Source organism: Vigna unguiculata, chromosome 5, assembly GCF_004118075.2.
Source record: "Vigna unguiculata cultivar IT97K-499-35 chromosome 5, ASM411807v1, whole genome shotgun sequence".
Lineage (NCBI taxonomy): Eukaryota > Viridiplantae > Streptophyta > Magnoliopsida > Fabales > Fabaceae > Vigna > Vigna unguiculata.
Window position 1 is genome coordinate 17,045,925 of NC_040283.1, and position 53,246 is coordinate 17,099,170.

General features: G+C 34.1%; 4 protein-coding genes and 2 non-coding genes across 6 annotated transcripts; 2 read left to right on the plus strand and 4 right to left on the minus strand.

The window, feature by feature from the left end:
• Positions 1 to 3,312: 3,312 nt before the first annotated feature.
• Positions 3,313 to 4,388, plus strand: LOC114184414. The gene is made up of 3 exons (XM_028071722.1): positions 3,313 to 3,600; positions 3,692 to 3,796; positions 3,906 to 4,388. Exons 1-3 carry the CDS (start codon positions 3,313 to 3,315, stop codon positions 4,386 to 4,388), a joined length of 876 nt encoding a protein of 291 aa, XP_027927523.1.
• Positions 4,389 to 9,410: 5,022 nt separating this feature from the next.
• On the plus strand, positions 9,411 to 12,901 carry LOC114183340 (protein PXR1). The gene is made up of 7 exons (XM_028070335.1): positions 9,411 to 9,600; positions 9,695 to 9,833; positions 9,972 to 10,142; positions 10,211 to 10,263; positions 10,934 to 11,169; positions 12,221 to 12,347; positions 12,430 to 12,901. The coding sequence occupies exons 3-7, from the start codon at positions 9,992 to 9,994 to the stop codon at positions 12,553 to 12,555; spliced, it is 693 nt and encodes a 230-aa protein (XP_027926136.1). The 5' UTR covers positions 9,411 to 9,600; positions 9,695 to 9,833; positions 9,972 to 9,991; the 3' UTR covers positions 12,556 to 12,901.
• Positions 12,902 to 14,988: 2,087 nt separating this feature from the next.
• On the minus strand, positions 14,989 to 22,853 carry LOC114186330 (glycine oxidase-like). Its single transcript, XM_028074395.1, has 9 exons — positions 22,433 to 22,853; positions 21,695 to 21,844; positions 20,337 to 20,551; positions 20,066 to 20,136; positions 19,801 to 19,963; positions 16,671 to 16,842; positions 15,733 to 15,891; positions 15,534 to 15,622; positions 14,989 to 15,231 (listed from the first exon to the last, which is right to left on the minus strand). The coding sequence occupies exons 1-9, from the start codon at positions 22,716 to 22,718 to the stop codon at positions 15,136 to 15,138; spliced, it is 1,401 nt and encodes a 466-aa protein (XP_027930196.1). The 5' UTR covers positions 22,719 to 22,853; the 3' UTR covers positions 14,989 to 15,135.
• Positions 22,854 to 27,307: 4,454 nt separating this feature from the next.
• LOC114184415 (glutamate receptor 3.3-like) lies at positions 27,308 to 31,273 on the minus strand (the record flags this gene model as incomplete). The annotated part of the gene is made up of 6 exons (XM_028071723.1): positions 27,308 to 27,835; positions 27,998 to 28,123; positions 28,867 to 28,972; positions 29,200 to 29,306; positions 29,375 to 29,428; positions 30,872 to 31,273. Coding segments are annotated over 4 exons (633 nt in total), but the record flags the coding sequence as incomplete, so codon positions are not given.
• A 2,299-nt stretch (positions 31,274 to 33,572) lies between these two features.
• Positions 33,573 to 33,654, minus strand: TRNAS-UGA. Its single transcript has one exon. It is a non-coding gene; the product is annotated as a tRNA-Ser (tRNA).
• Positions 33,655 to 34,084: 430 nt separating this feature from the next.
• On the minus strand, positions 34,085 to 34,166 carry TRNAS-UGA. Its single transcript has one exon. It is a non-coding gene; the product is annotated as a tRNA-Ser (tRNA).
• Positions 34,167 to 53,246: the final 19,080 nt, after the last annotated feature.

The following is a 53,246-nucleotide window of genomic DNA, read 5'->3' on the forward strand; positions in this document are numbered from 1 at the left end:
GACACATTTGTCGGTCTTCACATCCCAAACCCTAATGCTCTCGTCCAATGACCCGGACACAATGTAGCTTGATTAGGGATTGAAATTCAAACAGAAGACTGCGACAGAGTGGTCGCGGAGAATCTTCATGCAATCGCCCCTGGTGGCGTCCCAGATGCAGATGGTTTAGTCTTTAGAGGCAGAACAAATATAATGAGAGTCTGAGGACCAGGCCAGGTCGGAGATGCCCTCGGAGTGGCCGACGAGGCGGTGGAGGAGGGAGAGCGTGGCAGATGACCAAATGATTAGGGTTTTGTCGAGGCTAATAACGTCCTGTTGTTCGAAAACTTCACACACGACACAACGTTTTCATGGACGGTTAGGGTTTTCAAGTGACAGTACAATTTGTAGGTTTGGTTGTCGCCGTTGCCGCCAGCACCACCGTCGATCGCGATCATCGCCATTGAGAAACTTGTTGCATTTCGAAAGCAATCTCGTACTTCAAAATCGCTAACAAACACAACTCTTACCTAGCATACCTTAATATCGAAAATGGAAGCGCTTCAACTAAGTGATAGTTGGAAATGGGCATAATCAAATTTCGTCTTCTCCACCTTTGTTCGTGTTCTACAGAAGAGAGAAACCCTAATTGTTTATTTGGGTGTGGTCTACGGGATAGAAGAACCCTTTCTCCCTTCACTTTTCACATGTTGCCAAAGTGTCTTTATATAACAAAACACAAATTAAAAAATTAAATACATATCAGCTGCCATGACAAGAAGTAAGAGAAAGAGTCAAAAATTGGGAGTTAGAATATCATTTTCCTAATAATAATATCTGCGATAATACATAGGGATTTCTCTTTTTTTAGTCACATTTCAAAATATTAATTTTACTCTTTAAATTAAATAATTTATTAAATGTTTAAAAATTAACTATTATTTTTACAACATTTTTATAAAATCAGTTATTTTTATTTCTTTTCTTATTTTTTATTTTTTATTTATTAATAGTTATTCTGTTTTAATATATTTTACTTTTTTTAATAAACATAATTTTAATTTATATATTAACTTAATAATATTACAATATTATTACTTATTAATATAAAATCACATATATTTAAAAAGGAAAATGATAAACTGACTCCATATTCTGACCCCTTATTTGACTCCATGAGGTGGCATGCACAGATGGATTTTATTTTTAAATTAAAATTAATTTTGTAAAACCATTTTACATTCAGACGTGGCTTTTATATTTTTTATTAAAACTTCTTTTGTAGAAAGACGTTTTGGAGAGTGGGTGTGGGCGTGAAAATTGAAAGGGTGAGAAAGTAGGTTTTCTTTGTGCAGAGCAAGCAAAAACGAAGAAAGGGAAAAGAAAGAAAGAAAGGGAAAAGGAAGAAAGGAGAAAAAGGGAGAAGACATGTGTTGTAGTGAAATCGAAGAAGAAGAAGGGAGAAGACGAACCTCGTAGAGTTAGGGTTTTTGTTGCTTTCCATTGTTCGATTCAGCATCATGGTTCGTAGGTCTGTTTTTTTTTTTGCGTTTCTCTAATACGCCAACAGTTTTGTGGTTTTTTTTTTTGAAATCGTCGTTGTGAGTTTTTTGGTTAAGGAACTAAGATTTTTTTTTTTTGGTGGCATGGTCGACTGAGTCATTCTTTAAAGGCAAATTTAACATCTATCTTGTACATGTGAATAACCACAACATTGTAATCGAAGAAGAAAAAGGGAAAAGACAAACCTTGTGAAGTTAGGGTTTTTGGTGTTTTCTGTTGTTCGATTCAGGCGGTGGTTGGTAAGTTTGGGTTATTTTGTCGTTTCTGTGATTTTGGTGCTTTGATAGGTGCATGAATACTAGTTTTCTGACTAGGTTGATCAAAACTGTCTTATTTTTTTGTGATGACCTGTTTTCTTACAAGTGATGACTTGTGCTGCATGTTTTGCAATAATGTGGTTTGACTCAATTTTTTGAACTCATACTATAACAGTCAATAGTTGATTATGAGGTGATTCACTTTGGGTAATATGTGTTGATTTGTAATAATTTCTTTCATGTGGTTTCATACCCAAGTGGGTTAAACATGTCTGATTTGTTGGTGATGACTTGTGTGCACCCAAGTGATGACTTGTGCTGCATTTTTTGCAATCATGTAGTATCACTCAATTTTTTGAACTTCCATATTATATTAGTCAATAATTGATTATTGGGTGATTCACTTTGGATAATCTGAGTTCATTTGTAATTATCTCTTTGATGTGGTTTCATAGCCAAGTTGATTACAGTTGTATGATGTATGGGTGATGACCTGTTTGCTCAGAAAGTGATGATCTGTGTTGAATTTTTTGGAAGCATGTGGTATGACTCAATTTTTTTATCTTTCATGTCATACTAGTCAATAGTTAATTATGGGGTGATTAAGTATGGGTAATAATTTGTAGTTATTTCTTTCATGTGGTTTCATAGCCAAGTTGATTACACTTGTATGATTTATTGATGATGACCTATTCGCTCACAAGTGATGACCTGTGTTGAATTTTTTGGAAGCATGTGGTATGACTCAATTTTTTGATCTTTCATGTCATACCAGTCAATAGTTGATTATGGAGTGATTAAGTATGGGTAATATGTGTTGCTTTGTAATTATTTCTTTCATGTGGTTTCATACCCAAGTGGATTAAACATGTCTGATTTGTTGGTGATGACTTGTGTGCACTCAAGTGCTGACCTCTGCTGCATTTTTTGCATATGTGATAAGTCTTTTGTGCACGAGTGGTAGTTGTTCAAAGTGAGACGAATTACGTTGAAGTAAGTCTAAGTGCTAACATTGTGCTTACTTGGGGTTATGTATTCAGGTGATGAATATGGCTGCAGTTAGTGAGGGAGGTGATTTCAGTGTTGACCGCAAGATATGATATATTTTGGAATTCAATTTATTTTGAAATTTGTTATGATAAAAATGACATAACTAAATTATTTTTATTGTTCCAGATTTGTTTTAGGCATTCATGCCGGACAAAATTGATTGCTAGTTTGAATAAGAAGTTAATAGAGGAACAAAAGTCATTTATTCGAGGAAGACCATTTGGATGGATGGTTGAGTTGAAAGAGTTTGTGAAAATATCTAGGAATCTTTTGAGTCCGTTAATTAGTAGGTGGGTGGAAAGGTTGGGGGTTTCACATGAGTATAGTTGTTGGATTTACCTATTTAGATGTATGTCTTGGTCTAGGTTTGAGAGTGGTTGGTGAGAACGTTGATTTAAACCAGGAAGGGTTAAATAGTGATTCAAAGAATTTATTTGGAGCTGCCAAACTTGTTCATATCGAAATGGTATATGATTACATTTTAAAACATATTAAAGTGCTTTGTTTAGAGGATTTTGGTAAGCTTTACATTTTGTTAGCAATTTCTGAGTTTTTATTGCCCAATCGTAGTGGAACAGTTTTTTCTATTTTGTTCAACATTGTTGATGACCTTGGTAGTATTGGGAAATTTAATTGGGGTCGAGTGGTGTATGAGTATTTGGTTGGCAGTATTTGTGAAGCTAAATTGTTCTTGAAGGAGAAACAAAGTACCAAACACTTCCATGTAGCTAGATGTGTTTATTTGTTACAGGTAGTGTATGTTAAATTAATTTCAAACTCTTTTGATCACTTTAAAATATTTGGTTATGAGTTTTGACTGATTTTCATTACAATTGTGGCAGTTATGGTCTTTTGACCATTTTTTGATTTCGAATTTAAAGGATTGTCAGCGCACGACCAAGTTTCCCAGAATCTTGCATTGGATGGAAATGAAAGCAGGGGACAATGTAATTAAAAGGAGTTTGACAAATAACACTGTAAGTTGGGTATTTTGTTGTACAATTTTTTTTAAATGTGTCATCTATAATTATTGAAGGTTGTTGTGAATTGTTTCAGGTTGTTGCAGATGTTGCTGCCTTTGTAGAAGAGTTGACCAATTCCTTCGTTAAAGAAGGTTTGGAGGTATATGGACGTCGAAATAAGGGTACTAAAATAGTTGACTTAATTAAAGCTGTTGAACATCAAGAAAGTGTGCTAGGGGAATTGCAAAAAGAACTTGTAGACTTGAATGCAATGATGATTGAAAGGAAGAACCAACGCCAACATCACGAGGGCAAACTGAAGTTTTATGAGTTGGGTGAACCAAGTGTTGGTGATTCGCAAACACCTAATTCCAACCACCTCAAGGGCTTTATTGAATTTGGCGATTCTGGTGAGAGGGGTCATGTGGAAAAAGTTCATTTTCTAAATCAGGAAGCACAAGAATCCGAACAGAGCAACATGTATGTGCGACGAAGGGATGGTCCTCGGATGCGTGTCAAGAGTATGTCAATAAGAACTCCTTTTGCAACATTTACTAGGAGGAAGTGCCATAAGTAGTTGATTTAGAAATTTTATGTTTATTGTAGTTAGGATTTATATTGCTAACTTTGGTATTTTTTATGTTTAGACTTTGTGGAAGTGATTTATGACAATTTTTTTGTTTGGCTTAGTGATTGATTTATGAAATTCTGAGTGGTTTATGTGAAGTTATAGCTAAATGTTGTTCATCCTAATTTTCATTGAGTGCAAATAAAGTTTATAGTAGGTGAACAATTAATATGTATGTGGTCAGAAATTTAGTAATATTGGTTACCACACAGATCACAAATAAGTAATTATGTGCAAGATGTTGTTCACAGGTCAACACTTAATATATGATTGATCTACATTTAAAAATCTGAGAGTTATCATGTCTTCAATGTTTTACCAATTATAACACACATGATTAATATATAATATGTGATGTACAACTTGCGAACTAAATAGCCCATACCAAAATTGATGTTCTTCAAAAAAGTTTACTCTAATTTCATACCAGATTTTTTGTACATGTGTAAATTTTTTGGACCAGTTCACTACTTAATAGTTCTTGAGTCATCTATAATTTGAATACAGATAAGAAGAATATCATGTTGGAGTTGTGGATGAATTATCCCACACGTAGTTTGTTGTTGTTCAATATGTTTCATATACACAATTAAGGTGTTATATTTCATTAAGTATGGACTAGTTATTGACACCCTTACCCAAATACCTTAGATTATGTGTGTGTACAAAATGTGAAGCGTAGATCAACACTTAATAGTGAAATGGTCACTATTTAAAATTATCAGAGTTATGATGTTTTTCCTCTTTTATCAATTATCACACACCTACTTTGGTAAGGTTTTTATTCGTTGAATATATGTTAGCAGAGACCACAAATTTGGAAGGTGTGCAAAATGTTTATTGTAGGTCAGCACTTAATACTTGATTGATAAACATTTATTATTGTGAGTGTTGACATGTATGTAATGTTCCACTTGTACCACAATTTTCCCACAGCTTCATCATGGGCAGTATCCTACATTATATTTTACTCTATTTATGTGATTGACTGTAAGTGAGGTTCATACTAAAACTTTTTTCATAGATTAAAAAATTTGAAGGTGTGCAAAATCTTTATCGGTGATTAACAGTTAATCGTACATAAATAATCATATAATTAGTTTAACTGACAGTGAATTACATGGATATCAAATAGGAGGTGTGGACTAAGATCATCAACTTTTGTTGTTGAACTGATAGTGAATTACATGGATATCAAAGTGATAAAATAAGTTTAATATCATACATGTAGTAGATCCTTCCAAACATGTAGTGTCATGAAAATTAAAATTAACAACAGAAACACAAAAGTTAAAAATAAATAGCCTAATAATTGAAGACATTAATCTGTCATGAGTTACGTAAGTGATATATTATCCATAATAGAAGATTGAACTTTGGAGCTCTCCCCAACCTCAAAACATGGAATATTAGTGGATGGAGGAACCATCCTCTGCAGTATATCCTCCACATTAGCAGTGTTAGTAGGCTGCACGTTGGGTTGTAAATTGGGTCCCATATTTGTGTTGTCATTTGCGTTCGGATTGGAATTTATACTAGTCTGGGCATTGGCTTCCACGTTTTGTTTGACAACATAGTTAAGTCGCACCACAAGCATAAAAGTTTTAATTTCTTCTTCAGTTGAATGAGTTATGTCATACTTGAAAACCTATTAATGTCATAAATTATTATATTGTGTGACTTGAAGAAATTGTATGAAATAAAGAAAACATATATTTGTTTCAAGATTAGTTATTTGCCTTGACAATGTTCCTAAGTGTGATGTTGAGGTACCCAAAAGGTCTGAATATAGCAACCTATTCAATCAAAATTCATAAAGCTTTATGAGTAATTGTACATGAAGAGGAAAAACAATAAAGAGACATAATTTCATAGTTTAATTACTTCTTTCAACAAAAATACAGAGTCAACACCAATGTCACTACCAAACTCACAATCTGATAGAACTTTATTGTGTAGGCTTCCCTTGGCACACTTTGAACTATTGGGTTGAACTATTGGGTTGTTAACAATGTATTGGTCCTCAATATGAACGACATTTTGAACTATTGGGTTGTTCTTCTCCTCTGCACTTAGGGCCCAACCAAACACAATCTACAAATAAAAAAAAATTGTTTTCAAACACATTTCGTAATAAAACCAAATTTAACTAAACATATACAAAGAAGACAACTCAAATAAAACCTTATTCTTTTCAAAAGCAGACTCAATATTAGGTGTCCTAATCTTCACCGAGGGCCACCGCAGAAATCTTGGGAATTGAACCTCACCCTCTACATCTTCTAAGCCAAGACGACGAGCAGCCCAAACCTATAACAATGTTAAACAAATCAAAAAATTATAATAATGCATAAGGAAAATAAAGCTTATGAAACAAAAATTACCTGAACAATTACAACAGATCCGGCTAAGTTAAGGCTACGAGTATTTATCTTTTCTCGTACAACCTTACATCCACAATTGAGAGCAGAGATAAAAAAACTATGAACTGACTCTGCCCAGTTATAGTCGCTTAAGTTGTCCAGGTTGTCTAAGACTTTGAAAGGCATATTGCTTACTGTCCTAGAGGTCCTAGGAAAATAAAAGACAGTAAAACAAAGTAACAAGTACAACCTACAAGCATTGTCTACATCATCATCACTAACCACTAAGTTCTTAATCTTGTTAATTATGTCTCGCAAGGTGATTGGTTTCTTCTCAAATAGACAGTGAACCTACTACCCTACTTACATCAACATCAAATTCAACACATTTACCAACCATACTAAGACTTAGGCATATACAAACATCATAAATCGATAACCCCACCAAATGCTGACCTACACGAATGTATTCCCCTTGTGGAACCCATCTACACAAAACTTCCCTCAACAAAGGACAATTTATTTCCAATGCGTTGTCCACCTCCAAACACCATCTAAATGGTGTTGCCTGAATCCACTTACGGTGGGTGTCTTTTAGTACATTGTTTACTTCAACAATGTACTTGCTTTCGCACCTATACAATTCGCACCTATAGCACCATGAAAAATTATTTATTATAAATAATAAAAAAATTAAATCACTTAATGATTCCAAATATACCTAATCAGCATTTTTCACCACTTTCGTCTTCTTCCTTTTATTGCCTGCTTCCGGACTACATTTGCATTGACGTTTACTAGACATCTTACTTAAAATTCCTAAATAACATACCAAGTTCATTGAAATTCATCAAACACATATCTACAAATGAGCACACATAACTGAAACTTGATCAGATGCACCAAAGTAAATCACCTTATAAACAAGTATTGACTAGTATAACAAGAAAGATAAAAAAAATTTATTGATAACATGCTTGCAAAAATGCAACAGAGGTCATCACTTGTGTGGACACAAGTCTTCACCAAAAAGTTAGACAAGTTTAATCAACCTGAGTATGAAACCACATGATAGACATTATTACAAATCAACACAGTTTACCCAAAGCTAATCATCCCATAAACAAGTATTGAGTCATATCACATGCTTCCAAAAAATTCAACATAGATCATCACTTGTGAGCAAACAAGTCATCACCCATACATACAAGTGTAATCAACTTGGCTATGAAACCACATCAAAGAGATAATTACAAATGAACTCAGATTATCCAAAGTGAATCACCCCATGATCAATTATTGACTAGTATAATATGGAAGTTCAAAAAATTGATTGATACCACATGATTGCAAAAAATGCAGCATAGGGCATCACTTGGGTGCACACAAGTCATCACCAACAAATCAGACATGTTTAACCCACTTGGGTATGAAACCACATGAAAGAAATTATTACAAATCAACACGTATTAACCAAAGTGAATCACCACAAAAACACGTATTGACTGCTATAGTATGAGTTCAAAAAATTAGTCAAACCATATTATTGCAAAAAATGCAGCACAGGTCATCACTTATTTGCACACAGGTCATCACACAAAAAATAAGACAGATTTAATCAACTTATTCAGAAAACTAGTACTTGGTTGATTAGAAAGCTACTTCTACTTCAACTTCGACTAATTTCACATCCAAAGTAAACCCAACAATGAACAATCATCTACTTCAAATGCAAAGAATCAAAATTTTGGGTTTGTTAAACACTAAAACAAACCTTAAGACAACAAATAGAAAAAAAATTGTCATACCTCCAATCTCTTACAAACCCCGTCCTTCGTAGAACTGCAACCTTTGAAAACAATGGTTGAACAATGGAGGAGACACTTCGTCACAACTCCCTTTCACAGCAAACGCCCGTTGTCAATAAAACCCCGTCGTGAACAAACCCCATCGTCAACAAACCCTGTCGTCCGCAAACCCTAAGCCTTTCAAGGTTTAGCCGCCGCAGAGATTCCGCCACACTGTGCTATCTTCTGCGTTCAACGTCTTCTGCTATCTTCCTTCGCCAGACGAACCATTCCAAAAACCGTTGTTGTTGCTGGTGACAAGAGAAATTACGACTGCGACGACAGAAGGGGGTGAGAAGAGAAACTACCACTGAGTGCGGGGAAGAAAGGAAAAAATGTTCAAATTTTCGACTAAAAAACCCTTCGCCATCTAGAACCACTCCTTGTCGGTGAGAAGACAAACGACGACTATGCGGAGAGAATGGAGTGAGAAGTTTCTCTTCGAGTGAGTGCACGGGAAAAAAGAGAAACTGTTCAACTCCTCCACTAAAAGCCACGTCTGAATGTAAAATGTTTTTTATAAAATTAATATTAATTTGAAAAATAAAATTCACCTGTACATATCACCTCATGGAGTCAAATAAGGGGTCATGATATGAAATCAAAGTATCATTTTCCATTTAAAAAATACATATAAATTATCGAAAACTTTCACACGACCCGTCAATGAGTTGGATTAAGACATTGAACCGTCAACCATTGGGTCACAGGACGGATTGTGCATGGCTGGCCCTAACCCATTTAATAGTTTTAAAACGGTTTGGCCCGTATAGATTCTGAAATGGAACTAGTTCCTTCTTTCTCTCACACATAGCACGCAACCCATTCTACAGAGCTCCAGAGAAGAAGCAAGTGAATCCAGGGGGAAGAACCGAGTGGCGACCACCGGTGGTCACCCACGAAGACGAAACCCATGGCGCCGGCGGCGAGCCACTGACGACGACGACCCAGGTTCGCTCACAGTTTGGGAATTTTCCCCCTTTTTGCCCTAATCGTTCTCGTTGTGTTCTTGGTTGGGATTTGACGTCATTCCGTGACTTCGCAGCATCGATAAAGCTAACCCATACGGCGGCGGAAACCCACGACGGCTTTGGTCCACCACGGCAGCGACTCTCTCTGTTTGTTCCAGCTTCGGCCTCATCTGTTTTGTTCAAAATATAAGATTATTCTATCTGCTGCTCTGGGTATGTTGCTAACTTTTGCAGACATTTCGATGTTCTATCACTTGGATTAGATAACATAATTTGGAGTTGCGTATGTTTGTTTGTTTGTTGGTCACATTATAAGCTTCTATGTATCTCACATTCATAATGTTTATTTAGGGTTTTAGAGCATAGGAGAGATGGGAGCGAAAGGAAAGAGAAGGAGAGAGAAGAACTACAGGATTGCTCATGGTGGCTACAACGGCCTCCCTCCGCCACCCAAACCTTCTCAGCTCGATGCTTTACCTTCCAAACTCCGGCAAATCATGTCTTTCTCTCAACGCCCAAATGGTCCTTCTCTTTCTCCCTCGCCTTCAATCTCTTCTTTTCTGTATCTCATTCGTCTCCCATATTTTCAGGGGCTAATGGGTCGTCGAAGAACCAGAATAACGATGAGGGGCATGTCCAAAATGTAACCTTTAATCACCTTTTGTTTTTTCAGTTTCTTGCTCGTTATTTAATTGTATATTTGCTTGTCTTAGACTTTTATAAATGGCAAAAGGAGACTTGGGTTGCTGTAAGAATGTGATATTTTTTATTATCTGAAGTTGCTTGTTTGCTTAATGTAATTGAATGTGGGCACATGATATGTTTGTTGTCTCCCTCACTGTAATGGTTTATGATTCAGTGACTCTTGAATTGGGTGAATGTGCACATTACATGTTCAGTATTTGCTTTACACTTTCATTAAAGGTTTTAAATTGCGGTGCTGGTTGTGATTTCATTGCAATTGTTGATGTGGGAAATTGCGGTTTTAAAAATTCAGTGACTCTTGAATTTGTCTCATTGCGGTCATGGAAATTTCAAAATCCTTGTCAAAGACCTTTTTAAAATCGTTTTTCAATTGTTTATCACTTGTTTTGAACTTGTTTATACTCTAGAGTGTAGTCCTGGACTAGATGCAACTGAAGGCATGTTGGTTCTTTTGAGGTATTTGATAAAATACAATTTCAGCTTAGATAATAAAACTGCAATTGTGAGAGTATTTGTCACAGTTTGTCATCATTAAAGAATTTATTCTGAATAGATTTTTATTTATAATGTTCTGTGTTGTTTATGTATTGGGTGACTTTGTTTTGCAGAAGACTATTTCAAAGGACAAAGGTGATGTTCGAACCAAAGATGTGAAAGAGGGGAATACTAATGGACAATTGAAGGAGCTTCAACAGATGGATAGGAGTGAAGAACAACTTGTGGAAAGTGGTGCAGTTGACAAGAAAAAGAAAAAAAGAAAGAGGAAGGAGGTTAAAGATTTGAGGTTTGAAATGGAAGTGGATAAAACAAGCTCCCAGTTAAAAAGAAAGGAGCGTAAGAAAAAGTAAGTGAGATTAAGCCTTCATATTTGTCTTTTTTTTTGTGAGTTTAGTTTAGAGAAATTCACTTTGGTGCTTTCTATCAGAAAGTCTTTTTACAGATTTAATTATCTTTTTCTTATCAGTTTTTTATAACATTGCTATTTGCTTCAAAATGCAAATGGTGCATTCAAAAAGAGTATGAAATGTTGGTAATATTGGAACACTCGTTGATGTATTTGTGGCTGTATCCGTATTCATGTCTTAATGCTCATTGTCATTCTAAATTCTAAATTTAAAATAAAACGGAATAGAGAAAACAAATGACTTTTAGTTATGAGACATTAATGGTAAGATTATATTGGACATTATTGAAACCATTACTTTATAAACCACAAAATGTAAGTTTGTTACATGTGTTTCTTTTTTTCTTTTAATTATTGAAACCATTACTTTATAAACCACAAAATGTAAGTTTGTTACATGTGTTTCTTTTTTTCTTTTAACCTCCATTTTTATCACAAGTCTATGTTTTATTCTATGTAAAGGTATATTCAAAGTCAACAGAAGTAGATTTGTTTATGCCAATGCTTATTATCCTCATTCTATGTGAGAATTTACCAATATGCATAAACAAATAAATGTTTTTTTCACACAAATAGAACACAGTCTCTTTTTTTTTACCTCAAACAGCACAATGTAGGTTTTATTTACATAAATAACACACTTTTACTGAGCTAGTTCAGAGTTCAATTACCAGAAACTGAATTCTGAACGTATTTTTTGATTAGGTGCACCAAAAACGTGTTCGGAATTTGGTTTTCTGGTGACCGAATTCTGAACTAGCTCAGTAAAAGTGTGTCATTTGCATAAGTAAAACTTACAATGTGCTGTATCGGAAAAAACTTGGGACAGTGAACTATTTGTGTGAAAAATTCACAACTAAATACTTTTTCTTATATTTGAGGTAGCTAATATGGCATTTGAAGTTGAACTTGTGAAATTTCTTTACACAAAAAGAGTAACACAGGACATTGCTTTAGCTCATCGTTATCTCAATCATGATAAATCCTTCAGGTACTTGGAAGCAAAGAAGAAGAAGCGCAAAAGTTCTCATGAAGAAGAAATGGACTTTCCTGGACATGAAAAAATAGAATTTGGAGATATTGTGCAAGCCCCACCAAAGTTATCTGTTCCTCCAAGGGTAAGTAGCTGAATTTTAAGCTTTCCAAAATGGATGAGGCCATAGTATTATTTTCCTAAAATATTTTGTTTGTGTAATGAAGGCATTCAAGAATGCTTCCCAAGAGAGACTTAGACTCCAGGCTATAGAAGAGTACAGGAGTCGTAAAGGATGGACATCAAGGCCAGGAAATCACCTTCTTCCTCCTGTCACTACGTTGGATTCTTAAATCACTGTCATGTTCTTCCATCTTGTCTGCCATGCAGAGTAGTAGTACAAATTACTTGAACAGAGAAAAGAAATCAACATGGTTTCTCTGTTTTTTTCTTGGAGGTTGGTTTATCTTCATCCAGGGGCAATTCATGTTTTTTATTTCTGATGACACATTTTTACATGTGTTGAGGTTATTTTACACTGTAATCCTGGAAATCCAATTACTAAGCTAATTGGTTAGCTAAATTTTGTTAGAATATAAGCAAGATATCAACTCAAACTTCTGTTGCTTTTTAGATTATGTATCTAAATTCATGTTATTGTTTTTACCATGGATCAATACCACCACAAAAGTGAATTTAGAGTCTGCTGCCAAATTTTTATTAAGCCACCATCATGTTGCAAAATCTGAACCCGTGGTTGACTAATATAATAGTAATCAAAGAAGAGTGAATATCAACCATGGTTAACATTTGCGTTTATTGAAACGAGGGATCTATTTTTGAGAAAAGTAGTATTGATTTTTTTTTTTTATATTAAACAGCAAAGATAAACTGGAAGGGGAAAGGGAGAGGTTGGAAGTAGTTTGAACTCTCTGATGCAATCAATGAATGCTTTGGATATTCTGATAGAAACCGTTAGGATTGTTAGCTTTAATTCATGGGGTTTCATTGCATTGCAATCGTTGTTATGCTTATTTGTTCCGTTTTTCTAATGTGACAATGGATGTGGGCTATTGTGAAGAATCTATCTGTTAGGCTTATGTTGGTTGACCAAGCTAGTGGTCTTCCTTTGGGACCAATTATCAAACAATATTGTCAGCGATTGTAGAGATCATGGTTTCTTTAGTTGTGTGCTTTCCTTTATATACTACATTGTTGTTATTGTCCAAAGCTGTCTATACCGTATATTGTACTTATTCCTTAAAGAAGTTTGAAGCTTCCAAGTTTTGTGTGATTGTTGCTAAGATTTAGAGGAAGATCCTTTTCACATATTTGTGGGGGTTGCATTACCTTGTTGCGTTTGGCAGTGTGTATCACTAAAGTAGCATATCGAGCAACTTGAGCTCGAGTTGGACCTCGAATCCACCATTGTGTGGGTGGAAAGGAAGAGAGAGTGGTGAAGCGATGGTTGATATTTTTTTGTTATTCTTTTTGAATTATGACATCTTATTTTGTTATCTGTTGAATGTTTAATTTCAATTATTTACTCAAATGTGACACTGATTTAATTATTATTTCTTTTACAAATATTATTAAAATTTCATTTCATCCTCACTTCTATTTTATGAAAATCTATTTTCTACATTTTTAAATATAGGCGGGGTCAGATAATTTGTAATTATTTTCCAGTTGAGCTCTCGAATCGTAACGGAAGTAATGTTTTAACCAAGTATAAATTGTTTATCACCACTCATTCTAAATGTATTTTAAGCAAAATGACAAATAGCAATCTTACAAAATCATCAACTAAATTTTTTTTTATCAAATCAGTCAAAAAAAAATTCATTGGTTTATTTTCATTCATGTGAGAAGAATGCTTACAGAAGAAAACATTTCAATGTTAAAATTTGTCAAGGAAATCCTTTGTCAGAACTTGCGATAAGATTGGGCTTAGTTTATTTATAAGACTTCAGTGTACTCACAAGGTTCGTTTTTTTATGTGCACACACATAATTGGACAAACTAGATCAACTTATTTGTCCAAAGCTAAAAAATGACAGCTCAATGAAAAATGTTTACTTGTAAAGTTTACTATTTGATAATAAAAAATTAATCTCTTCCTTTTTTGTATGAATCACAGTGAATTTCATATAAATGAAAATTTCACATTTACCAAAAACAAGATCAGTTTTCAGTATATGAATAATGTAACTTTCATATTACAAGTTATTTTGGAAATTTGAATTAGATATAAACTCACCTCTTACAATGGTGTCTTCCCTTATATCACCATTTTTTTACTCTATCCATTTCATAAAATTATAATTATTACTAAAAGAAGTATAAAAATAATATATAATTATAATTATAATTATTACTAATAACAAATTAACTTTATAATCAACTCCCTAAAGTCAACCCAAAATATCCTCCATCCAATGGACAAGACCGTTTAGAAGTGTGTGCATCACCAACCCAATGTTAGAAAATTTCAAGATCTTTCAAAAGCAATTTGTTATTAGTTTTTTAAAAAAAAAATACCACAAAAAACAGTCGTTACAAACAATTGATTATTACAAATCTTATCAATACATAAACAGTACTAGTGGGTCCTCCATTATGTGCGTCCTTGTACTTTTTACAAGAAAAAAATTCTTGAAATTCACAAATATATTTATATCCCTTAAAACAGTTTATTATTTTATTTTTAGTGTTTAGTAATACCAATGAGCCGAGCTAACAACAATCTTGTTTCAATTTGGAATGAAATTCTAGTCCATGCAGCATTTTGGGAAGTAGTTTAAAGATTTATTTGACCTTTTCTTGCTGTTACAATAAGAACTCATGAGTAAATTATTTAATCATGAGTTTGAATACCTTGTTCATATAAAATTTGAGCTAATTTATTGCAATTCTAAAGAGTTGTCTAAATTTTAACCAAGAGCTTGTTGCACAGCAAAAGGTGTGGTATCAACTTTTCCTTCATATCCCAACACCATCTCAACAATCATTTCAGCAGTCCCCAAAGCCTGGAAATTTCTCCATAATCAGAAAACTATCTAAATGTTCGTTCAGATTTCAGAGAGCATGCAAAGTACCGTACTAATAATGTAAATAAGCAATGCTATAATGCTATTCTTTAATGAAAAATATGACAGTTGTTTTCAGCACCCAAAAAATCACTTCCTTACCACTTTCTCTTCACCAATCTGAAATGCAGTTTTACATTCTGCTTCCAGATTGGTCATTCCGAAGGAATGCAGGAAGAAATATTCGGAATGCAGATAGCAACTGTGGAAAAATAATAAGTATCTGAGAAGTGAGAACTCACCAATGAAAGCCCAGAACCTTCATGTCCAGCCGCAAGGTATACATTTGACAAGCCAGGCACAGGCCCAATCACGGGCTTCCCATCAGGCACTAAAAGGGTAAACATTATGCAAGTCAAACATATGTTGTGTACATAGGTTTTGAAAATGTAAATAATTATAAATAGCTGCATAAGATGGCAAAGAGATGTTGTGACTCACTGTAAGGTCGTAGTCCTATTCTGACTTTTCTACTTGCATTTAGATCTGAAAGGGAAATGGCTTTCAATTTGGGAAAGAATTCTCCAACTCGTCTCCAGATGTAACTGACAACAGACTCGTCCAAGTCGGTGTTGAAACCAACAAATTCGCGACTACTCCCTTCATGGTGAATAAGATTTTGGTTTTGTACAATAAAAAGCAAAAAAATGTTAAAATTCTAAAACATTGAAGAAATTGAATCAACAGTAAAACTGGATCTATTTCATGAAAACTGAAAGCTATAAATGAAGGAAATAGAACAACTGTTCAGCCAAGAGATCATGAGCTGTTAGATTAATTATTTAATTTTGTGGATTAACATTAATCAATAATTATAAATTACTCTTAAATCATCAACATATTAATTATGGTCAACGGTTGTAATTATGGTATTGAACTAATTGATGGCCATAGTATTGGGCTTTGTTTTTAGAGTAACTCATCATGGATTGGATTATCCAGTTTTAGTAGATTGTTTAGAGTTCATGTTGTACAGCTATCTTAATTATGGCCACACTTACTCCACCTACATATGTGACCTCTTTGGGGTTACCTTAATTGTAACGTTAAGTACTAGTAGTTTAGTGTACAACAACTAGTAATATGGTTAAAATTTATATATATATATATATATATATATATATATATATATATATATATATATATATATATATATATATATCCTACAAACCACTTTTATAAAGTAGAGCTAAAATAAAGCCTAAACCTAAAATTTAAGAGCTCCTATCTTATAGCAAATCATTTCAAAGACAAGATTATTCAAAATAAATAGTAGTCAAAACTTAAAAGCAACATAAGCAGTCATCCGACGTATAGATTATTAATATGAGCTTCTCCATTGCACAAATATTATTTACACGGTACACAAAAAAATTTACCAAGAAGAAGATTCCCCGCTGTATCAAAACTTGCTACCATTGAAACAGATAAGTCCTTTTCACAATCTGACGATTCTAAACCAGAAATTGTTGGGTGGTTGAGATAATCTGCCTCCATCACGCCATGATTCAATGCAAGGAAATTGAAATTTTGAAGCACAAGTAGGTGACCCTTCAAACCAAATAGAAAAACATTGGAAAATAATGTAGGAATCAATAAAATAAACTGATCATCAGAAATAATTTGATGCATTTGAAAGGAATATACTAAAGATACGACTTTGTTATGTTTGCATGAGCATGTCGTCAACAATAAATAACTAGCTTTATTGTTCCTTACTAAACAGGATGATCCCGTATGAAGAAGAAAATCATGGAAGGAAAATTCATCAAGTAGACAAAAAGAAAGAGTAATAGAAACATATTGCATGACTAGTTCATATTAAAAACACACTTAGCTTTGAAGAAAAAATTACAATCACACAAAAATAGGACCCAACAGAAGCCCAGTCCAATAGTAAGCAAACTATCCAAAAATGGAAGAGATACAAGACACGCCAAACAGTCTTGTCACCAAGAAGAATGATGCAACAGTTCATTTCAAAGAATGTTGGACTATCCCTTGGACTAAAATCTGAACACAACATATAAAAGACAGACTGGAGAAGCACAAAAATCCTTTTTTAGTAAAAGTTAGTTACAATAATGGAGAGTTTCTGAAATTTATTATAATTCTAGTATCTATCATTTTCAAATTTAGATAATCACAATATATGACAATGCACCATTTCAAAATCAACTTAATATTAGAATTAGTTTTAAACCAAACAACTGCTCAATTTAAAACTAGTTTGTTTTAGGAGACATTTGTGTATTTGATCGGATGCCATATTATAGACTAGTTCTAGAAATTGTCAAACACCCCCGTGATATGTATAGGTCAAACAGAATTCTGAATAGTTTGGATGTGTTTGTCTGCATGTCCAAGAATGCAGAAATGGGAATGAGGTGATGTATATATGTGTGAGAGGAATTTCCAAATAAGAGCCCACAGTAAGGTCGCATCTGTTATGTAACGTAACTGGTTAATAGATGGAAAATAAAGTTAGCCTTGTGGAGCCTTTGGTCACAAGGTTTCTCAAGGAGTTTCATGCAAAAATCATAAAATATGACTCACAAAACTTAGGACATAACATGATATAAATTGTCTATCTATAATAGTCATGCTTTACCATTATAGACATAAAATGACGTACACCAAGATTATATCGTTTTCTATTTATTTATGCATGTTTATACGTATGCTTGAGAAAAGTTTCACAATAAATCCAACTCACTTCCTAAGCAAAGTGGTGACACTGAATGTACTTGTTTAATGCATCCTGATAGTCTCTACAGGTGTTCTTGCATTGTTCCAATCCAACATTATGGATGTGCATGATCATCAAGCAGTTGCACACACACTTGTCGTTACTGCTCACTGACTTATCACATTGTCTAGGTGCCTCGCTTGAGGTCCTGCATTCTTGCATGCATGACAAATTTTCATATGTATGCAAGGGGATAAATATTTCCATGGTAATTTTAACTGTCATGTCATCATCATGTGAAAGAGTGTTGTTTATCAGCATTGTGGCGACCAAGATGCAATGCACGGTTGATAATTTGATAAGGAAAACCAACTTTAAGATATTAACTATGTTTACTAGCATGTAAATATTGTAGACAGTTCATATCACTTTTATATCAAGTTTAGCTTATTTGACATTGATACGAAGAAAAAAAAATGAATTACTTATCCCACATGTTTTTACACATTATTTTCATAAAGCATCACAAAAGGTGGAAGTTTTTGCATAGGAAGATCAGTTAGGAGCATTGACCTTGCCTTTATGTAGTGGCATATCAATTTAGAGTGACACACTTCATGTCCATTCTCTTATATACACTAACGGCATGGAATATCCTTGGCTATATAGTTAATTTTCCAGACATGCACATATCAAGGACCTTCGAGCAACATTTTCCACATTACTGTCTCCCTTTCTCCTTCCTCACCTCCTCCTACTAGAGGTGAGGAATCAAGAAGTCATAAAATTGGCACTGTAATCAACCAAGCATGCTCAAAATATACAGGATGTTACTAATTAATTACAAATGCCAAACTTAGAAGGACTGAACCGAATTTATTCTAAATTTTATGAAGATTAAAAGAGGGTAGATGTAGGTTGTTGGGTCACATACAAAGAAGGCCAAAGGAGGAACCATTGAGAAGAGTATTATATGTTTTTTTGGCCTGGTGGTGAGTGAAGACAAGCGTAGGGAGGCCTATAAAGACATTGCAGGAGTTGGTTAAGATTAATCTCATGTTAATATTTTTGAATCTAGTGTCTAACTAAGCAAATGTTGTCTTGTGATGTGATCCATGTAGTAGATCTCACCAACTAGAATAAGGTTTTAGCTGATGTTTGATACAACTGGTACCAAGAATTAAGGGAATTCACACAAGAATACACAGAGATAGAGAGAGAAAAAGAGCATTGTTATTCTATATTGATTACATAGAATTCGAGAGTCTCAGTACTCTCCTCACAACGAGTTTCCAAAAATTGTTACTGCAGATATGCATAGCTATTTATACCCATTAATTCCTAACTAATCCCTGTAACTCCCAAGTTAAGCTAACTGACTTGTAGGTCAATTGGGTTTCTTATCTTCTTATTCCTTCTATAGAACACTATAGTAATAAGCTCCATGTTCCAAACAACGTGGAAATAGAAAAAAAATCCAAAACTATAAATCAAATTCCTTCGAAGTTCCAACCAAGAAATGGATAGTGTTTTTCAGAGAGGAAGTTTGGATTCCTTTGAAGAAGAACTACAATATTGCAGCGCACACACTAAGTGGTTCTATAAATCTCCTTTTTATGTTAGAAACTTTTTTCATAAGAGACTATGAGAACAAGAAAGAAAATTTTCCTAAAAAATTCCAAACTGTCACAACTTGAATTGAAATTACAAAGTAAAATGTAATGAAGTGCATCATGGTAAATGACAGTATTTGGAAAAACAGTGAATGAATTCCTATATTAGCAAAGATTAGAACATCTTCAAGCTGTATATAAACACACCTTTCTGGGCCTTACTGGAACATGTAGTTCCATTCCCCAGTTTTTAAACAAGTCCTGTATCAAACCACCAGTCCAACAACCAGCTGCAACTATAACTGCTTTCTTGCTGTATAGTGTGTTCTTAAAAGTCTGAACAGCTTTAACCTCCCCATTGACATCTGACCTGAGAACAAAAAAAAACAAAAAACATTTAGTCAACCAAATTTGTTCCCCTACCAATGTTTTAAGTGCACGGTCAGGGCAAAGGAAAGGGAAAAAACTAAACCTGATAAAACATTTCACCGGGTCATTATAAAACTCTGCATATCTTCCTTCAGATGCAAAATTCCTGTTAGCCTACTCTACACAATAACAATAAATTTACAATTGTAAGTCTGAAGTCATATAGAAGCCTGTGGCAAGTGTTTACTTGAAAGAGTAATCCACACAATAAGTTGCAATTGCAAGAGATATGCAAAATGAAAACATTGATAACTATTTGAGTTGCAATGCAAATAGAAGATATACAAAGATAAAAAGAAGCAAGAATACAGAACCTTTTCAATATATTCAACAGTACGATGAGCATCCAATTGGCAGTCTACTGGTAGAAATGCAGCTGCACTGTCTTGGTCCACCAACAGATCAGGTTCCTCTTTAAACAAATCGCTACTACTCAGGTACTCCGCTTTCAACCCAGTCTCACAAAGTTGCTTCACCCTCCCTTTTAACATGTCTGACTCCGCATCACTTCTACCAATTAATAGGCTTCCTGCAGATCAAAAGATGTCACATCAAAGTTATGACCTGGGGAAAGGAGGCCTAAAACTTTCATGACTATAAATAACAATTCTTCGCCTCCTTCATAATACTGCGTACAACACTTATAGAAGACTGTATGGTTCTGACAGCCTTAACTGCTTCAGGACAATCTCATAATCCATAACACAAAAATACACAAGCAAGTCTACATTTCAAATATAGAAAACAGAATGATGTAGCAAATTATCATGAAATACAGAATGCTGTCTCTCTTGTTACAAACAACATAATGTTCCTCTTTCAAATGATGCTCTCTGAAATCAAACAAGTGCTTTCGGGAAAATGTTATGATATGTAGTACCATGGCTCCAAAGGATAAAAACTAAAGATGCAACCAGGTACAAGACCTCCCTATAGCCTTATAGTCAGTCAATCTTCTGGATTGAAGATGAAATGACCTTGAACAAGTTCCCAGCATATTTCACAAGGGTAGTGCCCAATACATGCATGCTATCAAACAAAAACAAGTCATCAAATACTTTTGACAATCCTAAATATAGATGTGTTTTTCATTTGTTGGAAAAGTCTACATAACATGATTAAAAGACTGCATACAGATTTGAAATTCATAATTATAACAATGTTTAATTATGTTTTAAATCCCTGAAATTTAGGACTATTCTGATTTTGGTTTGCCAAATTTAAAAGAAGTATTTTGTTTAGTCCCTCAAAATTGAAAAATATGGTTTTATCCCAAAACAATAAATTTGAGGGGCTAAAAATATGTTTAAACCCTAGAGCCTAAACTTTAAACCCTAACTCTAACTCCTAATTCCTAAATCCTAAAAAACACATTTTAGTCTCTCAAATTTAGTAATTAGGGACTAAACCCAATTTTCCATTTTGAAGGACTAAGAAAAGCTTCGTTTTTTTTCAAAATTCGGGAGACCAGAACCAGTAAAAATATAATTAAACCTTATAACAAAAGCAGACACTCTGTTTTGCTCATCCAACTCCTACAATGTGACATCAGCACCAATGCCTCATAATTGAAATATGAAAATTATATAAGAAACTTCAAATCGGACAAGCTAAATTGGCATGAATCTCTTCCAAATTGTCAAACAGAAATTTATAGACAGAGGTATCAGACCAGATTTTTTCCAACCCAACTCCACCGCAGGATCCAAGCCTTGCTCTTCCAGACTCTGTGCCAGTGTTGTCCAGAGTTGATGGCTCCTCCATGCAAGATCCCATGTAGCACTTCCAGGGGTTTTGTTTATCATCCATAGATGTCCCTGCCCTAGAAACAACCAGCTCAAATTTCAAATCAAAGGGGGAACAAACCCAACAGTTAATTAAAACTCAGCACATTGTTTCTAGTTCTGCAATACAAAAGAAAACAAAAAATATCGTATTTAATGCATATTTGGATTCACAAAAAGACTATCAAAAATCGCAACGAAATCCCAGATAGCCTCACCTAGTCCCCCACCAAAAAAGAATATGAAAAAAAATGACTTAATGCATGTTCGGACTCATGCAGGAATATAAACTTCTATTTGGTTTCACAATGGACCGTCCAAAATTACATTGAAATACCAAATTAAGTGAGAGGTAAATATTCACATGTTTAGTCTCAAAATGATAAATTGATTCCAGATCCAAAACTGATTTCGAATTAAAACAGCTTTAAATAACTTTTTTGGATAAAATATTGTATACCCAATTTACCTATTAATTGTATTTATAATAAAAAACATCAAAGTATAAATCACTTTCATTAAAAATCTTGCCAGCTCCGAACCAAACAGGGTAGATAAATAAGTAAATCCGTGTATGTGTGTATTTTCCAAAGAAGGGTTATTGCTTTACATGGTGACGGTTATACCTGCGCCAGTGGCACCGGAACAAGGGACAGCCTTATCGACAATGGCGACAGAAAGGTCGGAAGAAAGGAGAAAGTGGCGAGCGATGGTTAAGCCAATGACGCCAGCCCCGACTATGACGACGTCGTATGTGTGAGAGGAAGAAGAACAAGAAACCGAGAATGGACTCTTACTGGGCGTGGATTTGTTTTTCCAAGAAGGAACGGAAGAGAGGGTGAAGTTGTGGCTGTGGAGAAGGTTCAGATTTGGGTTTGGGTTGGGAAGAAATGCAGAGAGTGAAGTCATCATTGTGCTGAGTATGTTACTTGGATCAAAAGGTTTTTCAACTTTCAGAAAGAGCAAATTTGGTTGATCGCATTGACCCTTTTATTTCGCTTGAGCCACCGAGATGGATCTCGGTTACTTTTTTTATTGCCATGGGAAGAGCGACTTCTCGTGAATAAATATATATATATATATATATATATATATATATATATATATATATATATATATATATATATATATATTTAAAAAGTAATTTGGTTCTAGTTTTGGTCAAATTTTTTTACTTTAATTTTATTTTTTAAATTATTTTCAATTTTATCATATTTTTCGTTAATTTTATTCAATTAGATCATTTTTCTTAACTTCGTCTAAATAGTTGTTAACGTAGTCAGTATGATTGGTTTATGTGATGTGAAGCACTGTTTAATGACGTATCCGTTATTTTACTAGGTTGGTCTTTTAATTTTAATTAGAAAGTTTTAGGGTTTATAATTTGTGGAATTGGGTTTAGGGATTTTTTCGTGGATTTGGGAATTTTTTTGAATTGGGGATTTCAGAAGCTATACCCACCATCAAAGATTGCTTTTCGTGATTTTCGTGGAATTGAGTTTTGGGGATTTTTGTGAAAATTTGTTTACGAAGGTTCTAGTTGTTGTTGTTGATCGCGGAGGTAGAGTTTGTATAATTTTGTAATTTAGGATTTGTTTAATTTTGAATGGCCAATATGGGAATGAGCTATTAACATGAGAGTGTGTGAGTGAACTTGAAGTACGAAAAGTGTGGGCATTAAGCACATTGTTGCTTGGATGCTTACCTGGAGGTAGAACTACAGCTGGGGCTTACGAGTTCACCGGTGTTATTTTGATGATGCTGGAGAAAAATGTTAGACAGAATATAAACCTGTCAACTAAGTTTAAAGCTACCCTTTAGATGTGGACAGCAAGAAAGAGCATTTGAGATTATTGATTTGGTTTATAAGAATGGATATCGTGTTACAGTAGAAGAAGTGATTCAATTTCTTTTTGAGAGAGGAAAGGTATCAGAAGCATGCAAAATGTTGCTTTTTAGTTTGAAAAATCATCAGAATGTCGATATTAATTTGTGTAATGCAATTATTATGAATCTTTGTAAAATTAACAAGGTCTCAGAAGCATTTAAATTATGCTATGAATTGGTGGAGAATGGTTTATGTCATGAATTGACATGTCTAAATGATCTACTGGCTGCTTTAGGGGAAGGGGGAAGAAGAGAGGAAGCCATATTTATATCAAAGAGATTACCAAGACTGGAGAATTTAGATGAATCTAAGGGAAATCGTAGCTTTAAGAAGTTCAGAACTATTAAAGTGTGAATTGTGTTTCCGACTGTTTCAATGTTATGTTTTCATCTTTTCTGCTTTGACGGTTGAAAGTTAAAATCATTAGCTTCTACAACTTGAAGATGATCTTTATTTGATAAAGTTAAAATCATCAGCTTCTGCAGCTTGAAGATTATCTTTATTTGATAAAGTAAATAGTTTGATGTCATATGGTGGTATTAAGATGATCGACCTTGTGCTATAGTAGCCATGAGCAAACCAGAAGGTGATACAATAAGCCGATCCTTCCCGGTTAACACGTAAGCCACAAAATTATACAAATCCTACCTCCATGAATAGATAGAACTCTCCGCAAACAAATCTTCACAAAACGAAAAACAATCTTTGATGGTGGGTCATACACAGTCTCTGAAATCTCCAATTCCAAGAAATCCCTAAATCCACAAAGAATTCCTAAATCCAATTCCACAAATTATAAACTCTAAAACTCTCTAATTAAAATTAAAAGGTCAACATAGTAAAATAACGGACATTTCATTGAACAGTGTTCCACGTCACATAAATGAACCACGTTGACCACTGTACCGTTAAATATCTAGATAGATGAAGGAAAAGGATCTAATTGAATGAAATTAACCAAAGATAAGAGCAAATTGAAAATAATTTCAAAAGTAGGACCAAAGTAAAAAAACTTAACCAAATGACTATTTAATATATATATATATATATATATATATATATATATATATATATATTACTGCGATATATTTGTTGTGATATTTTGTGTTAGATTGATAATTTAGTTTTTATATTTATATTTTTGTTTTGTTTTGTTTTTTATATTTACTTTTTATTTAATTTGAATTCTCATTTTGATAAAAATTACGTAGGTATCTTTGTGATAAATTAACGTTAACCTCCGAATTTGAAAGTGTTACATATTGAAGTTTAAGATTTTGTTCATTTTAAAAGATGAATTTGAAGGAGAGTGAGATGATGAATTTAGTAGATTAAAGGGTGAAGTGTGTTGTTTTCTTTAAGAAATTTGAAGGTGAAAGTGATTTGAATGATGTGATAGATAAAAAATAAAGTTTTAATGTATTAAAATGTAATATTACAATTTTGCCCTTAAAGTTAAAATTATTATATATTTTTTATTATTAATATATTAAAATTATATTTTTTTTTATTATTATTAATATATTAAAATAAAAAGTTTTAATATATTAAAATATAAGATTACTATTTTACCCTTATGGTAAAAATTAATATATTATTATTATTATTATTATTTACTACTACTAATATTAATTATAATTATTATTAATATTATTATTTGTTATTGCTAATTATTTTTATTTTATTATATAACTCACCTCTAAGAAGAGCAAGCTGAAATTACATTGCACCTCAAATGATTTCACGTAAAGTTAATAAAACATATCAGGGAGAATATGGTAAAAGTGTATAAAATAACCATAAATCTGCTTTTATAAACGACATGGATTTTGATGATAATCTCGCAATTCCATCGTCGACTTCCCTCTTAAATCATTGCATGTGAACGTGAGAAATCAACCTTATTTTCATCTTTGCTAATATACAACTATAATTAAATCTTCTCAAACGAATAGAGCATAAGTCTTTTCTTTGTCAATCTTTAGATCATTTTTATTTTGAAATTTCTATAATTTTGACAAGGTCATTCAAATTTGACATGTAGAGATTTCAACTTGTCGCATTTATCAAAATAAAAACTCAATTGATTTAAAAAAATTGAAAGAAAGCATTAAATAAAAAATATATAAAAATCAAAATAAATTAAAAGTGAAGACATATTATACTTTTAAAGCTCGAAGGTAAGAAGAAGAAGAGAGGAGAAGAGAAGTGAACACGTGAATTAACTTTTTATAATTGTTGACAAACGAATAGGGGTGGTATAGAGGCTGAACCCAACGAGCCACTCTATCAGTCCATATTAAAAGGAACTGGTTGGGTTGAAGATTTCAACCTACCAGCCCGTTCTGGCTCATTTCGTTTAGCCCGTCAATTTGATGGGCCAAAATAGGGACCAGCCCATCCTGACCCACTGACCCATTTTTAAAAAAATAAAATAAAAATAATTGAAAAGATTAATTTTTTATATTATATTTTTTAAATTTTAAATATATAATAGTATTGTAATTTAAATCATTAAAGTCTACAAATTAAGTTTTAATTATTAGTTATTATTGAGTAATTTAACATGTAAATGTAATAATTATTTTAATTTATCTAATTAAAAACATTAACTAATCAATTAAAAGTTTAAAAAATATTTTATTTGATTAAATATGTTTTTAATATTAATTTATATGTATATATATAAATAAATTTTAAAAATTAAAAAAATTAAAAATAAATGAAAAAAGTTGAAAAGAAAAGAAAAGAAAACTGATGGGTCAGTCTAGTTCGATCCGTTAATCCATCCTGTATGGGTGGGTTATGATTATTGACTCGTTTCTGTTTGACGAGTCAAGTTAAAATGGATCGAACTAACCTATTTTACCATCCCTATAAACAAGGTAAGGAGCCAAAATAGTGATAGAAAATAAACGAAAAAAAAATGATGTTATACCTCAAAGATATAGAAAAGAATATGCATAAAGTTTATCTTTATCTTTTTCTTTTTCATTGAGGAGAGAATTTTTTAGATCGAAATTTTTTTCTTTTACCATGATGTGATGACTTGGATTGTGGACCATCATTTTCTTTTTTTTGCTGTTATTCATTTTTTTTTGTCTTGTTTCTTTTTTTGTTTTTCCTCATGCACATTTTTACTTTTCTTGCACCGTCACTACAAAAATAAATATTTTTAGCGGGGGTTATATTTGGCGTTTCTGGGGTTTTAACCCCCACTAATGGTTTTACCAGGGGTTTGAAATTTCCCCGGAAGAGCAAGCGTGGCTAACGGATTACCGGGGGTTTTTAGCAACCCCTGGAAGTAGCGTAACTTACCGGAGGTTTTGAAAACCCCCATTAATGTCTGGGGTTTCAAAAACCCCCATTAATGCTTGGGATTCCGAAAACCCCCAGTAATGCATGGGGCTCTGAAAACCCCCAATAATACATGGGGTTCTGAAAACCCCCAGTAATACCTAGGGTTCCAAAACCCCCCATTAATTCCTCGAAAACCCCTATTAATACCAAAAAGTTAATGTTCATATTATTATAATATTGCTATAATGCTAAAGTTGTACTTTCTTGATAATTGATTTATTTAGTTAATTATTTAAGTACGAAAAGAACCTTATTCTATAAAATTTCCTATTTATTACTTAACATTTTGGTACCAATCAATACAAATAAGTACCAACAATAATTGTAAAGTCAACTTGTCCCCACGCTTATATTACTTACAGTCCCACACAAATTGATATATCTTACAATTAATTATATGTACTAAAAAGGAAAACCACAAAAATGTAGGAGGAACCCAGCAGTTGCAACGGGTGAATGAAGAGTGATGCACAGGGCGTTAGTACAAGAAGCTACAAAATTATGATGAGCAAACAAGTATGCAACAGTTAGATTTCAGTAGCTGAATCAATTCTGTTTGATGATGCCTGAGAATATCCTTTGTTAGAGGTGATGGATGATCCTACTTCTCTTGTGCTCCTGTAGGACATGCCCTCTATTTTCTTTCTCTTCACACGGCTCTTAACAATCTCTTCCTTTTCATATCTACAAAGGAAAGGAATGTGCGCATACGTGAAGATCCTGAGCCATGGCCAGTAGACTCTTTGCAGCTTCTTTTCAACGTCAGCTTCTTTGCAGCTACCTGAAATGTGTACTTATTGGTTAAATCGAATCTGATAAAGGGCTGCTTTCCCCTTAGCAAACTTTAATCATAAGATTAACATGGAAGCATTTTTCTTTAATCGATTCCATCAACCACTTGCATGTATGAAATATAGATAAAATGATCAAATATATGAGGAACCTCTTCTCCAATAATTGTAATGTTTGGATGAGTTTGTAAAGCACATTCCAGTGTAATGTGTGAAGCCGCACACCCCATAAGCCGCACAACTCCAGACAGATGATTGCATGTTTTATTGCTTGAAATCTATTCAATTATGAAATCACACACATTCACGATGAATAGAACACTCAACAATTAGGACATTTGCTTTACTAAATTAATATTTAAAATTATTTCTAGTATAGAAATTTGTAAATATCATAATACTAAAGGAAATTGAAATCATGAAGAAAAAACAAATTTAAGTAAAGTGTTAGAAAAAATTTACAACGTACACTTCCAAAAAAGAAACAGAGAAAATCCACCAATAGAAAGCTTGCGAAAATAAATTTAAGAGTGTTGTAAGATTTACTCAGTTGTAGGAATACACTTACTCGAAGAACTTCTAGAGAAGAGAACTTTATAGAAGAAAGGGTTCTCAAGACTTTATTGAGATAGCGAAAGAATTGCAAGAATGAGATCAATGTACAAAATGAAATGAATGTTATTTTATGGCTAAGAGTTTCTTGCCAAATGTAGCTAACTACTGATCTAACATTTCAACAACTTTAACGGGTGTTGCTGAAATATTATATCAAAGAATTTTAAGAAATTTTGAATGTTTTGTTGGAGAAACTACAATGCATCCGGTGCAATCAGAAGTATGCTATACATGTTTCTCCCTACGGGACATACATAAGTGAAATGTTTCCTAAATATTTCCTTAACAAATAACTGGTGATAGAAAGACAAATTACAAATTTGTAGCATTATTTAAATTTAAATATGTAGACTAGAGACCAGAACCATATAAGACTATAAATGATCGAGTGCTTATCGTCATTCACCTTGCAAGCAGTGTCAAACCCAAAAATTGTGGGAACTTATTTGCATTTCAAATCACCATCAATGGTTTTAGGGCATCCAATTACACGTGTTTTCAAATTTTTGCTCCTGCATGGATCCATATTAAAGCCTTGAACAATCAGAAACATTGTACACATTCATAATTGAAATGTCCTCTTCGCATGTAAATACTATTACCATCCACTAAATTATGTAATAAGTATACTGATAAAAGGAAATGGGTCTTGAAATGTAAATAAAAATCCAACGAGAAAACATTACTTCATACAAAAACATCCAAGGAAACATTATAATTTATACCAACTAAGACATACCTGAAGTTCTCAGCAAGGAGGCATGCATTGGTGTTTGAGTCATCACCACCAATAACAACAACCCCATCCAAGTCTAGCTTCTTAACTGTTTCTTCGACTTGTTTAAACTATGTTATGTAATGTAAGTACTAAGACGAATTAATTGAATACTAAACATGTAGCAACATAAAACTACCTGCTCTAGAGTTTCAATCTTGTCCCTCCCACTGCAAATCATGTCAAATCCACTCTGCCAACAGAAATGATTATTATTAGATGTCAAATTATTATAATGATTATAAAAAACAATAATGGTGTACTCTTACAACAGATTATGACGATAGTTTCTACACACTCATTTTCTTCCCTCTATCTCTCACTAGCACTTATCTTACTTCCCTCGGAACCGGGCAGACCTGGATTCACTACTGTCAGGTAAGTTTCAGTCAGTCAAGCCTGCAGTCATTATTCTAGAAAAAATATTATTCTGTTTTAATAACTTAATAACTAAAAAAAAAGTTAAGGGTCGTGATCCAATTTTCCTGCTCATTAAAGCAGGGAATTCTCATCCCGAATGCTCAGATTTCAAAATGTGTTATAACTGACAGCGCTGATTTACTAATATTCTATTCTAATATCTTGGGAGTAGACTAAAAGTATTCGAGTGTATGTTTTTTTTTATAAATAATTTAAAGCTTATTTATATAAAAAGCTCCTCCGGTAATCTTATAGTTATATAATTAAGATGTTGGACCTGCAAACAACAAAATATGAAGAACAAATAAGTATCCTCATAAGTGTATTTAATACTGATAGCACATGAACAACACAAATACATATCTCAAATACACAGAGAAACACAGTTATTTTTTTCTCTTGTTGTGTAAAGTAATAGATACCTCAAGTATGAAATCAGTTAGACCTTCAGGGATAAGAATGACACCATAATTGTAATTAATTTCAGCTCTTTTACAAACAACATCATGGTGTAGATTAAGGCCAACAAACAATTAATCATGGTGTAGATTACAGTGCTAACAAAATATGAAATTAGAAAATGTTACTTCCTACAATTTAGCTAATTTAAGGAGTTCATATGTAAGGGATTATGCTCCAGTTAATCAAGTAGAGGTTCCATGACCCCCCTTAATGGTTACACTTCTTTGTTGCAAGGTTACAGGTTTCAAATAACAAGGACTAAAACATGGATAATTATATTCTTGAGTTGACTTAGGAAAGTGGCTGAATAACAACAAACATGGAAGGAAATTTCAGATGAAAACATCAAAAAGTAGCTACATTTATTAGGATATATCTAAAGTGAGATATGCATATATTACAATGTAGGACATTTATTTTAGACTCAAGCAGTGCAGCATTTCTGTTAGACCACAAAAATGAGGAGTCAGGAATAAGCTTGTACATAATGATTTGGCAGTAAAGTTTTATCTGAGTTTAGTACAGATAAATCATTCAATCCCTTTTCTCCAGTGCTTCATGGTTGACTGAGTTAATGAATAATGTTTAAATCAGAACAAAGTTTCAACCAGAATAGTCGAGAGAAAAATGCATTTACGCTTCCTTTAGGAAGAGATGAACAGAAAATAAATAGAACAGTGTGGCACATTCCAAAGTTCACTGTGAAGGCAAAAAGATAAAGAAAATTAGGACTACTGGTAAGGAGATAACTTACAAATCCCCAACCATTTCGGGTGAACTCTTGACCGACAATTCTAAAGTCGCACCGGCTTGAAAGGAAAAGTTCTATGTAAGCACGCTCATCAACATATGCAGAACCACCACCCTTTTGGGGACCATTTTTTAGTGTTGTTGCAGTTTCTTCCGGTGTTTTTAGAGGAACCAGTCTGGATTCATCAATACCAATTTCCTCAATCAAATAAGTTCGAGTAAATGAACCCTGCAAGTAGCCAATAGGCTCTTTGCTATTTATTAAACTGTCAATGCCTTTAACAAGTGAAGAAAGTTGTTGCACTGTGAGGATTGATGTCAGGCTAGCTGTGTAACTTGAGTTAATTATTAGAACTACAAATAACCATATAAGCAGCACAAAGCGACCAAGAGTGCTCACTGTATTTTACCCCTACGTAGTACAGAAAAGAGTATTTCATAAACCATGTGTAGTCCCATGTCAGAAAGAATCACAAGCCAATTATTCCCCATTCTTCATTCACAACCTGGTTGTCTCACCATCATCCTTAGATTCACTACAATCTTGTTTGTCTTATCTCACCAAAGGACTCATAGAGTAGACAAGAATCTTTGGCATCCAGGCAGCACAGATAGATCTGCAAACCTGTTCATTTGACTAGTACAATCACACATAACCCACACACACAGACAATTTTTTTAAAGCTAACACCTCTTTTTTTTTGTGATATTATATATATATATATATATATATATATATATATATATATATATATATATATATATATATATATATATATATATATATATATATATATATATCAGATTCTTCAATGGCTCTTTAAAGGTGCACATGAACCAAAAAGAAAGAGGAGCAGCAGTAACAACTTCAGTATCCCTCCCAAAAGAGTATACACAATAATAAATTCATGTATCATGTACACAATCAAATAGAGTATACATTTCCAGCCAAAATCATAAATGAAAAATAATCCTAAGGACAAATGAAACATGAGCAACACCAAGCCAGAATGCGCCAAGTAAACATCTTAATTCACAAATTTTTTTAGCTTATCACAGACATGCTGATATCATAAGCTTATCATAAATGCAAAATAATCCTAAGGATGATTTAAACATGAGCAAAACCAACCAAGCCAGAGTGCATCCAACACAACTTAATTCACACCCTTATATTCAGCTTAACACGCACACTTAATTTAAAAGTTAATAGCAAATTATTTAAGCAATTAAGACATGATGGCGGTTCAACCTCCAGTTGCGACAACGCTCTCACGGCAAATGCGACGACTGGCGGTGGCAATGCTCGTCGGAGAAGGAGGAGTGGTGGCTCTATTGGACGTAGCAAAGGTTTCCTATTTTAGGGATTTGCAAGAAGGGGATCAACGAACTTGCGCGTTGGAGACGAAGATGAAGATGGAAGGGCGTTGGTGGCACCGATGTTGGAGATGCGTTTCAACGATAACAGTGGGCGGCAGCGAAGTTTCTCTTTTCTTCCATGGCCAAGATCTAGACTTCACATCAAAAAAACTTCATAGCGCAGAATGCCAGAGAGAAAATGAAAATGAGCTAAGTCGCAGAGAGAGACGAGGGAGTGAAAATGAGTTAAGCGGGAAAGAAAAGGCGAATAGATAAAAAATTTTAAATCAATAAATTTTACTGGGGTTTTTAGAAGCCCCGACACTTTCTGAGGGTTTCTTGAAAAACCCTCGACACTTTCCAGAGGTTTTTAAAACTTTCATTATGTTTATGTTTACTTGGGTTTCTTTAAACCTCCAACAATAAACCTCCATTAAAATTAAATATTTTGGTAGTGCGTTATTACTTCGATAGAGAAAGAGAGATTAGAAACATGTATAATGAGAACGTAATTTTTTGAAACTGAACTTATTCCAAACATATGTACATGAGCGTATTTATATACAAGATATGGGATGAGGTTGTCAACTATGGTCAAGTATTAACTATAGTTTGACCATTAGCTATTCTATAGTTAAGCACTAACTATCAACAATTAACTCAACAATTAACCGGTGAACACTAATAGACCCCCGCAAACCCAAGGTGAAAGTAGAGAAACTTTTCCATTGAGTTTATCTCGTTGGAATGCTAACCGAGGGGATTTAGTGAGAACATTTGTCCATTGATCAAGAACAGGAATATGAGCAATCTGTAGTTTTTTATGTAAGACCGAGAAAAAATAATTATATTTTTTTTAAGGAGATTGGAAGTGAGAGGAATTTTTAAATTAAGAAATAAATAATTTTGTAAAGGTCAAGAGTAGCATAGATGATTAGAGTCTTATTTTGTGTTGGTGGTCAAAGGTTCAATTCTTTCATTTTGAAGCAATTCTATTTAAATATTGTTTTATAATTGCTTAGAAATGCTTATGCATGCTTTTGGTCATGACTTATATTTTATAATTCATTTGGAATGTATATAATTTTATTTGTTTGTTTTACTTGAATACATCGAATGCGTGAATGTTATTGTGGGTGGATATGGTTTGGAGTGTTGGTTTGAATCTTATAGATGGTGAGTTTAAACCTTGGCTAGAGAAAAATGTAGAAATTTTGATTTTCTTTTCGGTAATTTCGTGATATTGACACCTATGAAAAAAAATTGTGTAACTTATTATTTTAATAAATTTTTTATGGACTATTGAGGAAAATAGAGAGGTTGGAGTGAAAAAAAAGTTCAAAAATTGTCGACAGCAGGGTTCAAACCTGTGCGGGCACAACCCAACAGATTTCAAGTCTGTCTCCTTAACCACTTGAACATATCGACACCTATGAAAAAAAGTTGTGCAACTTAAAATTATTTTAATAAATTTTAATGATTTTTTATGGACTATTGAGGAAAATAGAGAGGTTGGAGTGAAAAAAAAGTTCAAAAATCGTCGACAGCAGGGTTCAAACTTGTGCAGGCACCACCCAACAGATTTCAAGTCTGTCTCCTTAACCACTCGAACATATCGACACCTATGAAAAAAAGTTGTGCAACTTAAAATTATTTTAATAAATTTTAATGATTTTTTATGGACTATTGAGGAAAATAGAGAGGTTGAAGTGAAAAATAAAAGTTCGGGTTTAGATGAGAAAAAGGAACATGTTGACTAGGAGAAGGGAGAGAGAGAGAACAAATAAATAATACGACTAATTAAGGAAAACTAATTAACCATAAACCCTACACATGTAGAGGATGGGAAAAACAAAATCGTCAACAGTAGGGTTCAAACCTGCGCGGGTGTAACCCAATAGATTTCAAGTCTATCTCCTTAACCACTCGGACATATCGACACTTACGAAAAATTTTAATAATTTAATAAATTTTAATAATTTTTTTATGGAATATTGAGGAAAATAGAGAGGTTGGAGTGAAAAATAAAAGTTCGGGTTTACATGAGAAAAAGGAACATTGTGGACTAGGAGAGAAGAAAGAGAACAAATAAATAATACGGCTAATTAAAGAAAAATAATTAAATCCTAAACCCTAAACATGTAGAAAATGAAAAGATAAAATCATCGACAACAGGGTTCAAACGTACACGGGCAAAGCCCAACAAATTTCAAATATGTCTCCTTAATCACTCGAACATATCGATACTTATGAAATAGAATTTGAAACTTAAATTTATTTTAATAAATATTAATAATTTTTATAGACTATTGAGGGAAATAGAGAGGTTAGAGTGAAGAATAAAAATTGGAGTTTACATGAGAAAAAGGAACATGTGGACTGGGAGAAAAGAGAGAGAACATAGTTGGTTTGGAAGGTCACATTGGATTGAGAGCAAAGGAGGGTAGAGCAAAGCTAAGGTGATCTCAGAGCAGGAATTCCAGGTAAGGGGTGTTGAGCTTTGTTCTTTTGTATTTTTTGTATGGATATATGTTGTGTGTAGTTCTTCTGCATGGGATTGAAAGGGAAACGTTCTATTTTAATTTTTCCGCATTGGTTGTAATGGAGTATGGGTTAAAGTAAGGTTTTGTTGCCTTGAGAATGGTTAATCTTGATGAATTGGGTGAAATTTGTGATAGGATGAATTTTGTTTTACTATGTGTATGCGTTCATGGTGCTAATAGAGTTATTCTTTTTGCCATATTACAAAATTGGGATAAAAGCAATAAATTATGTCCATATTATATATATATTTTCTCTTGGAATCTGATTTTAGGGGAGATGGAAACCTTTGGATGGTAAGTCGATCAAATTTCATGATAGCTTGTTGTGTTAAAATTTGTGCTCAAATGAGATGAGAATTACAATTTGAGTATTTTTGTATTTTATTTGAATTGGAGCTGAGAATTGCTTGGAGCTACTATTGGTCAAATTGGATTAAAAAGGTATGAAAGTAAAGTTAGATGGATTATGGTGTGAAAATTTTATGATAATGTTCTGGTGCAGAAATAAGTGCAATATAAATTCATGATGTTTTATTATTGAGTGTTTGAGTTAGTATTTTGGGTGAATTGGTGTTTGACGGTGAAGTATTTGCATGAAGTAGAAGGTTTGGAAGTAAGGAATGGATTGCTATGAAGTTTGATGCATTTTGAATGTGTTTTAATGTTCCTTTGCGTTTGTGTGCCTTAAAAATGTCCAAAGTAGGTGTAATTACGTTCTTTTTCGTATTTCTTGGTATATCTATGTGTCGTTAGATGCTAAGTGCTGGTCTTAAGTGAATTTACAAGAGTTCTGGCACTAAGCGCTGATCTCTAGGCTCTGAGCATCATGTTTTATGGGAGGTCTGGCACTGAGCACTGGCTTCTAACGATGGGTGCTACTAATTTGTCTAGTATGCATAGCTTTTGTAGAATTTCATTTCCTAGTTCGTTAACCGTATGATTTAACTGCAATTTTGGCAGCTGGTTTATAACATCTTGTTCTTTAGTTTTAACGGTGTGATATTAGTTTGGAGGTTTAGAGTTAGATTTCTACTTTAGGCATTTTGTTGGTTTTTCATGGTTGAATTGTGTTGATATTTTGTTGTGATAAATATTGATAGGCTCTGTTTGCAGTATATTGGATGTTGGGTTGATGATTGATGTATTTTAAATACAATGATGAGGATTGTATGATGTCAATGTGTTGTGATATAGATGATGATGAGACCTTGATGTGTCTACATGTTATCGATCGTAAATGCGTATAATTGTGTGATTGTTGATTTATGTGTGTCATGATGAGAATTATGTGTGCATATGTATGGAATGGTATGATGTGGCATGATGCGATGAGATGTTGCATGAATGAGTATACATATGTGATGGGATAGTATGAAATTTTTGATAGCCGTAAAGCCAGGATGATTCTTTTACTCGTAAGGCTTTATCGAGTCAGGGTAAAAGGGTTTTGTTCCTCCACAAGTCTTTAGCAAGAATGCTCCCACCTAAGGCTTTGTCAAGTAGGTGGAGTTTTTGCTAGTAAGTCTATGGTGTAACGTCCTAGCCGAAAATTACTATTTAAAAATAAATAAGAAATAAGATTTATAAAACATCACATTTATTCTCGCAATTTCCCAAAAACGCGGGAAAATCAAAAGTTCAACATCGCTTCCGTAGTAATTAAAATCGTACTATTCAGTTATTACAAAACCAAACCATAAAAAATACAAAAGAAAATCATAATAAAACTGAGTAAATAATCCCGTCGTGATCCCCACTCCGTCTCTATGTATCCGCCTGCTCACCTGCATTAACATCTGCTCCCATGTAACAAGTTACATGATCATCGCCACACACACAGATAGGGTGAGCTCATTTAAATAAAACCAAACAAATATAATATTAAATTCAACGTCGCGACATTAAAACACCGGGTTAGTATTCTTCTCCCTTTTTCCTTTACTCTCCACTTCCAGTACTTGCATTTAGACGTCTATCATTTCTATACCCTTTAGGTGAGAACAATGATCGATCTTCGCTGCACGAGTGTCTACTCGCCCCTCCGACTACAGGCCACCACCTGATAGTCCACAAGTGGGAATAACCTTGTCACAACATCTCACCGTTGTCGCAACCGAAATCGCGACGGGACGACGAACCAAAAAAATAAAATTTGTAAAAACAGAGTTTTGGAGTCGCCACCATAGTTATTATAGGAAACTATGGAAAACCATAAGAAAAAAGCAAGCTCTGCGAAAAACCAGAATTTGGGTCCGGGAGTCGGTTACGCGTGGGGAAGGTATTAGCACCCCACAACGTTCGTCCTAAGACGGTACTTTTAATTAAATGTGCAAAAGTTTTGTGGTTTTTCAAAATATTTATGTTTTCCCAAAATTAGCATAAAAGAATGTACAAAAAACAAAACTATTTTTTTGATTTTTTGGGCCCGACGAGGATTATCCTCGCTCCTACGTATCTCCATGTGAATGGAGAATCAGGGTTACGTAGTTCTTTTTGAAAAATCTATTTGGAAAATTATTTGAAAATGATTTAATTTGTTTTATAATTTTGAAAATCTTTTTATTTAAATTTAATATTATTTTAAAATTGGTGTCACGCGACGCGAGCGGCCGGACAGACACTTGAAATAAATTCTTTTTTCTAATATTTTATTTTTTAATTTTTTAATCATTTATAAATTTTTAATATTTTTTTGAAACTATTTTAAAGTAGTTGTGGATGTCATTGCGACGTGAGCAACCAAATAGATATAAAGGAGTAAACAAAAAAATTATTTTTTATTTTTAGATCATTTGTATATATTTTTTAGAAAAAATAAAAGTCTAAAATGGGTGTAATGCAACGCAAACGATCGGGCAGACACCAAAGAAATAGGAAAAAAACAATTTTTATGATTTAAACAAAATAATGAAAGTTAAAAAAATTCAAAAGAAAAAGAAACTAACGATGACGTACCTTATGCCTTTTCTTTTTTCTTGGCTCCTTTTATAATATTTTTGTATTTTTTTTCAAGAGAGATAAAGATGAGAGGTGTCTATGTGGGTGGTAATGAGAGGAAGAGAGAGGGTAGAGAATATTTTTTTCGTACCTCCTTTAATATGTTTTTTTAAGAGAGATCAGAAAGGAGGTGTGTATGTGGGAGTGGTGATGGGAAAGAATTAGAGAAGTGTAGAGAATTTTTTTTTTCGGTTATGACAGAGTGCGTATTTATATTCACAACTTGCAATGTCAATGTAATCTCAGTCTTAATTGTAACGAATAGTATAAGGAAGGAATTGGTCATGATAGTAGCAAATTATAAGTATCAAATCGCAGCAAATCAGAGCACAAAATCAATCATCATCAATAACAAATCAGAGCAGAAAATTAATCCCAATCAATAATATTGATTCTTACCATTTGAATAGATATTGCTGCTAATTATTATTATATAATTAATTTCTCTATTAGGAACAAAGGTAGAAAATATTTGACTTATTGGGCTCATGAAAATTAATAACAAATTGGGCTCTTCCTCCTTTTTTTTTTCTTTTTTTTTCTCTTTTTTCTTTTTTTTAAAGTTGATGTTTGAAAATCTTTTTTGAAGAAAATTTTGTTCACATTCTTTTTTTATTTTCCATTAACTAAAAAACCCTTTTTTTATTATTTTTTTATTTTTTTCGAAAATAAATTTATTCACCCGGACGAAATTGGGTGTTGACAGTTGCCCCTCTTTACTTAGATTTTATTAGATAATTTGACTTTTTCATATTATCGTAATAAAAGATAAGTAAAGATAAAAACACTAATTTCGTTCAGGTTTCAAAAGAAGACAAATTTGAAGACAAATTTGACCATACCAAGTAGAGGGTCTCGGTTTGACACACTAATTCTTTTTGTACTTTCACTTTTTGAAAAAGATATTAGACCAATCCCGAGGAGAGGGTCTATATCTAAAGGATTCGATGACCATTACCATGTAGAGGGTCCCGATTCGAAAAAAAAAAATGACCATTGCCTCGAAGATGGCCTCAATGTGACATAAGAAATTAATGACCATTGCCTCCTAGATGGTCTTGATGTAAAGAGATTGATGACCATTGCCTCGCAGAGGGTCTCGATGTGACATAAGAAATCAATGACCATTGCCTCGCAGAGGGTCTTGATGTAAAGAGATCGATGACCATTGCCTCGCAGAGGGCCTCGATGTGACACAAGAAATCAATAACCATTGCTTTGAAGATGATCTTGATGTAAAGAGATCGATGACCATTGCCTCGCAGAGGGCCCTCGATGTGACATAAGAAATCAATTACCATTGCTTTGCAGAGGGTCTTGATATAAAGAGATCGATGGCCATTGCCTCGCAGAGGGCCTCGATGTGACATAAGAAATCAATGACCATTGCCTTGCAGAGGGTCTTGATGTATAAAAAGAGAACCTGAATTTTGCTTTTGAAGTGTCGACAAACATTGCGTGTATGTCTAACATTGGTGAGACTTACACAAAAAATTATCATTGTTGACTTTTTTTGAAATGATTTTCAATGATTTTGTGGATTATGATGGATGACATGTTATGATTTTCTTTTTGAACCTATATGATGATGCATACATGGATGCGTGGATGCATGGGTGGAATTTGCTTTTTTTCATTTTCCTTTTTAATTTGAGAGCAAGGAAAACTAGGCTTAGAGGCTAGAAAAAAAAAACTGTAAGGCCAAACAAAATTGGGTTTAGGGGCCAGTGTGGAAACTAGGTTTGAGGTTAGTGTGAAATTTGGGCTTAGGAACCAGTGTGGAAGTTGGGCTTGGGGGTCAGTGTGGAAACGGGCTTGGGTGTTGACTATCAAGAAGTTTGAGTTGACCATGTAGTTGTTTATTCATGAAGTTGATGTACTCAATGCATATATGGATGATGGCTTCGTATGATGCATGAAATGCCTTATGTATGAATTTTCCTTTTGTATATTTTTGAAAACAAATTCGAATTGACCCCCATTTCATTGTTATTTCGAATTCATGGAATCATTCTACTTTGAATTTTTTTTACTTTTTTTAAATCATTTCTTTGGTCTAATCAATTTACTAACAAACATTTTTTTAATCATTTCTTTTGAAACACTATTTGAATGACATGCATGAAAGTGCCAAGGGCTTGGAAAGGCTTGGATGAGGTGATGAAGATTAACTAGGGAGTTGCCCCAATTTGAATTGGTCTCGGGGCACAAAATATGTTTGGGTTTTCCCTAGTTACTAATGGTATGAAGAAAATGATGGGGACTTCAAAAATTTGCCCTTAGTATGAGAGCCTAGGATGGTCTTATGGTGCAAAAGCGTGTTTGATTTTTCCCAGTTGAGGAGGTGGAAAAATGATAGGGTCTTCACAAGTTGCCCCTAATGTGATCACAATCTTCAATATAAATAAATGCCCCAATTCAAAATTAATGATGGGAATATATGAATCACAAACAAAGTGACTGCCCTAGTTTGGGTTTGGGATTGATAAAGATGGATTATGTTAAGGTTGGTCAAGGTTCAGGCTTAGAGCGGATGATACTGTAGGAGCAAAGATGAAGTTTCATGAAGAATGAATTGAAAGGGGACAACCCAATTTTAATCAGATTGCTTGATTGCCTGTATTGATTTTGGAGCTTTGAAAACATTTCAACCAAACATAAACTGCCCCGGTGTTTAAAAGAAAATCTCTGAACACACTTTTTCAATCCTTTTTTTTTTTACCTTTTTTATAGAACAAACCTGTTAGCAAATCAAATTTTTCTTCTAAATTAAAACCTTCGAAAGATAACAACCAATCTTTGATCTGTGTGGACTTTATTAGGCTTGTATCGTGGCCAAGGCTAAGGGTATGGAAGTGAATGATAGTAAAGGCCCAAACAAGTGATGTGAGGGATGTTTCAAACAAGGATCTTTGAATAATGTTTCATTCAAAATTTGTTTGACTTCTTTTTGTTCACCTTTTTTTTCTATATTTTGACCTTTTATACTCATTCTTCAAACTTTTATTTTTTTTCCATATAACCCTATCATTTCTTTCTTTTTCTTTTTTTATTTTGATATTTTTTTATTGGTGAACTACTAGTCAGATGAAACAAATGCAAACATTATGTCAACCCTCAACGAAAGGGTGATCCTTGTTTAGGGTAATTTGAAAGAAATTTTTTGGAAGGCTCAAATTGGGTAGCAAAGGATAATTACTTTTATTTTATTTTATTGGATAAAGAAATATGGCCACACATCATTTCAAATCATGGTTATTTTTCTCAACAAAAACTTTAATTCAGAGGAAAATAATTTAGTTCATGTAGCAGGATGTCCCTTGTTTTGTTTTTTTTTTCACTTTTTTTTTTGTCTTATTTTTTCCTAGACTGTCCTTCAAAGTTTTTAGTCTAGCAGACTTTTCTTCACTTTTTTTGTGTTCAGAGAGTTTATGGTAATCCTTTTTAAGATATGTGTCCCCTTTATGATAATTCTCCATGGAAAAGAAAACAAGGTTTATAGTGGAAGAGAGATGGAAAGGAAGATAGATTTGAGCAATTTCATGTATGCAAGACTATATGATGCTTCAAAAGACATGATAACAAACCAAATTTTATTTCTTTATTCAATCCACTGATTTGACCAAAGAATGTTTTATTATCTTTCATCATTTTTCATGAGAAAGATTCCAAGAATTTGGTGATAAGAGAATTGGGAAACAATTTGAACTTATTGTAGTGTAATTTTTTTTTTAAAAATTTATGCTGATGTATGCTATGTGTTTGAATCTTTGGATAACGTATCATGAATGCCCACAAAATGGAATGCAATGCATGTTTGTTGTGCCTCACAGGGTACTTATTCACATGATATGCTAATGGCTAATGAAATGTATGTTTATGGCTAATAATGGTGTGATTGTGATGCATTTATTATTATATACAAGGAAAGGTGAGGGTAAAGGACGCAAATAGTCTCCCTTTAGTGTCTCTATTTAACATGAGTTTGATGCTTAAAGTTATAAGGGAAAGTATATGTGCTCACAAGGATAGTTCCCTAATACCTAAATATCAAGGTCACTAGAGCTATGGCCCACTTCATGGCATTTCCCACGACAGTTGGTAAACAACAAGAAGTGGGAGTACCAATGAAGCAAACAAACTCTAGCTGGGGTTCTCACAATGACCACTTGGGAAGTACATCCACTGTGACACTGCTACACAATCCCCTCTAATTCTAAGAACCTCAGACTCGGGTATAGGGCCCCACTCATGTAATGAATAAAATGTGTGTGTGAAGGGAGAACACAATGTATACCTAAACCCACACCTGGCAATTATTCCAAATACAAAAATAAGGAAGAATATACACATACAATTATTCTAAATATAAAAAAAACACATACAAAAAAAAAGAAAGAAAAAAATATGAAGAAAAACCACATCAATTTTGCACATCCAAATAAATGGTCTGACTCTCTAGCATGCCAGTGGAGTTGCCATCTGTCGCAACCGAAATCGCGACGGGACGACGAACCAAAAAAATAAAATTTGTAAAAACAGAGTTTTGGAGTCGCCACCATAGTTATTATAGGAAACTATGGAAAACCATAAAAAAAAGCATGCTCTGCGAAAAACCAGAATTTGGGTCCGGGAGTCGGTTACACGTGGGGAAGGTATTAGCACCCCACAACATTCGTCCTAAGACGGTACCTTTAATTAAATGTGCAAAAGTTTTGTGGTTTTTCAAAATATTTATGTTTTCCCAAAATTAGCATAAAATAATGTACAAAAAACAAAACTATTTTTTGATTTTTTGGGCCCGACGAGGATTAATCCTCGCTCCTACGTATCTCCATGTGAATGGAGAATCAGGGTTACGTAGTTCTTTTTGAAAAATCTATTTGGAAAATTATTTGAAAATGATTTAATTTGTTTTATAATTTTGAAAATCTTTTTTATTTAAATTTAATATTATTTTAAAATTGGTGTCACGCGACGCGAGCGGCCGGACAGACACTTGAAATAAATTCTTTTTTCTAATATTTTATTTTTTAATTTTTTAATCATTTATAAATTTTTAATATTTTTTTGAAGCTATTTTAAAGTAGTTGTGGATGTCATTGCGACATGAGCAACCAAATAGATATAAAGGAGTACACAAAAAAATTATTTTTTATTTTTAGATCATTTGTATATATTTTTTAGAAAAAATAAAAGTCTAAAATGGGTGTAATGCAACGCGAGCGGTCGGGCAGACACCAAAGAAATAGGAAAAAAACAATTTTTATGATTTAAACAAAATAATGAAAGTTAAAAAAAAATCAAAAGAAAAAGAAACTAACGATGACGTACCTTATGCCTTTTCTTTTTTCTTGGCTCCTTTTATAATATTTTTGTGTTTTTTTTCAAGAGAGATAAAGATGAGAGGTATCTATGTGGGTGGTAATGAGAGGAAGAGAGAGGGTAGAGAATATTTTTTTCGTACCTCCTTTAATATGTTTTTTTTAAGAGAGATCAGAAAGGAGGTGTGTATGTGGGAGTGGTGATGGGAAAGAATTAGAGAAGTGTAGAGAATTTTTTTTTCGGTCATGACAGAGTGCGTATTTATATTCACAACTTACAATGTCAATGTAATCTCAGTCTTAATTGTAATGAATAGTATAAGGAAGGAATTGGTCATGATAGTAGCAAATTATAAGTATCAAATCGCAGCAAATCAGAGCACAAAATCAATCATCATCAATAACAAATCAGAGCACAAAATTAATCCCAATTAATAATATTGATTCTTACCATTTGAATAGATATTGCTTCTAATTATTATTATATAATTAATTTCTCTATCAGGAACAAAGGTAGAAAATATTTCACTTATTGGGCTCATGAAAATTAATAACAAATTGGGCTCTTCCTCCTTTTTTTTTTCTCTTTTTTCTTTTTTTTTAAAGTTGATGTTTGAAAATCTTTTTTGAAGAAAATTTTGTTCACATTTTTTTTTATTTTCCATTAACTAAAAAACCCTTTTTTTATTAATTTTTTTATTTTTTTCAAAAATAAATTTATTCACCCGAACGAAATTGGGTGTTGACAACCATGACACTAAGTGGAGCTCCCCGAAACAAACATAAAGTTTGTAGGTCTTCCAGACTACCAAAACTCTATCAGAATACTCTGAAGAGGGCAATCACCCGAACCTCGTCGTACGAGCCACAACTCGCACACTCCACTGGACTTCCTAAACCACCAAGCTACAACCTAGAGTGGTCACGTGTTACTCCAATACGGGTTACACTCGTAACTGGACCCTCATCCAAAGCCTCGCATCATGAACATCACCTAAAGCTGTGTAGAAACCTTTCCTCGCGCACCATCACTGAACCAAAATCGCTTGGCACGCATCTCACGTCGCCAGGCAACCACTAGGTCCAGATCGCCTGGCGGACATCACACACCGCCAGGCGCCACGCGCCTGCAGCATCATCACTACACCGTCACCGCCGGGCAGACTCTACCACGCCGCCATCGCCTGGCGTACCTGTCTCGCGCCGCCAGGCGCCACTGCACCTTCAGGATCTCTGCTATACCATACCGCCTGGCGGAACTCCCCCTACCGCCAGGCGCCAAGCGTCAACAGTGGCCATTGCCATTGATTTGTATTTCGTCCGCCTGGCGGCTCGCTTGCGCCGCCAGGAGCCATACCAATAGCGCAGTGCTATGGGTTTCTTGGCACTTAAACAGATCCCCAAGGAATCCCAATTACAGACATACCAACTTGAATCACAATTATTGCACTCCAGTCACAATTCCATACTAAATTACAAGACACCCAATCCATCATATTATAGCACAATACCGATAAAAGGCTTACAATCTATGCCGCTTCAGGGACATATCCCTCACTCGTCTAAGCATATGCATATCACAGAATTACACTATTTATATATATGGAAATTCATTTAAATCATGGATCCGTAAACAATATACAAAGGAAAAGAAACCAATGTTACATGTAACAGAAATACTCCCATGGCCCCACCCTAAAACAAGATAACTATCCACCAAATAATTTCTAGGCTAAAACCATGCACTCACGTTTACTGCAAGCACACAAGAGTGAAGGAAAGGAAAGTAATTGTGATATAAACCAAATGTATAAAAAGAGAAAGCAATTAAAGTAACGTGTGAACCACGACCTTTTTGGAGTCAATTATCATGTGCATTTAAAAGAAAGAGAAATGGCCTGGAATTAGAAAAAATTCAAAATGTAATAAGGCATTGAAAATAGAAACCATTAGAATGGTACCAGGCATCCAAATTTACATGAAAACATTCGGCCCTTCCAAAATAAAAGTATATCACCACTTCTATTGGCATACGTGATTCCTTTCTCAAATACCCAACCATGAAATTATAATAATGTAATAATAAAGAAAGTAGAAACCAAATACTTTAATATGTAAGAGGATATGCGCATGTACCTAATGCATGCACTGTACCACAAAACAATTATGAGTTATATGCATTCGCGGGTCCCGCACAAGCACCAAGCAATATAACTATATATATATATATATATATATATATATATATATATATATATATATATATATATATATATATATATGTAATCACAATTTTGGAAGCCTTAAAAGCTGCACACCACCATACTAAGTCAAACCATCATTACAAGCCTAAGAAATCAAAATATGATTATGCCTCTGGTGCAAAAAGAAATGAGTAAACACACTTTTACAAACCAATAATTTTCTTTTTCTTTAATATATTATAATATTGCGGAAGAAGAAAAATGGCAACATTCATGAAATCAAAACACTGTAACTTATTTACAGAGAACCCCAGAGTGACGTGACTCCCACCAATCCTTAAGTATCTCCCTCACACATGTACATAAGTCACCACCGGATTTCTTTTTTTTCTTTTATTGGCACAAGTAAAATAAACCACTCAAGGTAACAAGATCCAAGAAAAGTGGGAAAGAAAAGAAAACGACCCCTGCATGCAACCCAACGCGGAACCCACTCACTACACGCGACAACATGTCCCAACGCGGAACCGTCATGACCCTCATTCTCATTTTATGTTTTATACAACAATCATCAAATGTAACAAAGGATACCAGTTTTAGTGAATATAAACACCCAAAGGTTGGCTTCATTCAACAACCAATAAGAAAATAAGAGAATCCCGTAAGGTCAAGCTCCCCTACGAACCAAAAACAAGGCAAAACCAGTGGCGTCGCCTGGCGGGCCACGCAAAGCCGCCAGGTGGTTCAAGAAAAAATCTAGAAATGGGTTCTGCGACATGCGTAGCCTGGCGGTTCATTCGACGCCGCCAGACGGTTTCTGGGAATTTCCAGAAACGCGAGGATTAAAACGAAATATGGCAGCACAACATCATACAGTCATCTATTTTAAAGCAAAATCATATAATTAATATTAAAAGACAAGTGGAACTCCCCTAACCTGATTTCCTTTGCCAAAATTGAAGATTGCAAGCTTTTTCCTTGATCGTGCCTCTTCACTTCCATGCTAGTGTAGATTTTAACAAAAAGAAAATCATTTTGTTCAAGCCAAGATTCGAACCCATCTCCTCACAATTGCAATTCAAGTGCACAACCAATTAAGCTAGTACTTTTCCACGTCATAAGGGTTTACATTTAATTTCATAAAGGCTTCTCCTACCCGCATTTAGTAATTAATTATTTATTTAATTAATTAAATTTCACGGGTCTTACATATGGAAAGCAAGGGAATGGACTTTTCCAAAAGGTGTTAGTGTGAAAGAAGGATATAGTGATTGGCTATGAGAGAATTTCATACTGTTTAATATTACTTGGTGGTAATATGCTGATGAATATATGATAAGAGATGAATTTGGCAAGTATTTGACTTCAAGACCCAGAAAATAATCTAACTCTCCTAGATCTTTTAGTGAAAAAGCAATGTGAAGGTTATGTGTAATGGAGCGAATAAGAGCAGCAAAGGTACCAGTGAGGATTATATCATCCACATAAACTAGAAAATACACCACTTGTGACTGATGTCGAGAAATGAATAAAAAGGAGTCATAAGTACTGCTGGAAAAACCAATCTAATGGAAGGTGTGTTTTAATCTATGAAACCATTGACGAGGAGTCTGTTTGACACCATAGAAGGCTTTGTTTAATTTGCAAACAAGAGCTTTATTCTCCACCTCAAACCTAGGTGGTTGGACTATATAAACATTCCATTTAAAAAAGCCATTTAAGTAGGAATTATTAACATCCAACTCGAATAATTTCCAGTCATAGGTAACAACAAAAGTTATGATAACTTTGATGGTAATTGGTTTGACCATTAGAGAGAATGTCTCATGAAAGTCAAAGCCCAACATTTGATGAAATCCTTTGGCTACTAGGCGTGCTTTGTATTTGTTGATGGAGCCATCAACATTTTGCTTGACTCAGAAAACCCACTTACAACCAATAGGTTGTCTATCACATGGTAAAGGAACTAAATCCCAAGTATTTTGCCAAATGAGAGCATCATATTCTTACTGCATGGCAGCAAACTAATGAGGATTTTGAAGAGCTTGCTTGACAATTTTTGGTTCAAAATGAGTGAGTAACAATGAAGGAAAAATACAACATGAAACAATCCCAAACTTAGATCTAGTTTACATGTGATGAAAGTTAATTGGAGTAACAATATATTGTCCAGATTTAGGAGAAGTGTTAGAGGGTACTACACCCAACGCAGATTCAGAGGAAGAAGAAGTAGGGGAGGAATTAATAGGTGCATAAGAAGGGGATGGAGTAGAAGATGAGGGAGGAGGTGTAAGATTAGGATGCAGATGAAAATATTGATCTAGATTTGTAAAAATATTGGGAATAGTAGAAAAAAGCTTAGTGTATGGAATGTCCTCTTCATTGAATTTAACATCCTTGGATATATAGATTTTACCACTAGGAGTCAAGCATTTATAGCCTTTATGGACTTGAGAATAACCCATAAAAGATTCATTCTTTGGACTGAAAATCAAGCTTGTGAGAGTGATAAGGTTTTAAAAGAGGAAAACACGTTGAACCAAAGACTTTAAGGAAAGAAAAATATGGATCCTTGTTGAATAAAACAAAATAAGGAATAGCAAAATTTAAGGACGTTGTAGGAAGCCTATTAATGAGATAGACGGCTGTAGTAAAAGCATAATCCCAAAATTTTAGAGGAAGAGGAGCTTTATGCAAAAGAGTAAGACCTAAATCAACAATGTGCCTTTGTTTTTGTTCAATAATCCCATTTTGATGATGTGTGTGGGCAAATAAGTCTATCATGAATGCCAAAATGGGGTAAAAGATTAGTAAAAGGTTTGTATTCACCACCCCAGTAGATTATACATTTTTTATTTTCTGACCAAGAGTCAACTGAACAAAGTTCTTAAAGATTTGGAAAACATTCACAGTTTCACCTTTAGACTTAAGTGGAAAAATCCAAGTGTATCGAGAATAAGCATCAGTAAACAAGACATAATATTTATATCCAACAAAAGATGTAAAATGAGCAGGCACCCAAAGATCAATAAACACTTATTCTAAAGGTGAATATGTTGAGTGTGATAAATGAGACGACAATTGATGAGTCTTTCCAACACAACAAGAAGAACAAAAGAAAGAATCAACTTTATTTGGTATTAAGAATTTGCAATGTTTTAGTATAATCCGGAGAACACGATTATTAGGGTGGCCAAGTCTATTGTTCCATACATGAAAGTTGTTGTTGATAGAGTAGACATTATTCAAAGTAGACTTACACAAAAGAGAAATAGAGGTGGACTCCCTAGAAGGATGGAAGTGGACATTATTGAAGGTGTAAAGCCCATCAACACCAACAACACCATGAAGGAGAACTCTATTTGTCCCCTAGGATTTAACAAGAGAATGGTTAGAATGAAACTCAAAGAAAACAAAGTTATTGATGCAAAATTGGCTCACACTTAAGAAATTTTTGGTCATGGAAGGAGCATGCAATAAGTTATTTAATTTGAACAGAACAGTAGGATCATAAGGAGAGGAAAAAGAAGAGAAACCATCACCACAAATATTCAAACCTGAACCATTGCCTACGAAGATCTTATTTGGACTATCAAATTGTTGAAGTTGCTTAATATTCTAAGATTCACTAGTGACATGAAAGCTAGCTCCAGAATTTGGAATCCAAGTTGTGTTATTACTAGAGCTGTCAAAACGGGTAACTTGGCCTGATTCGGCTCGACCCACCACGGATTGATCACTTAGTGAGCCAACCTAATTCAGCTCACTTATTAGCGAGCCAAAAAAATTTGAACCCGACTCGATCCACCACAGGTTGGTGGGTTAAACGAGTTGGGTTCACTTAATTTAAAAAATTACATTTTTTTTATTTTTTTTCTCAGTCAAAACTAAATTATAATTTTAATTAAAATTTAAATAAACTTTAATACAATCCAAATACAAACCAAAATCACAAAAATACAAATTATTTATGTGTTGGCTAAAAAAAATAACCAACATTACCCAAATGCAAAATCCAACTTAATAAAAAACACTTATATGATCATTTATTTGCGGGTTGGTGAGTCAATTCAACTCATCACAGGTTCAACCTGGTCAAGTCGGGTCAAAAATCAAATCATATTGAAATTTGTAAAAAAATTCAATCCAACCGGAACCCGATCCTTCAGAGTTAGCTTTCGTAATCATGGCACTAGGTTGAGTAGTGCTATTGTTTCCAGACTTGAGACTAGGATGTAGCCATGTGTTAGAAGTGCTTTATGAGCCAGTGACATAGGGAATTGCTTGTCGCGTGGCTGAATCAGTGAAGAAAAGAGATTTATGAGGCTAATAAGAGACATCAACTCAAAAATGAAAAAAGTTTGTAGTATGGCCAATTTTAAGACAAATTTAGCACTGAAAATTGGCAAATCTGCCACCATGGCCTATACAAGAGAATGTGCCAGGGGAAGGTCTAAAGCCACCACGACCATAGCTAGAAGAGGACTGTGTATAATTGATGGAAGGTAAAGCCAGACTTTGTGATTCTTGAGCATAGCTAGTCAGACGAGACTCATGTCCATAGAGAAGAGCCTCAATTTCTGCAATAGATGGAGGACATTTCTTGCTTTCTATAACTGATACAACAAAAGAATAGTCATAAGGTAGACCTCCAAGAAGAGCATCCACATGTTCTTCATGTCGAACTAGCATTCCTACACCAGCACGTTCATCAACATATCCTTTAATTTTAAGGAGATACTCCTCCATGGTTTTAGATTCCAATTTTACAGCACGCATTGCAGTCCACAACTAGCGTGCACAAGATTTGGTTTGCAGACCAAAATATTCATGAATTCTATCTGAAACTTCATAAGAGTGAATGGCACCAAACAAGAAGAGTTTGATCTTGAACCTCTCAAGCTTCATATTCAGGATTGACAATATCAAGAGTGCGATCATGTTCAATGAGATATTGAGAAGGAATAACCAGATTGACCATAAAACGTTGCAGTTTGTATCATCCAGCTTTTCAGCAATGGACGTTGGAAAATTCAACAAAGGAGAAAGTGAATGCGTAACACACGAAAAGAGAAGAAGAAACGTTGAACGCAAATACCAAACGATAATACCGAATGCGAAGAAAAAACAGAAGACAACTACACTGACTACTTCAGATGAAAGTCGAAGACGATGCACGAAAGCAATTAGGAACAAATGTCACTGAAGGAGACAACACCGAACCAAATCAATCAAAACAAGGAAACGAAGAGCACGCCAATCGTGCTATAACTCAGTATATGCGTAAAAATCAAGTATTTATTCAAGTGTGAATGCATTGGCTTTTATAGCCTACAGACGTAAAAATAGAATAACAGACTTAATGTTGTTACTGCAGCATTATAGGAGGCCTAAAATAAGGAAACAAATTGACCTAGTACATCCTATAAAATAGGAATAGTTATTGACACGTAAAACATAAAGTAACTGACACTAACAATCCCTCCCTTAAGCTTAGCTTACTTCATCAACCTTGAATACTCCAAGCATGTTTCTGATTTTTTCAAATTGATCAAGTTTCAAGGCCTTGGTCATGACATCAGCTATCTATTCTTTTATACTGCAAAATCTTAATCTAACTATCTGATCATTAACTAAATCTCTGAGGAAATGAAACCTCACTGCAATATGTTTACTTTTTCCATGAAAGACAAGATTCTTGGATAGTTGAATAGTAGAATTGTTGTCACAAAGAATCTCGGTGGGTCTTGGTTCTTCTATTCCAATATGTTGCAGAATTCTTTTGAGCCAGATACATTGACATGCACAGTGTGTTGCAGCAATGTATTCAGCTTCAGTGGTAGAGAGGCTTACCACTGGTTGTTTCTTTGAAGCCCATGATACAGCTGCAGATCTCATTATAAACACTGATTCGAAAGTGCTTCTTCTATCATCTGGATCTCCTGCATAGTTGCTATCACTGTAGGCTGTGAATTTTATTTTTCTTCCTTTTTGATAAAAGAGACCGTGTTCAATGGTCCCTTTGAGATACCTGAAGATACATTTAATTACTGCCCAATGGGACTCTTTGGGATTGGCCATGTATTTACTGATCACACTGACTCCAAACATCAAGTCTGGTATTGTAACTGTCAAGTACATAAGGCTGCCAATGGCTTGTTTGAATTGTGTAGCATCGACTGGACTTCCTGTTTCATCCTTAGATAGTATTGTTCCTGGTACAATGGGATTCTTGACGGGGTTGCTATTCAACATGCTGAATCGTGCAAGAATTTCACGTGTATAGCGCCTTTGATAGATAAAAATTCCTGCTTCATTTTATATTACCTCAATGCCAAGGAAGTATTTCATTTTGCCCAAGTCTGTCATATCAAATTCTTGCTGCATCGAATGTTTGAACTCTTCGCAAATATCTCTGTTGCTCCCAGTAAAAATTAGATCATCTACATACAAGCTAACAATTAAAATATTATTTCTAACCTTTTTTGTGAACAAGGTGTGTTCACTGGAGCAACGTTCAAATTGTTCTTTAACAAAGTACGCTTCAATCTTGCTGTACCAGGCTCTTGGGGCCTGTTTGAGTCCATACAGGGCTTTTTTTAGTTTGTAAACTTGTCTCTCGCGGTCTTGCTTGATATATCCAGCGGGTTGGTGAACATAGATTTCTTCTTGAATTTCACCATGCAAGAACGCACTTTTAACATCAAGTTGGAAGACTTTCCATGCATTTTGAGCAGCTACAGCTAACAATACTCTTACTGTATTGAGCCTAGCAACAGGAGCAAAAATCTCTGTGTAGTTAATTCCATGTTTCTGAGCGTAACCTTTGGCCACCAATCTGGCTTTATGCTTTTCTATCTCGCCTTTTTCATTTAACTTTGTTTTGAAAACCCACTTCACTCCAATGGGTATAACTCCATCAGGTGGATCCACTAGTACCTACGTGTTGTTTCTTTCAATTGCTTGTATTTACGTATCCATCGCCTCTCGCCATTTCGAACTAGTTTTGGCTTCTTCAATTGTGAGAGGATCTGCAAAATCAGTCAGCATCATTGCCAATAGATCCTCCTCCTCTTCTACGAAAAGATTAGTCTCATAATCTCCCAACCATGAAGGTTGTCGACGAGTCCTTGTCGCCCTCCCTTGAACTAGAGTTGAATCTAATTGCTGCAAATCTGTGGCTGCCATATGTGGAGGTGTAAGCTCTTCATTTCCACTTCTTCTCCACGTTGAGATGTGACCTCTACACTATCATTTTCTTCTTCTTCTTGGCTACTTTCATATTCATCGTGGCCATTCACATTAAGAGTAATAGGCATAGATTCTGCTCTTTCTTCCTCCCAATTCCAGCTTTTGTCTTCTTCAAATATCACGTCCTTGCTGATAATAATCTTTTTGGTAATTTGATCAAAAAGTTTATAGGCTTTCGTTTCATCACTCACGCCTAAGAGGACACATTGATGACTTTTATCATCTAACTTGCTTCCTCTTTGATCAGGAACGTGAATATGGGCAATGCATCCAAATACTCTGAAGTAGTCAACCTGTGGTTTGAGTCCACTCCACATCTCCTCTGGTGTTCCATGATCTAAGGCAGTGGTAGGACTCTTGTTTTGCACATGAATACACCATTTGACAGCTTCAAGCCAGAAGGATTTTGGTATTTGTTTTTCATGAAGCACTGCTCTTACAGAGTTCATGATGGTGCGATTTTTGTGCTCTGCAACTCCATTCTGTTGAGGGGTGTAAGCAGCTGTCAATTGCCTTGAAATACCTTGCTGTCTACATAAGTCTGAAAATTCCTTAGACATGAATTCTCCACCCCTATCTGTTCTCAGGCAAGCTATGAACGATCCAGTTTCTTTTTCAACACATGCTTTGAAGCTCCTGAAGCTGTTGAATGTTTCAGATTTCTCATGTAAAAAGTAAACCCATGCTTTACGAGAATAATC

Coding starts and splice junctions, on each gene's coding strand:
- LOC114184414 (XM_028071722.1), top strand. CDS start 3,313: ATGGTATATGATTACATTTTAAAACATATTAAAGTGCTTTGTTTAGAG. Junction 3,601..3,691: donor GATGTGTTTATTTGTTACAG/GTAGTGTATGTT, acceptor CAATTGTGGCAG/TTATGGTCTTTTGACCATTT. Junction 3,797..3,905: donor AAATGAAAGCAGGGGACAAT/GTAATTAAAAGG, acceptor GAATTGTTTCAG/GTTGTTGCAGATGTTGCTGC.
- LOC114183340 (XM_028070335.1), top strand. CDS start 9,992: ATGGGAGCGAAAGGAAAGAGAAGGAGAGAGAAGAACTACAGGATTGCT. Junction 10,143..10,210: donor TTTCTCTCAACGCCCAAATG/GTCCTTCTCTTT, acceptor CCATATTTTCAG/GGGCTAATGGGTCGTCGAAG. Junction 10,264..10,933: donor ATGAGGGGCATGTCCAAAAT/GTAACCTTTAAT, acceptor TTTGTTTTGCAG/AAGACTATTTCAAAGGACAA.
- LOC114186330 (XM_028074395.1), bottom strand. CDS start 22,718: ATGATGACTTCACTCTCTGCATTTCTTCCCAACCCAAACCCAAATCTG. Junction 20,552..21,694: donor GTTGGGTTGGAAAAAATCTG/GTCTGATACCTC, acceptor TTTGATCTGCAG/GAAGCCTATTAATTGGTAGA. Junction 15,892..16,670: donor AGCGGGGAATCTTCTTCTTG/GTAAATTTTTTT, acceptor TTCACCATGAAG/GGAGTAGTCGCGAATTTGTT.